At 37.6% G+C, this 72,089-nt stretch overlaps 1 long non-coding RNA gene across 1 annotated transcript; it reads right to left on the bottom strand.

Annotated features, from left to right (window-relative positions):
• Nucleotides 1-29,790: 29,790 nt before the first annotated feature.
• On the bottom strand, nt 29,791-61,022 carry LOC127479653 (uncharacterized). The gene is made up of 3 exons (XR_007907635.1): nt 60,801-61,022; nt 31,669-31,798; nt 29,791-30,026 (listed from the first exon to the last, which is right to left on the bottom strand). It is a non-coding gene; the product is annotated as an uncharacterized LOC127479653 (long non-coding RNA).
• Between the last annotated feature and the right edge of the window lie 11,067 nt (nt 61,023-72,089).

The raw sequence follows: 72,089 nt of genomic DNA, 5'->3' as shown, positions 1-72,089 counted from the left end.
TGGCTGCAGGGTGGTCCTTAATGCTACAGCCTCTTGCAGAGGAGAGGAGCAACCAACAAACTGTCCCTCCTGGGGCACCAGCACAGGCTCAGGAGACAGTAGTGCCATCTTGCAACCCCAATAGCCTGCTTTACCAGTGTACTGCCCACGCTTGCTTATGTGTCACTTCTTCCTTTCTTTCTTTCTTTTCCTCTCTCCCCTCCCCAAATCTTTCCCATCTCTGTCTTGTGGTAGTTTTATGTTCTCTGGCATCCTGGCTATTGCTTTTGGGCAAAGGCTAGTCACTGTCTTCAGTTCTCACACGCTGGGCTCTCAAAGGTCAGATAAATACTAGAATGCATTGTGGACTTTTAATCCCATAAAATCAAGAGATTGAAAGAAGTAGTGGCTGCATTAAAAATCACTAAATATAAAGAGATAATAAAACATGCTTGTAGAAGATATTGTAGAAGATAGGAACATTTAAGGCCCAACATCCCAATACTGGAGACTTAGACACTGAGTTTGTGGAATGCTGATCAGATCCTTTCATTTATTTTTTTATCCAATTTATTCTCCAATTCTAGCTAGGATCTAACTGCAGTAATACAAATTTAATACTGACCCTTTAAAATTATTCACTGACCATTTTTCACACTTGTTTTATGAAGCAGTCAAAATATTTTTCACTCCTGCTCTTAAAATTTTTTGGATCTGTAAATAGCAACATTTATTTTTATCTTCTATCAACTCTTAGAAGCTTTCAAGCTGGGACACATATTGTGCACTGACTACAAGAATTACTGAAGCACAGAAATGTCAAATAAACCTACTGTTTCAAGAGACAGAGCGTACCATTTATATGTCCTTGTGCAAGAATCTTTCTCATGGGCACTAGGAATGTGTCTGAATAGCAAAAGAGAAAGGGTGAAATCTCATTATTTTCAGTGGGGCCAACGTTTCAACCAATTTGCTTCTTCATACAAATGCAACCTTACCAGGACTTTTAATGTGTTGCTTTAAACACATTCAAAGCTGATGCAACTTTGTCTTCCAGTATTTTTTCCACATGTTTGTGTATCTAACAATATCCTTAAAAAAATGCTACGTTAATAACTATGACAGTTTTGATTTTTTGAAAGTAGAATCTAATTTTAGAAAACCATTAGATAACTTAGAGTGAAAGATTCACAAAGTAAATGGTACTTTATAAATCTTCCTGTCTAGGTGGATGATTTAAACACGAGTTTCTGGTTTTATTTTTACTTTTCCAAGGGTTGAGACTACCATGAAAACCAAATGGATATTTTTAAGACCAATGAGATAAACCCCATCTAATGGCAATATTTTGATTCTTTTCTCCCTGTAGGAAGATGTAAAATACTGTTTATTTGTGTAGTGCTGCTTACTGAAGGTACATAGCATGTGAGCAAATACTGTAGCTTTTATCTAGATGACCTAAATCTCAAATTCCAAACATTGAGGACTGGAAAGCAAGGCAAGAGCTAAAGATATTTTTTTTTTTAATCTGCATTTATTTGAGCTATGGATGAATAAAATATAGGGCACATAAAAGTGACAGTACCTTCTAGGTTAGCAGATTGCACAATCTGGACTTTCACAGCTTCAATATTTTCTCATGCATGTGCTACACTAAGAATACTATAAATACCTGGATTTAAAAGGTGGAGCTGACAGAACATCTAAGTAATGATTAAGTACTCAGATACAGATGAATTACATCTTCCAAAGAAGTGTCTTGAAACTAAGTGCAAAGGCCTTCATTCTCTACTCACATTGATGTAAATCAGTGGAAATTTGGGGGTTGAAAGCTATATAGATGCTCACAATACAATTGAAGAGAAGGTGGTGGCAAGTTTGATTTGCCAGAGCCTTTAAACTCCTGAGTGCAGTCATAAAATTATGTCTATTCACTTTGTCTTTCAGAAACTATTAATAAAGACACAAATATCCAGGCTGCAGAGGTCTCTTGAATCCTTCCCTTGTGACGTCTTATCTAGTAGACGCTGCGAAGACAAAAGGTAAAATTTGTGTTCCTTCATTAAAACAATCAAAGCCATGTCCAGATAAAGTCAACTGGAGTACACCTACACTGCTGAATTAAAAATGGAAGGGAACCAGTTCAGGCATTTTGATCCTCTATTGGGTTGATTTTTCCATTATTCCTTGTTTTCAGAAACATTTTCAGCCAACTTTGCGCCCTCAGACAACCCTATCATGCCAAACGCTACAATGTGCCATGTGTGTGATCACTTCCATGGTGTAACACCCACCAGTCTCATTGTCTCCAGCATTACCCTCTCTGATGTCAGACTCTTTGAACTTAAACAAAGAGAAGATTTAGGGTCATGAAGACCTTATATGGAGGAGAGCCAAGGTCAAGAGCTATTACCTCACAGGTCCACCTGCTCTAGACAGGATTAGTCTGAAGCAACGTGAAAGCCAGTCAATTGGAGCCACACAGGCTACCACTTGCAGCTTCTAGGGAAGGATAAATTTTTGTCTGTTTTCAGATTCTAAACTGAAATGGACAATACCTTGATGGGCTGGAAAGTTAATGCAAATCATGGGAGAAGAATATGTTCTGACTCTTTCAGTTTTATTGTAATGCAGTTCCACTTCCTGTAAAATACAAGTTGACTAACTTGCCATGATGTTAGGATCTCAACTAGAACAAAGACAAATGGCATTTAGATGGTAATAAAGATGACCAGGGTTGTCATTCCTCTAAGACAGTAGTAAAACAGTTAGCATTGAGGAAAAAGGAGCATTCAGAAGCTGGTCAACTGGTCATCAGAAGCTGAGTGTGACATCATCTTGGAACCATGTCCCTTACTTAACTTGCCCTTTGTACTTTTTACCGAGGCCCTGACACCCATGATATAACAGTGTAGTTATATGCACAATCAAGTTAACTTATGCTAGCTAATAAGCATGATGAAATTTGTGTATTTGTATTGCAGAATGCTTCCAACAATCATCACTAATAACATCCACTTCAGAACAGGAGAGTAAAGCTCCTCCTGTGTTTCTTATGACTAGGATTAGGTTTCATCTCACATAACTTTAGATGTCAAGTTTAAGCCACTCACCATAGACTTCCTTTGTAGTCACTGGAGAGAGAGAGACATCTCCAAAGAGCGATTCCTTCCACCTCTCTTCAATACCTGTCTATGGATGGGACAAATGACCCTCTGGAGGGGCCTACCTCTCTTCATTGTCTAGAGATGGAGTCAAGCTGACTCCATATAGACATCTAACAGAGGATTCTAACTTATAGATAGTGAAAGTGAAATGAATCCCACCTTCAGCATACCATACTTTAAGCAGTTCTCTGTTTGGTGTAAGGAGGATTGAAGGAAGATTTCTCTAAGTGGAAGCATGATTTTGTTGCTGCTGGTAGGAATGCTTTGCTTTCTTCTCTTGCCTCCCTGAGATGCTGACAGCTCTAATGTTAATAATGGAGTACCAGTCGGGCTTCAGTGATTTGCAGAAAAAAGGTAAGTTATGTAATTTTTTTGAGGTACTAGCTGCAGTCGGGAAGAATTGGCCTGAAACTGTCTGAAGCTGAGAGAATCTTTCATGTTAAATAGTTTAACTTCAGGATAATATATTCATGTCTTGAATTAAAAAAAAAAAAAAAATCTAACCTATTTCATTAGCTGCATTATCTGCACTTGTTCTTAATATTCTTAATTATGTCAATTTGAATATTTCAGCACAATATTTTCCAGTGTGAATTTACGAGAAAGTTTTGCAATCTATTACATTCATAATTCAGTTTTAAAAAGTACCCCACATACCCTTGTGTGGTGATAAAATAACATTTTATGAATCAGAGAAAGAATTTTTAATGTTAACAAATAGAATGGCTTCATGATCTGTCACTTGATGCTTTCCCAGCACTTATCCATGGCCTGGGTTCATCCTTGTTTTTCTTCCTAAACAGCACAAGACTGTGTATACATAAAAAAAAAAAAAAAAAAAAAAAAAGGCAGTTTCATTTGAGAAATTACTTCAGATATATGAAAACTGGTCTTGAAATGAAAGATAATTCATGATGTTTTCAAGACTTGTCATTTAATCATGCATTTTGTAACAATTAGTATTTTTAGTGTCTTAGCTTCAAAAATCCTGTTATTACATGATAATCCTGTTTTTATTAAGGAAAAAAATAAGACATTCCTAATGGTGTGGACTACAGAGGAAAGTTCAAAATATGAGCTGTAAAAGCTTAAATCAAAAAGGTGGCAAGTGAAAAGAAGCAATTAATGTAACACTTTATAATTTTTGGAGGCTTGACTCGATTTCTTTTTCTCCTCAACTGGAGTACAGATTTCTCATAGGATTTTCTTTTCAGGATCACAGTTGTTGACAAGGTTGAAGTGAGACACAAGACTGTGATCAAATTCATGCTTGCCTAATGTGTCAAACTAAACTTTATGCATCCCTCTAGGTCCAGATATTTTCCAAACCAGGGATTTGCTAGATGGATAAACCTGAAAGTGTCCCTGCCCATAGCAGGGATGATGAAAATAGATGATCTTTAAGGTCCCTTCCAAATCTATGATACTGTGATTTATATGAGGTTTGGTGCATTTTGGAAAAACGTCTTTGAACCAGCGTTTGAAGAGAGCTAGGAGTGTAATCTGTCCTGAACTGGGGTGCTGCAGTGAGGTGAATCGCATCCTAAAGGAAGACAAACAAACCAAAAATCTTCCTGAAAGAAAGAAAACTATAAGCCACTTCAGAGTGCCTAAATTTAGATGCTCTGGCGAAGGGCCTGAGGTAGGAGGTTAGTTTTATAAGTCTTCCTGTCTAATCAATTGAAAGAGCAAGACATTCCTGTAAAGCACCTTTGTGAATTTTCTGCTTTGAACTGGATACTGAGAGAGCCTGCTCTCCTAAAGGTGTCTCTTAGTGTCAAACAGGTCCTGATTCCTGGGGCATAATGAAGATCTGATGCTGAGCCCTGTTCTTGGTTACATTAATTTCGTAAGTGCCAGTGATGTGGGACTTGTGGTGGCAAAGGAGCTGGAAAACAACCAATGTCCTGTGCTGGCAAAGGAGCAGGAAAACAACCAATGTCCAAGACCCATGCGGATATGGCTGTGCTCTGCAATACTACTTCTTCTTGTTCCAGAAGCCACTGGGTATGAGCTTGCTTTAATTAAGTATTTGGAATTACAGAGTGTTAGGGGAAAGAGAATGTTAGGAAAGCACTGCTGTTCTCACTTCATACTTCACAGAGCATGTATGGAGGAAAAGAGTAGTGCTTGCTCTTTTCCTGCTAACCCTATGTTACGAGTAGTACTAACACAATAACTGACTGGTATGTTCATCTAGGGTTTTTGGGTGGCTGGCCTGGGCTATGCTGAATCTGAGCAATCATCCAGGGATGTAAGATGGAAATCTGGATTGCTCCAGCAAGACAGATGCCCCTCACTTAGAGCCTGTGATGGTCTGACCTCACTTCCCCCTTCAACTGAACAGGGGAGAAAAAGTATAACTAAAGGTTCATGAGTTGAGATAAGGACAGGGAGATGACTACTGCCAGGGACAAAACAGACTTGACTTGGGGAAATTAATTGCATTTATTACCAATCAAAATCAAAGTAGGATAATGAGAAGTAAAACAAATCTTAAAAACACCTTCCACCCACCCCTCCCTCCTTCCTGGGCTTAACTCTATTCCAAATTCTCTACCTCCTCTTGCCTTCCAGTGATGCAGGGAGATGGGGAATGGAGGTTATGGTCAATTCATCACATATTGTTTCTGCCATTGCTTCCTTCTCAGGAAGACAAGTCCTTCCCCTGCTCCAGTGTGGGGTCTCTCCCACAGGAGACAGTCCTCCATGAACTTCTCCAATGTGAGTACTTCCCACAGGCTACAGTTCCTCTAGAACTGCTGCAGTATAGGCCCCTTTCCAAGGGGTGCAGTCCTTTGGGATCAGACTGCTCCAGTGGGTTCTCCCACAGGGCCAAAAGTCCTATCAGTAAACCTACTCCAGAGTGGACTCCTCTCTCCATGGATCCCCTACTCAGAGTGGATTCCTCTTTCCATGGATCCCCAAGTCCTTACCTGGAGCTGGCTCCGGTGTAGACTTCCCACAGGATCATAACCTGCTCTGGTGTGGACCTCTTTCATGGGCTGCATGTGGACCGCTGCACTCCCATGAACCTCCATGGGCTGCAGGGGGATGGCTGCTTCACCATGGTCTGCACCATGGGCTGCAGCAGAATTTCTCCCCAGAGTCTGGTGCACCTCCTCCCCCTTTTTCTTCACTGACCTTGGTGTCAGCATAGTTGCTTCTCTCAAATATTCTCTCTCCCCTCTTCTCTGGCTGCAATTCCTTCTGCATAATAACTTTTTCCTTCTTAAATATGTTATCACACTATCTTAAATATGGGCTGATGTCATATGTCACTGATGGGCTTGGCCTTGGCCGGTGGCAGGTCCATCTTGGAGCCAGCTGGCATTGGCTCTGTCAGACATGGTGGAAGCTTCTAGCAGCTTCTCAGAGGAGCCACCCCTATAACCCCCTCAGTACCTGAACCTTGGCACACAAACTCAATACAGAGCCACAAAAAGCTGGATGATCAGGAAGTTCATGAAACTCAAGTATTCATTGCAATTTTGAGAATGAACACGAATCGTGATAGTCTCTCTTCCTGAAATACTGGTGATGTTTTTCAGGAAAAAACTGATCAAGTTGCATTTATACTGCACTGTAATGTAAATATATGTTCCTCTTGATTGCTGAACTTTGGCACTGGTGCTACTGTATAAAATTAGTGAAGTCCATTTCATATCAGATTGCCTCTACTGCATTGAAGATCAGGCCCTGCATTCCGAAAAACATCACTTTGTTTTACCGAACAGATCGTTGTTTAGAAACACCTGGGTAACTTTAATGACTACTGTTTTTAGGTTCAGGAGTCCAAAATCTGTGTTTGATTTGGAAAAGAAAGTTCGAGATTAGCATGCTGTTTCTGCAAATCCATAATCAGAGCAGCTTTGTACCAAATAGCAGATTAGGAAGCAAGCCACAGCATGTACAGCATGACCCAAACCAGATGCACCTGCAAGGTAAAGGACTGGAAAGATTCTACTTAGTGAAATAGGATCTCACTGTGTAATGTGTCTAACTTGCCTGTTTTTCAACTTCACCTAAAATGTCCTTAAATCTTTCCTTTCTTTCTTTCCTTTCTTTTCTTCTTTTTCTTCCTTTTCTTTTTTTTCTTCCTTCCTTCCTTCCTTCCCTCCTTCCTTTCTTCCTTCCTTCCCTCCTCCTCTCTCCTCTTTTCCCCTTCCCTCCCCTCCCCTCCCCTCCCCCGAGTAAAAATTTACATGACCATTTATTTTGGAATGAGATTACTATAAAGGAGAATAGGAAAGGATTCAGGTCACCAAACACAGATGTTTTTTGAGATGCTCTAGGCTGCTCAAGATGTCTGGGCTGGCTGATCTAACACAGGGAATCCATTCCCACTGGACACAGGCAAGGATGTCCTGTTCTGTCCAAACTGGCACAAGAACACTCAAATCTCCTTCAGAGTGTTTCTACCTGGAATTGTTCCAGGACAGCTACTCTGCATTAAGACAACCCACAAGACTATACCTTATTCTGGAATAATTTTTATGTAATCTATCATCCTAAATTGCCTGCCACAGAGAGCTTGGTTAACAACCTAATCAAAGTTTGCCTGAAGATGTTATTTAGAGCCATTAACAATAGAAAGGAGAGGTTAATGGGCACCTATGCAGGGTCCTGCATGGAAACTTTGGCAACACTTTTTGGGAACAAAACTTAGAAGTTTCTATGTGAAAATTTCATTCATTTAACTAAGAACGGGATTTAAAATCAGTATGAAATAGGTAGTGCCAACTCTTTTAAATCAATATGAGCCTGACAGAGCTGGGTTTAACTTATGCTGAGTTAGAAGTAAACCAATATAAGCTGCCTGTATCCCAACATTAATGGTCTACTTAGAGTTCGTACTGAATTAATGAAACTGGTTTTAAATTTATTTAAGTCAAAAGAATGCTAGCACTGTGCACAAAGAGAATTTTTACTGAAAGATGATTTATTAGATATGTATAATGCAACCAATGATGGTGGATATGACAGAGAAGGAAATCAGGATCTCGACACAGTGAAAAAACCTGAATGGTTATGCTCAGTATTGCGCAATATTCAGATACATAAACAATGGCACGAATATTTAGATTGTAGCCAGTTCCCTACATAATATAAGGTCCCAACACATAAATATGCATTTCTGTATACATAGGCAGATGGTATAAATATGGTAAAAGGATGGAAGTTTAAAGTGGATGCACAGGGAAATGGTCTAAACCAGAATAAATGGCTCATGTCCCTAATTGCAAAGAAGGAAGAATACCACTTGGAATACTACTGTGGAAACAAATACAAGCAAATAGAGCAGAATTGATCGTGCCACCCTATAATTTTTTACTCTTAACTTCTTAAAGGTCTTCACCTGTTTAACATTCTGGAGGGGAAAAATAATGCAAAGAGCTTTTTCTGATATTGTTTGAATTGTCTTTTTTTTAGACAAGAACTGTTTTACTATCCAGAGTTCCTCAAAAAAAAAAAGATGCTCACAGCACAAATTAAAAACTGGTCATGAAAAATATAAATGCTCTTTCAACTTGAGAAGGAAATTACTTCATAATTTACACTATCTCTACTTGAAAAGAAAACAACTTTACTCATAAGTTATTGGTTTTCCTCTCTTCTTGTCTGTGTTTCTCTCTATTTAGTGCATGTTCTTCACAGTCCCTTGTCAATGCCCTTAGATACAAGGGATATATTTGAGAGTCAGTGCAAGAAGAAGTTTCATTTTAATACACAGCAAATTAGAGGCACTGCACACACACGTATATGTGGCATACCAGAATATTAGCCTCTAATGTGGACTCATCCTCCTTGAATAGTCTTTCGTCCACATCCCAACACCATTTTCTAACATTTGCAAACCAATTAATTTATCTCTTTGAGGGACTGCTTTGCTGAATTTACCTGTGACAATATATGTAAAAGAGGATAGGTAAAAATGAAATCTCAAGTGCTGTTATTGTTGACAGACAGCTGGGAGATATGAACTGCATACAGTACATGCAGAAATGTGGTTGCCCTATAAATTTTTCTGTGTCTCTAAACAAAGACAAAAATAGGTATAACTAGCCTGGTATTGTTTAGTTACATAACAGATTGAGGGTTTGGGTTTTAGTCACTGAAAATGTGATAAACAACATTGTGCATTAATGCAGAAAACAGATTGAGCTTTTTAATGGTACATCAAATAAGACTTTATTAGCATCTATTAGGTTCAACCCAAAGCCTGGGAAATAGCATTAATGAGCATCATATATCAGTCTGTCTGTTATTAGATAACATTATCCCTTAAAACTAGCAAGTCATATAGTACTTCATACTTTTTACCTTTATCTTTAGAATAAGCTGCTGACATCCTCTCCTGTTACACTGGCCTTACTATTAGTAATAGTGAACCAATTTATAAACCCATTAGTGACACTTTTTCCCGAAGATAAAAACAGTCAAAATTATCTGGCAGCAATTAATCTTAATGGCTGTATGCAGTAAACAGCAATGGGCTAATTCCAGCTCTGTCAGCCCCATCAAACAATCCCACATTAGGCAGCTTTTCACTGATCCATTAAGCATATTCAGAACAACAACAAATTCAATGCTGAAGGCATATGCACTAAACATTACAACAGTGATCTTCTGAAGCCATCATTATCTCTTAAATAGTACTTCCCCCATGTATTATCATTATGCTGTACATTAGAAATACTTTGATTAAACTCCCTTAATTCATAACAGCCAGCTGCAGACCATTTATGCAGTTAATCTCAACACAACAGCTATTGAGGAAATATAACAAATGAAGGCTGTAAACTGGAAGTCATTACTATGAAAGATACTGGTTTCCTAGCCCTCACAGTGCAAAGTGCATGGCAAGATTGTACTTTAGAATGACAGTGATGCAGACTGAAACAACTAATGGCTTTCCACATGTCCTGCAACATATGCAGCAGGAATTGCAGCTGTAAAGGTGTGTGCAGGAGCGACCTGACAAACTGTCAGCATGAGTGACAAAAACATCCAGAAGTCCCTTGTTCACAGGACTAAAATATCACAAGAGAGCTAGAATGCAAACTGCAGCCTCTTCATTGCTTTGCTGGCTTCATCTGGAGCACTCTGTAATTTGTCTCTACGAAAGAACAGTTCTGATTTCTTCCTCTATGAAGCTCGAGTTAGTGGCAATGACACTTTGAAAGACTGCAGACCTTTAGTTTCCTTTCCTACAAGTAATAGCTGTTTTGAGAATTTTTATTAGACTGTTTTCTCTTTAAGATATAATGGATATGGTGTGGCAAGAAAATTTGCATAAAGCTTTCCATAGTGATGTAAACAAAACAATATTATCAGGAGGGGAAGGAAAACAGTAGCTAATTTATATTTCCACTCTGACCTGAAATTCACATGAGGTATTCTCATTTAATAATATGAAAATGTTAAATAGATAAAAGTTGATGGTATTTTCTTAAGTTTTCATCAAATGTATTCCATTAAAAATATGTATTAAAAACTCACTCAGAAAGGTTCATGCTGCAGATTAAGGAAAAACAGGAGCAAAGTTGGTGTTGACTATCTAGATTGCACCTTTTCTTAATTCAACCAAGAAATACCCCAAGAATTCTGTGGGACTTGGGTACAAAAAAACACTTTCAAAAATTCTTTACTTGTCAAGTGTAAAGAAACCATAAAAATATTAGTGAATAGCGTCTATGTGTTTCACAGTTCTTTGCTATATATAAATAGTTTATTTGATTTTAAAGAAATAAACCACAGACACAGTGTCTACCTTGCAATAAAATGATTAAATAAATAAAACTTCAATTTGGCACAAGTCTAGCTGCCAGTTCTGGTCTTAGTTCCAGTTCATAAGTCCAACTCAGCTGAAGGTGGATGCAAAACCTTCACAGTACCTTCAGGACCAGCACTGAGGAGCAGGCAATGGAATGCAACAGGCAATAACACCCTTTAGAGGGCCAGAAGAATCAGCTTCCTGATATTTGGATAAAACTGAGGTGAAAAGTCTCACTGCAAGTCCAGTTTTATACTTCTATTACTTTCTAAAGGTCATGCACTTCTGGAACATGTAGGGCTGTAGCTCTCCACCCATTTATGAGGGGAGGCAGACCTGCATACCATGGTAGCTGTGTACTGCCCAAGCACCAAGCATACTTAAAGAGTGAATTTTGCAAATTCCATCCCAAACAGAAACCTTTTACATACTATCATAGTAATCTCCCTTTCAAAGGGATAAGAATGAACTTGTGCTTCAGGTACAGATTTCAAACACTGGTACTCTTCTTACCTCTACAGTACCTTGCCATGCAATCTTAGGTACGCTTGATTTCTCTTCTTTATAATGTTGATAAGGTGACTTTTACGTGTGGCAGAGCTGTTACCAAGACTAACTGGTGATGGGTACAGTTATTCCAAGGTCTTTGATCAGAAAACTGAACAGAAAAAAAATTGCTACATCATTTGCAATAATGCATTCTGATTTTTGGCTTTCAAGGCTGGCTCCCATGATCAAATTTATGTAGGACTTTTAAGCATCAAGAAGCCTGTCTATAACATAGATCTACTCTGGGTCCTTGCAAAACCAGCACTGGCTCCCAGCACTGGTCTGACCAGTTTCAGAGATTATGGAAATTAGCAGAAGTGGCCCTCAAGAAGGCAAGTGCTGAGCATGCAGAAGCTGCATCCCTACCTGCATCCTACACTGCCACTACCACAGTAAGCAATCTGTTTTTTAGTAAGTAAAAGTAAATAGATCAGTTTCAGGAAATATTTTTCTCCATGTCAGCCCCATTCATGCTGTTCTACAGCAAACTGAATGCCAGTCTTCGGAAATAGATGAGATTTATCTTGAACCTATTTCATGTGATCTGGAGGTAACCTACAACAAGAAAAGTACCTGAAAGCCAAAGATGGCTTCTTAACCCAGCAGAAAGAGAAAACTGAGTAAGTAATTTTATTTTTTTTTCTTCTACACAGAAACATTTCTAGGTATAAGAGCTTCAGACAACAAGGAATATTAGACAGTCTGCTGAAAATCAAGACATCAGCAGAGTCTGGGCACCATCCTCTGACAGGGGATTCCTAAGACTGAACATTTTCACTTAGGTGTCTAAACACAGTTGAAGTTTCCTACTGAACAGTATTCTCAATGTCTGAGATGTAACTTATATATTTCTCATGCATGACCTATTAATATGGGAAGAAGTAACTTTTCACAAAACATAGAGGGATTGACTCACCATCCTCTTTGGCAGGCAGAAAGATCTGTGATATGATGTGACAATTATAAGTTATAAAGTGTACCTGAATCATTATACGCAACCATCTTTGTCCAGTTTCACTTTTTGCTTCTTTTCCCAGCAGTACTTTTTTTCCCTAAAAAAAATGAAAAATGCCATAAGTAACATATTTTAAATAATTTATTCATTTTTCAAGACCTAATATGCTTGGATTTGAGCTAATCCAAGTAGGTAGGTGCTAACCTTCAGAACAAAGCAGAAGATTGTTCCACCCTTCTCTCTGAAAAAGAAGAGCAACAGAATTTGTCACCTCACAGTGGAATCAGTTCTAGGGAGTACTGAGGAAAGGATACTTTGCAGGTGATAATGCGTGCTGATAAGAATGACAGATTATTCCCAGCTGCTATTTTTTCATTCCAGCACAAAATTTTCACTTAGTTGCAGTTTTACGAGGCAACACTTTTTTTTTCTTTTCTTTTTTTTTTTTTTTTTTGGCTCAGGCTTCATATGACTGATTTCAGAAGAATATATGGCTATGTATATACCCTTCTAATACAGTAACAGGGGAACTACTCTGCTTACTTTCCAAGGGCCATTTACTAATCTTGAATTGAGCTAACCAAACAGTGCAGTAGGGAGTTTATAAAGATTCTTATAATTCTGCCCAGCACACGATCCAAGCACAGAGCTCTTACTGTATCAGTAAGAATTCAGGACTAAAGAGAAAATATATACTTGCCAAGCTGCTAGTAGGATATGGATTATGTTAATTGCAGATGAATTTTATAGATGGATTTTATTTCAAATTATGGACATTGTCTCATCTTATTTTGACAATATGTGAACAGTCAGATATGAAACAACCTATACAATGTGTCTGAGTTTTTCACAAAGGGTGAGACAAGGTTTTTCACAACTGATTAGAACTGCGAAATAGTTCGGTCATGCTATGACATATTTTTCCTATTATTGCCATATTTCAAAAGGGTCAAACCTGATTTTCAAAACCAGAATATTGTTCTCTTTCATCTAAGATAACTTCAGGTCACCCAACAGTGGTAAGGAACTTTGAAAATATTGTATTGATTTTACTGATAAAATTCCCAGCTAAAATTCCCTAATTTGGGACTGTGGTGAAATGAGCATAAAAGTAGACTGAACTTTTCATAGAATTATTGTTATTGATGGTATTAACTGGCAACAGAAGAACATGAGTTATGAGTTAAAGGGGTGCATCTCTACTAAGAGACAACACAGGAGAAGAATATTTTGCAGGTTTTATTTTGTTTACTTATTCAAGTTTGGACTTTCATGAAAAATTCTATTGTAAAAGTTAAGTGAGGCTCTGATAGAGAATCCAGAATTGTCCAATTTTTAGATTTTTTTTCCCAGTTCTTCAGTCCCTTTATACATTTGGAAGAATTTCCACATAAAAGATGTTTCCTTTTTCTTCAGTGGGACTATTAACGTGTGCAAACTTTAACTTGGTCCAAGTATTCTGTGGCTGACAGAATGTTAGGAAATCAAGTTTAATGAGTGGTTAGACTGTGTACAAAAAACCTCTAGAAATCATATAAACCATACTGATTTATAGAAGGCTGTGCTAAGAAGGATAGGGTTTCTGTCTCTAAGGGATCAGAATATAAGCAGTGAAATGGAGAGGTGATTTTCAACCTTTTTGAATTTGCAGACAATCTAAAAATATTTTTAGTGGAAAGGGATATCCATGTAATATATTTAAGCTTGCAGATAATAAAACTGCTTTTTCAGGGACCACTGACAGGAACCTTAAAGATTCCCAAGGGTTCACAGGCTATAAGTGAGAAATCATTGAAATTAATGATACCAAATTATCTACCCCATTCTAGCTTTGTTTTGTATGTTTGCTATAGTGCCTTGCATCTGCCTTATTAATTATCTGGACTTATATTACCATACTCCTTACATATCTAGAAATGCCAAAAAACCATGAAAAAGTAATTTTTTAAAATTTCATTACATCTTGTCTAAAAAGAATCATAATTTGTGAAGGAAAAAAAGGAATAAAAAATTATTCCATTCATATACATTTTGTCATTAATTTATAACTAATTTATCAATGACCATGCAGCTGCACTCACTGTATTTTTGAAAAAAAAAGCTCATATAATACTCATATAGTCTCTGAAAGCGTAGCATCTTAATAAAGGAAGAGGAAGCCACCAGAGTAATTAGAAAGGTATATTGTACTGCATATAATGGCAGAAGGATGTTTGTATTATAGTCCAACACATCATTAAGGATACAATTGTTATTTAATGTGGCACAATCATCTTTCTACTCTTCATGAAATCCACTTAAGTAATTACTTTTCTTAGCTCATTGGTTCTATGAACTGACAGTTTAGCAAAGTACTATGTCTAAAGAAATACTAAATGTACATTTTTATGATACCCTACCTTTTGAGCTTGACTGTTACTGCTTACCTGGACTGTTACTGTTTATCTGGACTGGCTGTTTTGTCATTTAAAAAACTGGTGAGGAGAGTGGGGAGGAGAGGGGAAAACTGGAATGGGAAGGAGAGAGGGGAAAGAAACACCAAAAGCTTACAGAGCTGTATTAAAAAATGTAAACAGTAAATGAAAAGCCCCATTCCCTTTTTCTCTACAGTGTTTTCCTTTCCCTCTGTCTAGGTTTCGAAACATATATACATAGACATATGCCAAATTAATTATTTGTGCAATGTTTAATCTTTTTTTTTTCTGTTAGCAACAGAACACTAGTTCAGTAGTGCAGCACCTTGAGTTGCTCCTAGTCTGTTTTTAAGAGGAATAGTTTTACAAAGCACAGTTTTCAAGATTTGGGAGAGCATTCTCTTATGAAAGTTGATGATGAACATTAGCTAGCATATTATTTTACCTTATAATCTTTTTGCACTTATGACTGCAATAATATATGGGAGCAACATCACCTATATACTTAAAGCTCGTTCGTTTTTTTTTTCCTGTCATGCATATTTTAATATAAAGTTCAAGACCATTCTGCAGAGCAAGCCCAGCATTCAGCAGACACAGCACTGAAGTGCAACATTCAAATTGCCCAACAGAATACTTTCTTTTTTTTTTTTTTTTGTATTTTAAACTTAAAGCCCTCTTTCAAAGGATGTTGTAGTCTTCATGTTTGCTAGCATTACAACAAGGTAAGTCTGAAATACCTTTATCTTATTTGGTAGATCTATGTTTGATGCTCTTTGTTTGAATAGAAGTGTCAGCTGTATTTTACCTTATTATATAAAAAACTTTCAGAATTTAATTAAGGGTCAAGTACCCGCTGTAGATAAATGCAACAGCTAGAGCATATTTCTGATCTCTCTGAAGACTGCAATCATGAAAATTATTATCATTGAGTAAAACTGGTCTCAATGATGGTGACTGTGAGATGGAATCTGTGTTAGTCAGCCATAATTTACATAATAATGGGTTCCGAGTTTTCATCAGCACCTTTTGTTTGTACAGTGCTTACTGCTACAGTAAATTGTCAAAATGTCATTCCTATCCAATCAACCAGAAAATATCAACAGTAAACAAGGCACAAGAAAAAATTCTCAGATTTAAAGAATGGTGGAGGAAACAGTAAAACAGGACACTGGAATACTTGTAGCAGTCCTATTCTGATATTTTCAACAACACTGCTGAACAACTCATGAAACATTATTTTTTTAATGAAGCAATGTCATTACCTGTTTGTTTCCTCTTCCATATGGCAACCTATTACACTGCTACAGGCAAAACAGATTCAACAACAAAATTACTACAGTCTAGGTAACCACAGACCTACAACTACCCAAAAGCAACTTAATCTAGGAAAACACTGAGTTCTAAATGAAAATGCTACCCCAAATAAATCTATCTTCTCTAACAAACACTCAAAGCCTGATAATATTTAAGTTGAAAGGAATTCTGTGAAACTTTCTACTACTCTCTAAAATTCACAGAAGTGCAAGGAGAGGAGTAACATGAGCTAGTCACAGTGTAGGCTTTATACATAAGCCATCATACTTATATACTATATTAAAATTAAAATTTTCATATTGTGTTTGAAATAAAAATGAATAAAGTGGCACCCTGCCAAAGAGGACCAGAAGCCACCCTTGTGTGGAGCCAAAATACTTGGTTCAAATAGTACTTAATTCATTTTGGTGAAATGACAGGTAGTATAAATGTGTCTTTAAAACAGAGAGGCAAAAACTCTAAAAAATGTTTCTTTGTATTGTGGTTCATGAAGTTGACACAGTCATTGCCTGTATATAAACAGAAAACAACCTGATAAACATTCCTCAAGGAGGACTTCCAGCACTGTGTTCTTAAAAATCTTCAAAAAGATGTGATCATGTAGTTAAGTCACCACAGAAAAGACTCAGAACCTTCTTTTGGAAATGAATAAGAGTTTTAAAATCTATTGAAATGAAGGGTTGACATAAGCAAATATTTTGTAGAGCTTTCAGGTTTCGTTACCATTCACTTTCTTTTACTTGGCTACTTTTAATTTTTTTTTCCACTTCTTCTCTTTGAAAACCCTGCATTGTCCAAGCCCTTTCGATTAAGCAGCTTGCCTGAATGAAAGCACTGTGATGAGGTGGCGGTGCATCAATAAACAGGGTGCCTCTCAAAGCAGGACAGAATGCTGAGAAATAGGGCTGATCAGCAGTAATTACTCTGGCACTTCATGCAGTACAGGGAATTAACTCCTAGGACTTTGGGCCAAATGGAGAAGTAGTAGTTGATGTTCCACATTGTGAATGCCTCTGTGCCTGAACCCATTATGAGTTTAAATGGACATGGGAATTGACTATATACAGGGCTTCTTTCTTTCTTTCTTTCATTCTTTTTCTTTCTTTCCTCCTTTCTTCCTTCCTTCCTTTCTTTCTTTCTTTCTTTCTTCCTTTCTTTCTTCCTTTCTTTCTTTTTCTTTCTTTCTTTCTTTCTTTCTTTCTTCCTTTCTTCCTTTCTTCCTTTCTTTCTTTCTTTTTCTTTCTTTCTTTCTTTCTTTCTTTCTTTCTTTCTTTCTTTCTTTCTTTCTTTCTTTCTTTCTTTCTTCCTTTCTTTCTTTCTTCCTTTCTTTCTTTCTTTCTTTCTTCCTTTCTTTCTTTCTTTCTTTCTTTCTTTCTTTCTTTCTTTCTTCCTTTCTTTCTTTTTCTTTCTTTCTTTTTCTTTCTTTCTTCCTCTTCCTTCCTTCTTTCTTTCTTTCTTTCTTTCTTTCTTTCTTTCTTTCTTTCTTTCTTTCTTTCTTTCTTTCTTTCTTTCTTTCTTTCTTTCTTTCTTTCTTTCTTTCTTTCTTTCTTTCTTTCTTTCTTTCTTTCTTTCTTTCTTTCTTTCTTTCTTCCTTTCTTTCTTTCTTTCTTTCTTTCTTTCTTTCTTTCTTTCTTTCTTTCTTTCTTTCTTTCTTTCTTTCTTTCTTTCTTCCTTTCTTTCTTTTTCTTTCTTTCTTTCTTTCTTTCTTTCTTCCTTTCTTCCTTTCTTCCTTTCTTTCTTTCTTTTTCTTTCTTTCTTTCTTTCTTTCTTTCTTTCTTTCTTTCTTTCTTTCTTTCTTTCTTTCTTTCTTTCTTTCTTTCTTTCTTTCTTTCTTTCTTTCTTTCTTTCTTTCTTTCTTTCTCTTTCTTTCTTTCTTTCCTTCTTCTTTCCTTCTTTCTTTCTTTCTTTCCCCCTGGCCCCCCAGTTAGGAATGTGAAGCAGACAGCAGAAAATACAAATAATTCTGGGTGCTGAGCAGGCTGCATTTCTGTGTTTTATTTTTTTTTTCCCGCTAAGGTCTTTGCATTCATTTTTCATTAAATGACAAATAATTCAAGACAGGGATGCCCATAACAACCATATTTATGGGAATGCACCCATCACGTTGGGGAAGACACCTATACACCAAGTTAAGGAAGTGGAATTGCTCTAAGGCAGACTTGCAGAAACTAAGGTACACAAAAACACATAGCAGGAGGGGAAATACAGCTAAAAAGGCAACTAGTTAGCAGCTGCCACTATGACCTTTAACTGCATCCATGGTAACTAGGCTAAAGATGGAGCTCCATTTTATTATTCTCACACCCACAATGTTAAGCCTATGAATCCCATTGCAATTTAATGGCTGAAATCAGAAGGCAGATCTGTGTTCATTGGACCAGTGCCGACATCCTCTTAGCTAATGAGTGCAATAAACATTTTCATGCCAGGAAACCAATGCAAGTGGAAATATTATGCCATGTGGAAATCTATCCCCCAAACACAAAGAAATGGTCAGTAAAGCCAGTCCTTTATGTTCATTTGCATATACTGTAATTTTTCAGGCTTTAGACCACTCATCTTTGAAGCAGGAAGATATTTAACTCATATATTCTTTAATACTGTGGTATGCAACTGCATTCAATTTATATTTAAGAATAGTGGGAAGAATTACATATTCCAGAGTTAATGACTATAGCTGCCTCTAATTATTTTCCTAAAGGAATCTTATGTTTTTAAACAGTATTTTTGCTTTCATGCACCTAAAATGTATTTCATCCATTTGCAGGCTATGTTCAGTACCACCAGCTGAGCAAAAGACAGTAAACCAGCAAACTCTTTCAACAAGAAAGAGGGCTTTGTTCTAACTTTTGTTGCTATTGTAAAATGACTCATGCAGTTTTTCTTAAACATCAGTGACAACAATGTCATATCTTTGTCATGTGAGCTGAAAGCAAGACATATGTCCTCCTTATTTGGACTGAAGAACTAGAGCAACAACAACAGCGGTTAAAAGGATCTGTGCTGGATGAGTCTTTGAGATCTCAAGCACTTCCACCTCTCAAGTTCTATGGTAACTTGTAAAATCAACAATGAGAGGTATGGAGTGGAGCTAAGAATTTATTCATAAGCCTTTACCTGGAGAAAACCAGTAGGGATGAGGAGTAGCCATAATTATTTAAAAAATCATAAATATAGCAATTTAGCCACATTGAACCATTCAGTTATTTATCTCTCTTACCTCCCAGCCTCCCCTAAAGAAGGAACATCATTCTAATAATACCATAGACCAGGGTGAAGAAGAAAACTCTGAATGCATAAATGTGCAACTGGGAAATGAAGGTCACCAAAATCTCCTTGAACTCTTGGGTAAACCCAATGTATTTGCTTCAAAGTGATGCAGTCGAAGACATAAAACTACATTAGTACACTCATAAAGAGCGTTATGTGAAATATCCCTGCCTCTCACAGTCAACTTCCTCCTTTGCCTTAAAATACCCAGAATTTTATTTTTGTTAAAATGTTAGCCTGGCATAAGGAGAGAGGGTTTAATGACTTCCCCTGACAAGAACTACATGTATTTTTTTTCTTATGGAATACTGCCAAATATCCTTTGTAATAAAAAGCTTGAACCATTTTGCTAACTGAAGCTGCTTGTTCTGGTAACTGTAAAGGTCAGACGGAAAATAATTTTGGTGTTTCTTATCTTTTAAAATAATGTCACTTTTTATCATTACGGTAACATTTCTGGACAACAAAGAAAAGAGAAAACAGTAGATGTGATGTCCCAGAACACCAGGTACACTATTTCTTAAAAGACATTAGGTTAAAAAAGCTGTTAGCCAATTATACCAAAGACTGGAAATGTCACAAAAGCCAATGAAATCTCCCTGGTAACATTCAGAAATAATATGCTTTGGATCATACTGTATATTAAATGACAACTGTCAATTTAAAAAAGAAGTCCTCTAAAATCTTTGATGTATGACAATTCAGAAGTTGAAACACAATGTTCTTACCATTTAATATCTTTGAGATAAAAAGCTTTTGACATGTTAACTAATGTGAAGGAATAAGTGCTCCTCTCATTTACCTAACACAGTACTGGACTGCACTGAGTAGCTTTTTGTGATAAATGTCATAAGAAGAAAGGTGGTATATAACAATTTTATTTAGTTAAGTATATGCATTTATGGCTATTACATTACATAAGAATAGAGACAAGTGAGATTTTCTATCCTAAATATTGTTCTTTGGTACATGTAGCATTTATTTCGGTTGAAATGGGCATTTAAATAGGCACTGATTGTCAATATTATATAATCCACTTTTCTATCTGGGGCTGTAGTACAGCATAATTCAGAGGAAGATGTCAGTGTCTGAATATGCAGCCATTCCAGGATAAAAGGTCTTTGAACTGTATGTTAGTTGTCTTTTTATTGTTTTGTTTGTTTGTTAGTTTCCCCCACAAAACAGAAACCATTCACAATCTCTACCTTCAGGTACCTGGGCTGGATGGCTCAGGTAGCTGAGGAAATCTCCGCTGGGCAGTGCTGGGTGGTGGTGCAGGGCTCATCACTTTAGCTGGGCTCCCAGAGTCACTGACTACAGAGGATGCTTCCTCCTACTCCAGGAGAGCATCTCAGCAGTTAATGCAGTGGCTCAAATCTGTGCACCTTCGACTGGGGTCCAGCTGGAAGCCTCCCATTTTAAGGGTAATCTGAAGCTGAATCCCATCAGGTTTCTCTGTATTAAGACTTCTCCTGCCACTGAAGCAATGGAACTCAGTAATGACATTGAGACAAAAGCCTTACTGTAGGTAAAAGGGAGTGTTAAAGAATCCAAGTCATAGGTCATCAAATAATATGAAGATGGTTCAGCAGAGGCATTTAAGGTATGAATTTTGAGTTGCCTAAATTAACACCCTATAAAAAAGGAGGTTAGATAGCTAAATAAATAGTAAGCTTTTAGTTATGTTGACTGGCTTTAATGACTTGTGTGTGTGTGCTAATAGTTAGGTCCAGTGTGGATGGGGTTTTGTGGCCCTGAAAATGTCATACTGAAGGTCTACACTGCTCAGTTGTTGGCAGAATATGTATGAAGGTGATTCAAAGAAAACTCTGTCCCCCCCCGAAAAGCAAAAGTCATAAACAGCGTAGACCTCACCAACTGGTACCATTAGACTCTGGAGAAAAGAATAGTTCCTGAACCTCTTCTAATTAATGGTATAGACACAGGCTAGAAACAATGCTGTATATTGCCTCAGATCAGCTGCAGACATTTTGCAGTTATTTTGCTGAAGAGCAAACCACAAGTTAACCATACCAAAACTGGGGAGCTTTATGAACTCAATCAGTAAATCTTTATACTTATGCTGTATTCACCAGTATAAAATTAAGTAGTAGGTGAAATGATCGTAAAACAGTTATGAAGGAGGTAACAAATATGACCTTCTGGGAAATCTTTCTGATCCCAAAAGTAAGAGTAAGAGATAGAAAACACTCTTCTTGAAACCTTGGTTGCACAACATATTCGAAGATGAAAGTTTTACTGTTATGGAACAACACTGAGGGTGCACTGGAACCTTATTCTATTAGACCAATGAGCTGCAGAAACAGATAGGGCTCTGTCTCATGGGCAGGATAGGTACTATCTTTGGTTGAAGAGTAGAGGTTGAAAATGTAAACTTCTTAATAAATATTTCTGGTTTGAATCTGAAAAAATTAAATTATGTATTTAGGTGCGTGTTGTACGAATTGAGTTTTTTTTGTTCTTTATTAAATGATATATTTAATTTCAGGTAAATATGAACAAATTTCTTTTTCTTTATATTTTCAGCACATAGAAAAATAATATTTTAAAGAGCACTTGTGTCATGGTTTGAGAGCTCCAAAAATCCAATTCCCTAGTCCAAACCCCCTCCCACATCTCAACCCAATGTGAGATGGGTTTCTAGACACCACAAAAGACTCAAAATGGGGGAAAGGGAATATATATTACAATGACTGTACAAATAAATACTACAATACATTATATACAATCTTAATTATCTCTACCATGACGTAAGTATTTACAATGGATCAAATCTCTTCTCCCCTCCAAATAAAAGTCCAGGAGGGAAGAAGGAAAGATCCCTTTCCACTTTCAGAGCAGCAATGTCTCTAAGGCAGCAGGTTCTCCTCCTCTCATGCAGCATCTATATCTGGATCTCTGCCAGTACACACGAGGGGTATCCAAGCCCCTCGGCCTGTCGTCTTCAAGTGAGGGTCTTCTCTTCCGTGGACTGCATAGCAGGGACAAAACTCGCTTCACCATGGTCATATCATGGGGTGTAAGACCCCCATGAAGGTCCCTTCCTCAGGGGATTCACCCCTGAGTCACAACACCTTGGGTAGCTTTCAGTTGAAAGCCTTTGCCTCAAGAGTTCTACCAGAGCTCCTGTGCTCTGTCTCAGGTTGCCAGCTCGGCAGCAGCAGCGAGAGGAGCCCAAGGTCACCCCCTCTGCATTCCTTTAATCATCCCGGTCCAGCTTTCCAGGACGCCTGAGCTTTTCAGCTCTTTCTCTCCAGTGCTGCATGTTGCATTTTAGCGACTTCCATCCAGTAGGAGTCCACCACCTCAAATTAAGAGGGGTCTCAAAAGGGTTTTGGGGGGTCTGGTTCAGTTCTTATCCCCAAAACTCTGTGTAGAGTTTAGTCCTGCTCTCTCTCTCTCTTCATTAGACATCTCTGTGTCTTCTTGCCTGGTTGCAAGCCGCCTCTGCTGCTTTCTTATCTTTTGGCTCTCAGCCACAGTCTCTGGATACTGCTTCTTCTGCTGCTCTGTCTCTGCTCACTCATGGTGGAAAAAACTTCTTTAGCTTTCAGTCACAGGTACTTAGCCCAGCATTATGCTGTTCCAAGTCCCTGCAGCCCCCTCAGCCGGGGGCTGGGGGGCCAGAGCCCCCCAGGGGCTGCTGCTGCTTCTCCTCGTGGCTTTACAACATGGCCACTTCTTCTACACCTACTACAACTAACCTTCTCTTCCGTTCTGCTTGTGATATGTTTATATTTTGCAGAAGCGCTCATTGGGTAAAACCTCAAAACTTCCAGGGTCACCACCCCCTGGGGTTTTACCATTTTATAACTGTAGGGGGAAAACTGTTTCCCCCCCCCCACAACTCTGATTTCATCTTAATAGCCAACTATGTATCTAGGTTCTTAGAAAATGTGATGGAACTTCTGAAGTTATTCTGTTCAGGATTCATTTATCTCAGTGCTTACACCACTTTCTGTGAGACAAGAGAACAGGACCCTTATTCCAAGAGAAGAGGGATATTTGAACTTTCCCACTTCATGGGTGACTGATATATATGAAAGTAAAGTGCAAGAAAGCATACTCTTTTCTGGTTTTGGCATGATATTTAATTCCTGCCATACAACTGTTGACCCAGTTCATCCTGAATTCTGCAATACTTTTAGATGCATCAAAACTAATGTCTTCAGATGACTTAGCTGTTCCAAGGTGAACAAAGTTCAGCCCTACTGGTATCGCATAAGGATAGTGAAGAGGATTCCCCATTAGTAATCAAAGAGGGTGCTGAACAACAAAAACTAGTGATTAACATTCTGAAATCAGCAGTACTGGATAACTGGCATGTAAGAATTCTTAAGAGCAGCTGGAGAAATGGACAGTACATTGATGATAATTCTGAACAAGTCCTGACATATAAGGAATGCCATAGAAGATAATCAGACAGTGTTACTTGTCAAATCCCTTCCCCTGCTGCTACTCTTATGCAAAACAATGAAAAGCTGAAATGGGACGTTTCTCCTCTGATTTCACAAAAACTGGTAGTAGAGGAATAATTGCAAGTGTTTTGTTAACAGTCCAGGAGTCAGAATAACATTACTCCTTGAAGAATTTGTGGATAATTCAGTGGTAAAACAACAAAGACAACACTGTGGAGGTGGAAAAGATTGCTTAATAAACTAGACTATTAGAAACAGGATGCTTTAATAACAACCCAATCCTTACTTACCTTTCTAGAAATGAGAATGAAAACCACAGAACTGAATAACCGAAAAGGGTGCCTTAAAATACAGAGAATTCATAATAGATAAGCAACCAAGCAATAGCTCAGAATGGGATGATATAGAAAAACCCTGACATGGTTGCTGAAAGGTCACTGAGGGAGCAGAAGAGCTGATCTGTTGGACAGTGGAGGACAATGCTGGAACATTGCATCAACTCTGCAGTCCTCATTTTCAGAAAGACGCAGTGAAGCTACTGGAAAGAGTAGAGAACAAATACAGAAATGTTTTAAAAATGGGAAAAAATGCCTTCTGGTGAGAGATTTGGATCTTTCTGTTTATGAGGCAGAAGATTGAGAGGTGACTTGCTTATGGCATATATACCTTCTCAGGCAGAAAATAATGGATATGAAAGGACTCTGTAATCTAGTGGAGGAAGGTATAATAAGAACCAAAGGCTGGAGCCTGAAGCCAGATGAATTCAAATTGGAAATAAGGCACACACTTTTAATGCTGATAGCTATTAGCTATCAGAACACATTATAGAGGGAAGTGGTGGATTTTCTATCTCCTGAGATCTTCAAATCAAGATTAGATGACTCTCAGGAAGATATACTTTAGCTGCAGAGAAAATATTTGGCTCAAGGTAGGGATAACTGTGTGAAAGATAAGTGCCTGTGATCAAGAAGAAAGTAGATTAGATGATCTAAGAGTTCCTCTTTGCTTCTTACACTATGAAAATTTCAAAACCTGCAGTATGTACCTGGGAGTTAATCTGAGTCTTCCACCCCAGATTTAGCTCAATCAGATTACTGGTGCATTGAAGTGAAATTCATACTCCATCCCTAACTCTTTATATCCCTTTGTAGGATTTATCTGCAGGGAAGTCAGATTTATTGCTGTTTGCTTTCTTTGAGGATGCTGTTAAGGCAATGCTCCATGTTGGAGAAATAAATGGAGAAGATCTGCAACCACTGTTTAGACTTTCTTTCACACCTCATTTCTAGAAGAGTTTGAAAGAGATGTCACTGTCTCTGGCATGTACTTTTAGCACTGTGGCATGGCAAAATGCAGAAAGATTTTGTTGACTGTACCTCCTACTAGCTTCATTATTTATATGAGTTTGTATTTGCAGTCTTCACTCCCAAGCCACTGCAATTACTTAAAAATCCTTGGTTCATATGTGAGCAAAGGTGCCAAAGAGAACAGTTTTGTAGTTCATGGTATCCACAGATAGGTACAGAGAAACTGGAAATTTTTTATTATTTTAAATGACATCCTTTATTAAAGGGTGCTGTGTAGTCCACATAGGGGAAAAAACCACGAGAATATATTTTGTCTGATCCTGGCCTCCCATATCAGACAACGTCTATAATTTGGTTACGGGGCTTGTATTTTAAAAGACCACAGATTAGTGGTGAGACTAACAAGAAATATAGGTACTACTGCAGAATCTCAGTTTTGGTGATATGGCATGCATTTATTTATCTCAGATACTGGCTTAAAATTGCTGTTTTAAAGCCTGATTTTATGATGATGAGAGGAATAGAAAAAGGATATGCAAGGTAATGTAGGTTGGAAAAAATAAAAGTTAAAAAGATTGGTTTAACAGGAAGGAAAAGAAAAACGCATTGCATGTTTGGAAACAAATAAAATGAACAGGTGAAATTATGGAGCAAAAGGACAAATCTATGCACAACAATTCTATGGACTCTTAAGACGTAAGTAATTTTATTTAACTTGAGCTGTCAGTGTCTGAAGTTGTCACCATAGATTCTCTCTAATGCCAATGGAGAATAAGAGGTGCTTTTAAAACATGATTCAGCTGACCTGTTTTAGCCATCTACTTCAGGATAAGATGAATCACACCCTAAAGTGCCTATTTCTCTCCACTGATTATGAAAAGAGTCCAGAGTGACAACCTCAGATGTAGATGTCTTGGTTATAGATTTTTGTATTTTGTGGATGAATCCCACTATTAGAGCCTATAGATTCTGACACATCTTCACTTTTTTCCATAATTTCTCATTGAAAAAAACAGCTAGTATGGAGAAATAGAGGAGATACACATACATTTGTATCTGGTCCAATTTACTGTAGAATGGCTGGAAAATTGACATTATACGTGTCAAATGTTGACATTTTGATGAAAAGAAATCAACCCTCAAAATACTTCAGTTGAGAAAGAAAATAATTCCCTGTGGAAATACTGACATAAGGCTTCATGGCAATGACAGGTCAGTACTTCGGGTTTGCAACCTTCACTGCAGGATAGTCTCTGCCTGGACTACATACTCCAGGATTCATTCTTGTCCCTGCCATTGGTGATCCTGGTGGTGCTGCTTGGGATCCTCGTGGTAACGACAAATCACAAGAGATGAACCCAGCTAAGCAGCCAGAACTAGTCAGGAGAGATTTGGAGCATGAAGTAGTAAAATTACATGTTCTGCAAGGTGTCAAAGTGGCACAATTTTAACAGAAGTATATACGGTTTACATGCAATGATAGCAAGTTAATGTTTCAAACAAGCACATGACATTTTTAAAAAGAAAGTTAGTTTGGAATGAATAACCTGACATCTCAACATCCAGACTGATTACACGGTCTTCAAGGAAAGCTGAATTATGGTTGTATGCTTATTCCTTATTTTGCTGCTGTATTTCACAGCTCTTTGTAACCTAAGTCCCCACACACTTTCATAGGCTTATGATCATACTTTCATCCCTTCCATTCCCAAACCTTCCCTTCGCAAACCTTCCCTTCCCTTCCCAAACCTTCCCTTCCCAAACCTTCCCTTCCCTTCCCAAACCTTCCCTTCCCTTCCCAAACCTTCCCAAACCTTCCCAAACCTTCGCTTCCCAAATCTTCCCAAACCTTCCCTTCCCAAACCTTCCCTTCCCAAACCTTCCCTTCTCAAACCTTCCTAAATTTTCCCTTCCCAAACCTTCCCAAACCTTCACTTCTCAAACCTTCCCAAATCTTCCCTTCCCAAACTTTCCCTTCCCTTTCTTTTCTCAGCCTCTCAGCCTTTTGTTTTCTCTCTTGTCACAGAACTGTGGATGGTGCTAATAAACTTAATACTCGTTTTACCAATGTCAAATTGGTAAAAAGTACTTCCCAGTATGGAGAAGAGAACAGAAAAACACAAACAAATTGGATATGTTTGACAAGTTATCAAATCAAATTTAAGTGCAAAGATATGCATAAGTTAAGTTCAGAAACATCTTTGAAGATAAATCTTATGCATAACATTTCTAGACATAACATCACATTCAACTTACAGAGGCTGCATTACTCATGTGCATAAAATAGTAACCTTTGTGAATGGTCTAAACAAATTTTGCTCTTCAAGAAGCATATGACTCCTGATTCCAGAAGGAGGGAATTGAAAGGTAAGAAACTTAATTTCAGTATTTCCTTCAAAAGAAAATCTCAGTTTTAAAAAGAAGGCCAAAGGCTGAACAGCCTTTGAGATTTTGAGTTTCCGTCAGAGAGCTCTGCTGATGTTGCATTATTTTTCAATAAAACTAAGGTGAAGAAATAGGCTACTCTTAGTATTATTTGGAATTTAAAATCATCCACTTAGTATATGATAAGATGCAAATAAAAAATAGGCTTTAATGATACACATTAGGCACAACCAAAAGCTGTAATGACATAGCCAAGAACTCAGAAAAAATTGCCTATTAAATATGAATAATGTTTTGTATTTGATTATGTATTCACATATTATTTGTTTTTACAGATGTCACCTGGCATTTTCCCATACCTTTATCCCCTCTCTCTCTAACTTCCAAACTGCCATAGCCTTCTCAGCTCAATGTCTTCCTCACAAGTGGTCCTTTAACTTGACTCCATTTTCACTCAGTTACGAAATCCTCTGTCAATTCACTGTTCACAGTAACAATCTCAGAATTTTTATTTGGGCTTAGACACCCTTAAACTGCCCTGATCTCTCTTCTACCCATTAAGATCTCCATCTGATTTATTTGTGTGCCTTTTCTGTACTGGTTTTACTGGCTATGCCCTTTGCCTGGCTCCCTACCTCAGAGGGTAAAGGCTTTATATCAACATTATGAGACCTTTTAAAATTTCAAGCCTTTGCTCTCAGGCACAGAGGACTTGGAGCGCTTCAAAGGAAAGACTGCCAGAATTTTTTCAGTGTATACAAAACAAGATTATCTCCCTGGAATCATTGTTGGATACTACTGACTAGATTTGTCTGAAGTGTTTGAAGAAAGTAAAATGAAGTCTGAGGCAAAATGAACGTAATAAAACAGTCTGATTCTCAGACTCTTGGTGGTCTACCACTAGTGCTACCAAAGTTGCTGCTAATCCTTCACAACCACAGTGAAAGCTCAGTTCCCCATACCACCAGCTAGACATCACATGTTGATAACCAGGCAATTTGCCAGACATTAGTCCTTTTTGAATGGGAAGTCTTGGTTTGGTAAATAAAGAGGTAAACCAGAATATAGCCTATTTTATCATCTCTTCTTATTGGTTTTAAGTGGGTTTGCATGGGATTAATAATTCAATGTACTGGCCAGTTGTAAAAATTATGCCTGGCATCAGCTGTAATCTTATAACTGTATTTCTCCTCTCTCTCCATGTCCCTCACACATCTAAAAAATTTATTGCTGACCAGCTGTAAGATTTTCCTCTGAGATTCCTATAGTATTTTCAAATATGTATGATTATCTAAGAGATGAGTGCTAACATCTAGTAAAGTTAATAAAAAATGAAAACAAGGCTACATCTATAAGTAAAGATAGAGGATAGCCACCAACAGAAAGAGAAAATAGAGTGCATTTTGTCATTTTTTATGACGCATAAGGTGAAAGATAGAGCAATGTTGATTAGGCTTGGAAGCTGGGAGTTTCTTATAGAAAAATGCCTAATTAAAAAAATGAATTGCAGAATAAATTAAACTGTAACCTGATGGGAAGTATCTAGAAAATGAAATAAACAAAGAAAAGAAAAGCTGAAATATAACACCTTCAAAAAGTATTTTCCTGAATGAAATCAGCATAGAAGAGAAAGGGAAAACAGAAAGATACTTGCCTGCATGTGTTTGAATGGTTATCAGAGACAAGAGTGTTGATTAAACTCATAAATGGTGTTATATTTGGAAGGTCCTTTGGGAGTTAAGAAACTGTGTGTATCTTAAGCCTTACAGCTGATGTCAATAGTTTCAGTCCGTATTTTCTGAAGAAGCCAAGGAAAAGCCAATCAGTTTGTAAAATGTTCAGAATGGGCAGAATTACAGCAGAAGAACCCAGCTAGAGCTACAGATTTATGTGCAGCAATTTTCAGGTCTGGAATAGGAAATGGACTTCCTTGTATTAGAAGGGGCAAGTGAAAAACACCTTTAAAGTCCTGAAAACAGGAGAGAAAATTCGTAAAACTACTTTCAGAAAATCTGCCAGATTTTTCCTAACTTCAGGATGCCACACTGCTTCTGCTGTAAGTATTCACCTGAAAAGCACAAAGACTCCGTCAGAGTCTATGTTCCTTGTGACTTTAGTTCATTTATATAAGTGAGGTGCGTGATGGCCTCACTGAATATTGGTTTGAAATTTAACTCAGTATGGTTGTCCTTATCCATACCAATGCCTTGCACATTTCTGACTCACCTCACTTGAGTTTGAAGGGCTGTTTCAGGGTAGTAGCTTCCACAGTCCTTCCTCACTAGGCATTTCCAGGTGGATATTGACATTAGTTCTTGTAGTCCAGGAGTTTAGGGGCAGACATAAGTGATGGCATGCTTTGCCCTGGGTGAATACTGTGCATGTAACTGTCCACAGCACTGCAGTCACTAGCCAGACCACCGTTTCCTGAAGCCTAGATAAAAATATTTCCTTCACCACAATGACCCTAGGGGAACGAAAAAAAAAATTCAAAACCAAAACAAAACTGAACTTTCCATACAGACCTTTTATTTTAAACAGTCAATGTTATATTTCTGCCAAACTTAGAAGGTGTTTTTGATTATGTAGCTTTCAACTACCATGGAATTAATATAGAAAAACTTGTGTTCTTCAGGGAGCCCTGTCATACATCTGCAAAATAAGGTTCTTTTTATGTACCTACACATTAACATTGACATCTGCTCCCTCATTTAATTAACAACATTTGAATGTTGTTTCCTTTCATGTAGTAATTGTATTTTTTTCCTAAAATGATCTCTCATTTTGTAGAGAGATACAATTGGAAAATGTCAAGATTTGTCCAGAAAAAAAACAATAAGGGGTTCCTTTTTGCCTCATGGTTTTTGAATCTGGCCTTTTCTAGAGTGTTTTGAGAAAAAATCTGATGTGGGAAATGAACCTCTAGATTTTGACATGAGGGGAGAACTTTCTAAATTTTTTTGTTTCTTTCTTTCGGTGAGTGCAAAGCTAACATGCTGGGTCTGGAAACTTTCATGTCTTTAGGACCCTGGTAGCAACTATAAATTGTTGTGGTTGTTAATGTAGGTACACATGCTGGAGAACCTAGAACACGTATTACATGTTTACCAAGAAGTTAAATTCCAAAGAAGGAGCAGCTAAAACTGCATTAGTAATGCTTCACTTTAACAAGCAGATAAAGGATATATCGTGGAGGAATGCAATCCAGTGTTCACTACCTACTTGAATTTCTTTAATAAAGCCAGTGACCTCATGAATATTAAAATGAGTCCTGGGTTATGTGTCCTTATGTAAGGTATTCCTCTTGTATCTGATAAATAGTGTCTCTGCAGTTATTAAAAAGAAGAAAAGAAAGGAAAGTAAGGTTAGATCACAGGGGAAAGGTCAACCTGTTGGGAGGGTTCTTAGTACTCTTTGTTCAGTACTTTGTCTAAAGAACGAGGAGAAAATGTGTAAATAGTTTGTGTTTTTTAAATTAGAATTTAAGTGTGTGAAACTGAATCCTTCCATTTATGAAACATATATGTGTGTACAGTAAGAGAACATTGTAGTGATTTTTGTGTTTTTTTACTTAATTGAAAAATTTCTTCAAATTAAATAATACTTTTACAGATAGGTGATAATTATTCTCTTATGATAAGCCTAGTCTTTTCTAGTAATTTGTCTGGTGATTAAAATATGTATATAATTATCATAGTAAGAGAGTAGATGAACTTTGCAGCTGGAACAAAAATAAACTTTTTGGGTAGCTCTGGGATAAGATATCTGGACATTTCTCCAAAAATTCCTAATAAAAAATTAATTTATTCTGAACATTTTTTAATTGAATTAGTGAAATTATTTAATTAATAACCTTATTTTTGTGTGAGGTTAAGTAGAAGTGGAAATTTCTAAAGTTCAATCATAATCAATTTTGAAGAATATCCTTTCCAAGAAATTTGGAAAACTAATAGGAAGAAAAGACTTGTAACAGACATTTTTAACTAGCTGTATGCATCCAAATGAAGAAATAAAAGTTCTGAACGGTTGTATGAGCAATATCAAAAAGCATGTTATGCTGAAGGTTTATTTCCAGCTCAAATTCTGGCACTTTTTTTAGCATATATTACCTTTCTTTGTCTCTCTCACCAGTCCCCACAGTCATTTGCCTTGAAAAGAAGACATTTTGCACTGTTTCCAGAAGAAAAGCATTTTTGATCAATTAGGTCAGAAACAGCTTCTGTATTTTTGAAACAAGACCTGTGAAAAAAAATTAAAAGCATCTTACAGGTAGTAGTTTATCCCCTTTAATACCTCCATTAATATTAAATAAATCCTGCAAATATAGTGTCTTGGTTTTGGAAAATATATTAATTGGGTGTGTGTCAGGAATAAAATCCAGGAACTCACTTTTAATATTTCCTAAATCAAAAGCTTCTTGTTCTTAACAGCTAACCCATTTAGATTTTCCTTCCAATTGCCCCTTCCAAAAATCAGCTCCTTCAGCTGACTGCTGCACTCCAGTGCTGTCTGTATACGTTACAAGCAGTGAAATACATTACAACCATCCTCATTTATACTTGTCCTGGTGTTAGTGTTACTTCCATAGATGGCCGAAAAAATACACAATTTTTCTTAATGCTCAGAGCCAAATTTACTACCAAGCAGCTCTGTAAACTGCAATGAAGTGCTGAGGTTTTTTTGGGAGTCTGACCCAAAGTACCTTTCAAAAGCAAAAGAAGACTCTGAACATGTGAGTCTTTTTCTGATTTCATATATTTCAGTGTAAATCACACACATATATTTGAAAATAATTATATAAATGCATGCAAAGTTGGTTAATTTTATTAAGAATTTTTATTATCGATAACTCTTAGGTCCTTTGGTTAGTAGTCTATGTTTTGGACATTGCTAGGCAATATTTACTGATAAAGTAGGAATCATGTAACACTAGAAGACAAATCTCTTAAAAGCCCACAACTTCAAATAACTTTTCTTAAATGTACTCCTATGGATAGACCCATTAAAATCAATGAAATTACTCATGTGCATAAATTTAAGCATATGCAAAAGTACTTGAAGACAGGAGATTTAGCTCTTAATTATTTTAGGTCACTGAAGGAAATGGAGGCCACCGTGTCTCCCAGAACAGGTGACAAATCTGCTTAGAAAGGTAATATGGAAGTGGCATAAGGAAACGATGTATAAAGCAGTCTCATCCAGGAATACATAAGCACACTGATGCTGCCATAGAGGATCCAGCTGGGGAATGGTTGATCTAGGTAATTATATCACAAAATCGCTAGAGGAGACATCCCATACAAATTTTAGAAAATACAGATTAGGGACTCAGGTAGCTACTGGATGTATAATTCACTCCAAATAATTTGTTAGACAAATCTCATCTCCTTTTTCTATTTGTGAATTGTACAAGAGCAGTTTATGATTTTCTTAGATTTATTATTCAGAATTATTCCCTGAATGAAGGTGTATCATTTATGAACACTTCACTGTGAGTGTTTGATATTCAAAATTTGGCATTCAATATTGTTATGTCAGTTAGTCAGCGCAGAACACATCACATGTTGTGTTTCTCTGAGTGGAAGTAACTCAAAGTCAGGTTTTCTATTGTAAACCATCATATTTCAGAATTCAAAAATCATTTTCTATTCCCATTTTTCAGTAATCACAAGGCATCTCACAAACATTCTGGTTAAAGGCACATTTGTTCAAAATTAAAACATTATTTTCATGGAATTATTTTGTCCTATAATGTCTCTACTACTCAACTATAACAAGAAGGTTTATCAAAAGATATATCATCATTTAAAACCCCAAAATAACAGGGATAATTTTGTCCAGCTGTATAATCCCCCAGCTGGGATATTGTGGAATGTTGCATGCCTTATTCATCAGTCCTAATGTGTTAAGAACAAAACTTGCAAAAGTGACATCAATAATGACTTAAACTTTTAGCTGTCTAAAATCAGTCAGAGGAAGTGTTTGAGAATGAAAAGGCTCGTATATGTCTTTAGAGTATTTTCTCGTGTGCTCATAAAATGAGAGAGATTTCTATCTTTGTCCTGTTTCTGGAGAGCTATTTCCCATAACATGGAACAAAACTTTTTTGTAGTTCTGCTGCTGGAAAATTCTATGATAAATAGAAGATTGTAAAAACATGGGTAAAAAAAAAGGGGGGGGGAAGAAGAAACATCTTGAAATAGTTCCTGGTTCCTATATTTTTTTGGGGGGAGGAATAAAATGGCTAAAGAATCAGAAGCGATATATATAGAGAAATCATAGTGCTCTTAACACTAGCAATATTTAGTAATTTCTTAGCCCTGGTTTGCAGTCAGTCATCCTAATCATCTGCTCAGAACCGAACTTCTTCTTCAGTGTAGTTGAACTATATCAACAGAAACAATTTTTTCAGGGAGAGTAAATGTACCGCTATGAACAGTTTGATGAAAGACTGAATCTTTGTGTTCCTGGAAAGTAAGTCTTCCTGTAACAAGCAGCTAATGTTTGAACATGTCAAAGCAAGCCTTTTAGAACAGGAGATAAGAGCGCTTGAATGATTATTGCAAAGTAGTAACTGGCCCAAAATAAAATGTTGTGTACAGTAATTTATTCTGGGAGTTACATTTTCCTCAGACTTGAAAAGATCTTTACGGTGAGTCAGTACATTGGGTTTCACTCCCACTCTCATTTGGGAGAATCAGGTCTAAAATACCCACTGTACAAGGAAATATTTTATTCCTACAGGCAATGTTATTGGCATAGACAGTGGTAAGATAATGGTCAGATCCTTATTAGGAATGGTTCATAACATAATGTCAATCTGAGGTGGGGTGTTTATTCATGGTTTTAATTTTAACTATGCTGTTAAATGCTACGCTGCAGAAGCTTTAATGTTTAAGCAACTATATTAATCTAAAAGTACTGTTATTGATAAAAATTCTTTTTCTTTTTGAATTGAGGAATAACACACCATCAGAAATCTTTTATTGCTGGCATAAGTTACAGCTGTGCTAGAGGGGATAGCTACACTAACCTAGTGTCACTGTCTCAGCATGTGGCCTGTTCAAAGTCATTGTTTACGTGGACTTTCTACCATATGGAGTTATCAACATTTTCTTGCAGAAACCTCAGTACTGCTTTGTACTTCCAGAATGACAATACAGCAAGAGAGACTTTGTTTTCTCTTTTTCTCCTTTGAAAAAGTAAAAAAAGAGAAGGAAATATGGGAAAAGAAAGAAAAAGAAAGAAGAAGGTAAAGGAGAAGAAAAATAAAAATGAAAGAGTTCTCTCTTCTCTTAGTAATCCTGTCCTGTTAGAAATGTATATCATAAATTAACATGTATAAGTATATACACATATTAATATATTGTAAAATCTCATATTTTGGATATCTCACTCCTTGCTCTAAAATGCCTGAATCTGACCATGGTGGCAATTTCACCTCTGTGAAAAGGAGTAACTCTTTCTCTGAGAGGTGCCCCATGATTGTCCTGTGGGCTGGACCAGCCTCTGCACCCAGCAATGTCTGGGCAGAAAACATGCTTCTTTAGCACATGCGACATCCTGTGAGCCCCAACACACGGGGCTTTCTTAGGTGGTATTAATATGTAAGTAGGTGGTTAGGACCCTGCCAGGCATTTTTGGGCATGCTGCCCAAGGCCCTGGTGTGGGTTGTGTGCAGGCACAGTGTGCTCTTGTCTGGTCCTGGGAATGCATTTTGAGCAAGTGAGGTAGACAAACCTCTGGAAGCCTGAGTAAGACAAACTGTTCCAATTCATGTTAAAAGGGGAAAGCAAATGAATAAACATTATAAATATTTGTTAGTCCAGCAAAAGCAGAGAGCATTATTTCATGCACAATAAAGAGTAAGAGAAATAAAGGTTAAGTAAGAGTAAAGGGAAATTTTGAGCCCTCCTCTACATCAAGAATACCGTAAAAACACCTATAAAGATTCAGATGTGTGTAGATAAATGAATGTACTTCAAGAGTCTTTGTGAGCGTGTGCACAGAGCTCCTAACAAAATGATGCATGGTGACAAAAATATCACTTTGATAAATCTGAATGTTTTCCCAAAATTTGACAAATGTTGCTCTATTAAAAATCTGATTTGAAGAATATTTCCTTGGTCCACTCTAGGGCTGTGAAGTCTTGCATATTTACTGCTGAAGAAAGAGCAGCCTCGAAAACTTGAGCTGCAGCTCCTCAAATCTGGGCTTCAGAAGAGTAACAATGTAGCAGTTCCAACACAAAATGGTCTCTCAAGGCTTTTATGCCAGCTAGTCCTACAAAGTCACTGGGTGGGAATTCAATAGTGGCTGCATTCCCTTCTGTCTGCCTTCCATGTGTGTTGCAGATGCATGCATATTCTGGTTCTGGAACATCACCTGTCCAGGTTTCTGAAATGGGGTTTTGAAACTCCAGTTGGTGAAAGATTGCTGAATATTTGATTTTATAATTAAGATGAAAGGAGATACCACATCAAAATACTGTAAGAAAAATTGTGTTTTGCATAATTATACTCTAGCCTCCTTGGTGTTTTCACAGATCATTGATTAACTACGTACAAGGAAACCTTCCTTTTCCAAGGAAATAACATGTATATATATAATTTTTTAATCCCCGCAAACACAGTAGCAATAGTTGAGATGGTGTGGAGATAAGCTTCTGATAGGGCTTTGGTATTGCTGGTGGGAGTATTCAGTTACTGGAACAAGTCCATCCTACGGATAATATAGCAAAATTACTCCAATGGCTAACATTGGTGGCACTAGGACAACGATTCAGATAACGTAAAGCCACATACAAATAAGTATGAAGATGGGAAGCATATGTGGCTGTATGGAAACTCAAAGCAGATGGTGGAACAACTTAAGAGCAGAAAGATCAAAGTTACAGATATAACCAGTTAGATCAGAAAACTCAAGCAAAAGGACTAGTAGTAATAATGGACAATATACTGATCAGGGAAAAAAGACCGTGCTGTCACAGAAAAGACAAATGCTATGCTAGGTTGTGTTAATTGGAGTATCACGTATAATACAAGAAAGACAGTTTTTCCACTCTGTTTGATTCGGCTGAGCTTCATCCAGAGAGCCGCTTATAGTTTGGGCTAACACATTTTTCAAAGGATACAGACAAATAAAACGGACTTAAGAGAAGGACATAAAAAATGATAAGAGATGTTGAAAATAAGGCTGAGGAGGAAAGCTTAAGAGACTGTGATATGTTCAGGCTAGAGAAGAAAAACCAAAAGGGAGGCACAATAACTCTTGATAATTGCATAAAGGGGTGTTACCTGGAGGAAAGGGACCAATTGTTCTCATTAGTCATTGGGGACAAAACAAGAAGGAATGGGCTTTAGATGCAACATAGATAACAGGGTTAAGTATTAAGAAAAACTTTACACTGCAGGAACAGTTAGGACATGAAGCAAACCATCTAGAAGTTTTCCAGAATCACCTCCACTGCAGGATTTGAAGGCCAGACTTAATGTCGATCTATCAGCAAGGGTTTAAGTTTAATGAAATCAATCCTGACAAAATGAGGGAAGGAGAAAAAAAGACCGGGCTGAATGACCTGCATAGGGTATGTTTGCTGGTAATTAGCACTCTGATTCTCTGACCCTGTGCAGTACAATGAGAGGTTTATTTGCTATTGTGAAATTTTTTTCCCCTATCTGTAATGCCTGTCTTCATCTGAAAGAGAAAATGCAGACATGTGTTTTCTAGGCTTAAATTAATACTGATATGCATCTGCCTAATGCATTTAGAGGGGTGACCATGTTTCGCATCCTCAGAGCAGCCAGTGACTGGTGCGCATTTAGGTGTCAGCTGGGAACAGAAGTTTTCATATCTTCCAGACACAGGGTGACTCTTGGGTCTACATAGTGTCTGATTGTGCCTGACACCTTTCTGCAGCACGCTTCAGGCAAGGGCAGGATTTGTCTTTAAAGCCCTGTATTGCGTTTGCATGGCCAGGTTTTGGTAGAAGGGCTGGGATGCCGCTACAAGGGTGGCTTCTGTGAGAAGCTGCCAGAAGCTTCCTCCGTGTCCTGCAGAGCCAATGCCAGCCGGCTCTAGGGTGGATCCACTGTTGGCCAAGGCTGAGCCAATCAGGAGTAAAGAGTAACACATCTGTGATAACATATTTAGAAAGGAGAAAAAAAAAGTTATTAGGCAGATGAAATTGCAACCAGAGAAGAGCAGAGTGAGAACATGTGAACAACTCTGCAGACACCGAGGTCAGTGGACAAGGAGAAGGAGGAGGTGCTCCAGGCGCCAGAGCTAAGGTTCCCCTGCAGCCTGTGGTGCAGACCATGGTGAGGCAGCTGTGCCCCTGCAGCCCATGGAGGACCACGGGGATGCAGAGACACACCTGCAGCCTGTGGAGGAGACCCACATCAGAGCAGGTGAATGCCTGAAGGAGGCTGTGACCCTATGGGGTGCCCAAGATGGAGCAGGGTCCTGATGGGGACCTGCTGATGTGTGAAAAGAGGAGCCCATGCCAGAGTCGGTTTTTCTGGTAGGACTTGTGGCCCTGTGGGAGATCCATGCTGGAGCAACCTGTGCCTAAAGGACTGCACCCCGTGGAAAAGTGACCCACATTACAGCAGTTCACAAAGAGCTGTTGCCTGTGGGGTGGACTTACACTGGAGTAGTTCATGAAGGACTGTCTCCCATGGGAGGGACCCCATGCTGGATAAAGGGAAGGACTTCTCTCTCTGAGCAGCAACAGAAACAACGTGTCATTGAACTGACCGTAACCCCATTCCCCAGCCCTCTGTGCCACTGGGGGCAGAGGAGGTAGAACCTGGGAAGGAGGGACGGGTTGGGGGAAGGTATTGTTTAAGATTTATTTTACTTCTCATTCTCCTGTTCTGATTCTGTTAGTAATAAATTTAATATTCCCACTTTGTGCCTGTTTGGCCCATGATGGAGATCAGTGAGTGATCTCCCCCGGTCCTTATCTCAGCTCATGAACCCTACGTTGTATTTTGTCTCCTCTGTCCAGTTGCAGAGGGGAGTGATAGAGTGACTTTGGTGGGTGCCTGGTGTCCAGCAAGGGTCAACCCACTAAAAACCCTTTTGAGCCTTCACCTCCATACTTTCCATAAACTAGTAAAAGCACAGTTTATACGCTAAACACACCCTTTCTCTGCTTGGAGCATGGTAAATGCTAAAGTAAATTTCTTTCAGTAACACAGATCCCCTAGCCCTATACTACCTGCTCAATCAGCACCATATATGTAACTTGGGTTGTTAAAACTCAAGATAAAAGCACTGTTCATCAGCATCTGTGAAATGAGCATTAGGACCAGTATCAAAATCCAGGACACTGGCTGTTTATATTAATGACAAACTTTTTCAATTACTCTAGAGCAATTCCCATGTATGAATGCAAATCAGATTAGTACTTAAGCCAAAATTCTGAGGTACCAATACACAATTAAACGGAAGGGGAAAGGGGGGGTGTTTTTCTTTTCGTTGCCTACTGCACTGAAATACTAAGTGTCCTCAAACCACTGCTTAATGACATAGACTGGAAATGAAGTAGCTGAACGAACCCCCTATATGGACATGTTCTGCCAACAACCATTCCAGTGCCAGCAATAAATTCCCAGACTAAACAGTTTAAATTTGGCATTCTCATTTGTGATGCTGTGTTTATGCTACACTCAAGAGATTGATTCTCTAAATTCGAAGTATTCTAGCAAATGAATTATTAGAAATATGAAATTCTGGATGACAAACATATGTCTACAGTGAATTAATCTGATATTTGAATACTGTTCTTATGAAGAGAAATTTGTGGTTGTTTGAACAATAATACCTACATTCAAGGTCAGTCAGGTTTCCATTCTAATTCCTACCTTCAGGAGACTAAATACAAAGCTGACTGAGCCTGACAACCAGCTCTCAGATGAGACAAGATGCTTTTTTTAGTAACCAATGGAAATAATTTTTTTTGGAACCAAATCTTTGTGATTTTTTTTTCTAAATTTCACCTGATTTAAGAAAAGAAAATATTTCCCTTGTATAACTAAAAGTATTTTCAATTTAAATTGGAATTTGTCAAAAGTCTAGCTCAGAGTAGTTTAGGTATTCCAACAAGGAAAAAGGAAGAACTATGCTTGAGAATGGACTGCAAAACAAAACAAACAGAAAAAGCTTCATAAGCACTTTTAAATGTGGACTTAATATCCATGTGTAGCAGCTGGATTGACACAATGGACCCTAACGGCTCCTTCAGGTTCCTTTCATACTGTATTATTCACTCTGCAGTCAGAGTACCAAAGACAACACTTTTAGGAAAAAGGCCTACATTTTTGCAAACAGCTGCATGTAGACAATGACACAGGCAATGTTATCATATGACTGTCACAGTAGAAAAGTGCTCTTGTTTAATGGAAATATTTAGTGTCCGGACATAAGGTCGTCCATGGGTAACATGGGATGCAAGTCAGAGCACTGTTTGGTCCAGGGCTGTGCAACCCTTAACTGATAGCTTCCATAACCAAAAATAACGTAGCCTTGTCCTTTATTTTCTCACTTGCCAGTTTCCAAAGACCATTCAAATTTAAAAAATGTTGCTTACATAACTAAGCTCATTTTGTGTTAGAAATTATGCAAGATGTTTCTGATTTATTGAGTAGTTTTATCTGATTTATGAAAATCACTTTCGTCCACTCTTCTATTACAGGTGAGTGTACTGTACTGGGAATACTGAGCTAATGCCCTTGAGGAAGACCATGTGACTGCAATTATGTATGAATTAACATGTCACAAATTTGAAGCTTTGAGAGAAACACATTTCCCAACTGCACATTTGTGACTTCTGAGTTTGTAAATGAAACACATGAAATAATGACTTGCTCTTCCTCTCTGTTCCTCTTATATACTGGTTAGTTTACTTTCTAGATATGTAAAGACAGGCACAAATACTTACATAGATATTTATCATTCACAAGGAGTGTAAATTAAACATACCATTACTTTATCAGCTATGATAATAAATGCTTGACACCAGACTGGATTTCTCTACAAGTGATGTTATCATTGTTTTTAATACATCGTTTGCCTTTAGAGATATAGAAATAATTTCTGAATGCTAATGCTGCTAAAAGACAACACAGTGCAGGAGTAAAGCCCTGCAAATAAAGACTGAACTGCATTATAAAGCACAGGAATATGTGCTTAGTCAATGCTTTAACTTAATTTGTGCTCTGGGAGCTAAACAATAATTTGACTGATATTATTAGATACATACTTTTTTGGTTTGTCCTGAAAACTTAAAAGTCAAGTTGAAATCAAACTCAGATGTCTTAGTCGATAGCACAAACATAAAGGCAAGAAATAAATGTAGAATACATATGGTTTTGCGGTCAAATATAAACAAGTGTAGCAGATACACATACATATATATTTGTTAGCTGACTATGTAAATTGAGATGAAAGCCCATTTTCAAGCATGACCTGTGATAAACAAATGCATATAAATAAACAATAAACCAAGATAACACTAGAATAACATCAATTAAAACAATTACAACAACTTCTAGTCATCACGAAGTATTGTTTCAGTTCCATCTTAAAACATGAAAAGCTCTCGATTGTTCTTAAATCAACTGGTAACTGATTCCACATTTGTGGAGCCTTGAAACAAAAAGCTTTTTATCCCTATTTTGTATTCATTCTAGGGCATGGTAGTTCCACAGCATGAATAGAGTGTAATGTATAAGCTGCTCTAAGGGAAAGCAGCAGGTTGAAATAGTGGTCACTGATTGACACAGTACTCTAATTGTTATTTTATATCCGTATTTTAAAAGTAAGACTTTGTAGGAGAAAAAAAAATCATATCTAAAGTTGACACAACTGGCAAGTAGAAGTGAAATTCAGATTGATGGAATTTTACATAGCATTTGATATTATGCCAGATATACATTTGTAAGTACAGAAAAAAAAACCACAAAACCCCATAACTGAATATAATGTAGGAAAAAAGGCTTGGAATTCTGATAATCAGTCTGTGCTATTACCTAGAATACTTAAACTGCCTCTTCATGCCCATTTGAAGACAGTGGGGTATAGAGGAGTTTAAAAGTGTTATACCTGTGTGTCTGTCTGTGTATAAATTGTGCTTATTAGCTGTCTTTTCTTTAAACATATAAATAAACCAGAAAAAATTCTTTTCTGTCCTCCAAATCCATTTGTTTTTCAGGTATTGATTTCCATGTTTTCCTTAGATAAGTCTCCAGGAGTCTGGAGAACTGCTAGGATTATGACAACAAAAGGGACAAAAGATTGGAAGCCGTTTAATGACAGGAGGATGGGACATTTAAATCATACTCTTTAATTTTATTTTTTTTCCCCCATACACACTTGCAGGACTTAAATTCTTGACAAACACATAGAAAAAGGCTCAGTCAGCCCTTTGAGAAAGAGCTCTGAATACTGCCAGTTGCAAAGTTCCCTAAAAAGTCTTCATGAAAAGGAGGGGGTATCAAGATTTGATACTGTTAAAAATAAAACAAAGATAAGAGTGAGAAAGTTCAGTGGCTGTTGTTTTTTATAAATTACGAAGACATTGTAAAGGATAGAGTAAAAAGAAGTATTTTTTACCCTTTTCCATACTTTTATAAAGGTCAGATTCAGGGGATTGCTGCGCTTCCACTGAACCCCCAAAAAAGAATACTCTGAGAATAGAAAAAAGAAGGGTGGCATGCCTAGAAAGACGAGATGTCTGTGTGAGAAAGGCGTTTTAGAAAAGAGCCTGTCGCCCACAAAGTACTGCAGCTTAAAGTACTGCAGCTTAAAGTACTCAAAGCTGCATCTGAGGCAAACCATGGCTCCTGCAAACAGACAGAAGGGGAGGCCTGTGTTGTGCCCTCCAGTGTCCATGCTGTTGGTACCCATCCCTGGGGAGGGCAGGATATCATCTGCTCACCCTTTCACAAACTTGTGAATGAATCATGCCTTGGCCACAGCACTGCCACAATTTGTTACCACTCAGCATCAGCCACTTCCCTTGTATGAACAGAGGAACAGTGCAGAAATGGTACTTTTACAGAGAGGGAACCGATGGGATGGAGGAAAAATGTCTATGTGTGTGGATTTATGACCCTGGTCCTGCAAATCTGCTGGACCACAGCCTTGCAAATGGAGTAAGAGGACAGTAGGTCACACTTAATACTTTTGCAGAGATAGCTCACTTTCCAATCACTCTGAGCCCTACCTCCCATGCTGCTGTCTGCCACAATGCCCTTTTATTCTAGTTTCTTACTAAGGATGAGGATTTTGAAATCTAACGCCATGTCTGTCCAAGAGGTGAACCATGCTATTTTTAAATTCCCAGCACCTGCAAAGGCATAGAATGAAGCTGCCATGGAAAGCAAGCAGTTTGGTCAGCCAAGCTGCCTGCAGTAGCTAACAGAGTCCTGTTTTATCCTCACTGTTACACACTTACACAAAAATCTTGTGTTTTCCTCTGTGAATTGAAAAAATTTTCCAGAGGAAAAAACAAAACACCGAGATCAAAAACTTGGACCCAGTGAAAGTAAAGGCACCAGTCTGCGTCCTGATTCTCACCCTAAATATCAGGGAAGGTTTTTATAGTGGATCTGCCTGTCATTCGTAGTCTGATATTCAAATCTTGCAGAAGATGAAGGACTTAAAAATAAAGAAAAAAAGAGATATATTTTGCTTTGTTCATTCTTCTGGAGCAAACAAATATGAAATACGTGTGCATCGAATTATGCAGTGAAGTAATAATTGTAGTAATAAAAACAATGATTGGGTTTAGGTTCAGACACATCATGATGAGAATATAGTGCTACAGTTAGATTCTGACTAGTGAGAACTGATCTAATGAGAACTCTGATCAGAACTGAGTCTTTCTCAGAATCACTGTAGGGAGTGTAGAAAAATAAAAATTATCTGAGTTTAGAAAGGAGAGACGGAAAAGTAAAAGATTAATATTACAGCCTCATGGAAATAGAAGGGTGTCTGTGAGTGAAATAATGATATTCAGTCTGCAAGTTCTGTAGATTCACAACACCAAAGCATTGCAAGGGAGAATTCTGTTTATTGGAACGTACACTTAATCTGATTATATTATCCCTTAGTATTTGGATAGTCCTGGAGTCCTTAAGTCCAACAAACCAAAATAAAAGTAAATGAAATTAGAAGCAAACAATCATTTGGAGAAAAGTTACACAGTAGGAGAAAATTGGCAAAAAATAGGTCAACTTTTGAGCTTGGCATACATAACCACAGTTATTTATCTTTCAGCTTTGCACCTTCATGAAGATCCACTTTTCTGAAATCAGGATTCAGAGAAGTGGTCTGACTCAGTACCAGTACCTCACCTAATGGGTTACCAATTACAAGAGACTCTTTTGCTGTAACATGATAACCGTATGTTAACTCCACTGGAAACTAGAATAGCGCTGCAGAAAGCTTGAGCTACTGCTGAGGTATTATAACTTTACAACATGGTTGGTCAGTAACTTATCTCCAATGGGTCTCAGAAATGGCAGCTGTAACTGTCTCTGGTTCTGTAACTTTAGTGTCTTTATTGTTCACACAGTTCCTTCCCTAGCATAATCCTATGATTGCTGATAGGAACCAAATACCCTTGTCTGAGTATATCTAGTAGTAGTAGTTTTGACTTTAATTAAACACAGTGTATCTTCACAATGGAAGAAGGTAAAAAGGTAAGAAGAATTCTCCAAACTTTAAATTGTTTCTTTCTACTCATACAATAGCAAACAAGAATATGTCTTTTTTTGCTGAAAAACTGCATTTTGTTTTTTGTTTGTTTTTTTTTTTTTTTAAAGAAGCTGCTTCTGATACAGCAATCACATTTTACATTAATTAACCCAGAAATCACTACAAGAGAAATCTTTTTTTCAGTAACTGCACTCCAACCTTGAAATTTCATCCAAATTCTTTAGTTAAGATATTCCAAAGACAAATAATAAGTCTTTTTTAAATCTCACAGTAGGAAAGGTTATGTTCAGAAGCAAATGAAATTTTAAGAAAGGGCACTTGGGCACTTGTAGACATGAAACTAAGCCAAGAAGAGTCCTTATGTGACTGCCATGGTCAGTCAAAAAAGGTTGAATTCCTGTCTCAGATGAAATCATGATTTTCTGTATGAAGTGCCTAGTTTCTGTGAAAGAAGAGAGTGAAGTTATCTACTTCCCAAAACAAGAAGGGACTAGTGACTGAATAGCAGCCAGGAAAATCTGGGACCAGAAACCCAGGCAAAGTAATAGCTAGAAGCAGTTGTGAGAGAACCTCTGAAACCCATAGATAATCTGAGAGGGTATAAAGGATGCCTATACTGAAGATGCAGGAGGGAGGAGAGGACTATAGAGTCTTGATATCTTCTAGCAACATGGCATTGAGGTAGAAAGAATCAGCTTAATGTAAGACAGCTGAGGTGGAAATAGGGTCAAAGCTGTTCACCTAGTGCAGTCAGGTGTTTGCTGGGTAATCTCAGTTAGGCTGAGTGATCTGAAGCATGGAATAGGGTCCCAAGCATTTTAAGGATTCCCCAAAGTCACAGAACATCCACTTCTCTGCCTAATTTTAAGTACTTGAAAGACAATTATACGTTAGGAGAACAATTATTCAAAACTCCCTATAGAAGAGAAACACATTTCCTAAGAGTAAATTCTATACTAGATAGGTTAACCTTATTTCAAGAGAAATTAATATCTCTGTTATTGGTTGCAGAGGAAGTTGAGGGAAACTAAGAGTCAGCACAGCTGTGATATGCATGGATATTATATTTTGGCGTTTGTAAAGAAGAGAAAGTTTAGTGACACTGCAAGTTTCTAAGAAGAAAAAGTTCATGATTCTAAATTTTGGAAGAAGAAGGTGTTTCTGCAACTACTTTATGGAATGAAAGTGGTGATACTTTCGTGAACCTAGATGGAAAGAGAACGAGTTAGCAAGGAAAGTGGAGCAAAAGAGTCTTTGGTCAATGATTCTATCAGGGTAGAAACCAGTGAGTGAAGCATATAAGGAGGACTAGGATTCAGGCACTCCAGGTAGCACCTTATCTTGCTATAATGCTGATAATCAAATCATGAGGGCAGAGGGGCAGAAGAATTTGACATAACAACAACAACAAAAATCTGGTAAAGGAACTAACTCCTCTTGTTCATCCATTTTCAGGTTAAGGCTTTTTTATTATTATTATTTTTTGTTCTTTGTGTTTGTTGTTTTGTTTTGGGTTTTTTTGTTTGTTTCTTTTTTCTTTCTTTAATGTTTGCTACCATTCATAGTGCATACAGACAGATCAGGTTTAAACAGATTATTTGACTGATATTTTTCAATTTAACTGCCAAATAACTTGCTATGGAAGATAATGGCCTGCTTGAAAAACTGCTTTTTCAGGTCTCCAACAGGAGCTCCAGTGAAATTGAGAGAGGTCAAAAGAAGTCAGCTGCCATTTTCACTCCCATTTTTTATGGAAATGGGCAACAGATTGGCAAAGACATTGCAAAGGCTCTAAAGCAATCACTCTTTCAATTTGTCCAATATTAGTTTCAATAAGAACCGAGAACAGAAACAATTGCCAAGAGCCCCTACTCGATTTGTTAAGACTCACTCTTGTCCACTTCAAATCACCTTTGACATTTACGAGCTCAATTTCGCAAACATCATTTGAGTATTATTATTTTATCTGATGCCTCTATTATGCCAGTGTCTAGGATACCATCATGCTAAAGGCTATAGATAGGTATCAAGAACACCATTGTTTCTTATGTCTCCACTTTGTGAAAAATGAGGAAGTTTTTATTATTGTATACAGACCCAATACCTTTGGTGTTACCCATGCAAGACATAGTAGTTTGTAAAAATTTATGTGTATATATTCAATTTGGAAAAAAGGAGATCTAATTGGCAGACATTTATACTAACACTAGCATACTCATAGCAAATTAGCTTTTCCCTGCACCTACATTCTCCTATGCGGAAAACATCTTTGTAGAACTCATAAGGTATAACAAACAAATAAAGGCTAATAGAGATAATAATATTTAAATAAATGTAAGTTTTTACTCTTTGCAGCAGTCAACAGGTTGCATGCACTCACCTCTGCAGTCACAGGAACAGGAAGAAAAATAAACCCATGCCAAAGAAGATAATGATGGTATTGACAAATATTCCTAAGGCACAAATGCTCAGTGTGATTTACTCAGTATGAATCTGGTGCATGGAATTTAGGCATTGGAATAAAATATCTGTCTGGGTCAGACTTTGAGATAGTGTCCAAGAAAGAGAGAGAGAAAATAATATCAGTGTGGGATGGGTGGTGTTTTGTAACTTTTGCAGATTCTTTCAGAAAAGATGCCACTTTGTCTGAAGCCAAAATTCTACATTCCATTCTGCCTACGATATCCTGTAAGGCTGAAATTCTGAGACTGTCAAAGAAAAGTGAAATTCTTTGGAACACAAATGATGGAAGAGTGGAATGGGCAATGCTGAGGACTACATTTATAGAGACCTGAATGGTTATGTGGGTTTAGTAACATACACTGTGTCTGCAATGAATTCTTTGTAGGAATACAGAGAGAGCCAGGATGGTTTTTACCATGTGGGACCCTATGTAGATTATGGCACTTCTTGTCCTAAATAAAATTTAAGAAGAAGAAATAAATGCAAGGAAGGAAAGTTAGTATTTGCCTGAGAATTTGCACATAACTATTGGAGAATAATAATGTTTTTGGGAATGCTCCCAAAGTTTTTCCTGAGAGAAAAACTTGATGATAAGGGAGTTAAGGTGGGCTGAGAAAAATTTCTATAGTATTTATAAGGAAATTCTGTTTGTAGCTCCTTTTTTTAAATCTTACCTGCCCTATAAGTATCTAGTAACAATAAGCTTCAGGTATTCTGGAAATGCACACTTGGAATTATTTTAACATAAGTTCTTTCTTGTGTGTTTGAAAAAATATTTAATATATTATTAAAATACTGCCATGTAAAGAGTAAACACATATGAAATCTGCAGAATTAATAGTAAAAAAAAGAGGTGAAGAGCTTTCCCCCCTTTTTGACTCAGGTAAAGAATAACACATACTCTAAAGAATAAACCATCGAATATTCTTTATATGTAAGCCTTCTCTCATAGGTTGCAAGTAAGCTACAAAAATTTCTATTGACTGCACTGTGGATGGATCAGTGCCACTGAAACCTTGATATTTGCTCCCACTTTCCATTTACTTTTCACTTGTGACTTTAAAATATAAGTGACAATGAAGCATTGTCTCTCTGGTATATAAATGGGAGCTTATTTCCTGCATTTACTCTGTTTTTCTTAGGGGAAAGGGGATTTACAGTTAATAACAAACGCCGTTCCACATTTGGATTATTCCTGTGTACAGTAAAAACTCCTTGAATTTCAAATAATGCCAATTTCCATCTCAGCTGGAGAGGCAGTGGGGACTCTGGTGTGTGCTTTTTATCTCAGAACTGTAAGTGCTGCGGTAAAGGACTTGACCACAAATAATCCCACGTGTCACCAAGGCCAGTGATAAGCAGATGCTTGTGGAAAGGCCCTTGCCCCCTAATCTTCACAGACCTGCCACTCTGCACTGAGACAGGCTCTGTGGCAGGTGAGTAGCAGGGATCTGTTCAAGGCACAGTGGGTGCAGCTGCCCTGGTCTTCCCTCCCTTGGCAGTTCTGTGCAAAAGTAGCATGGAAATGTCCACCACCCTCGCTCGATTGCTACCACTAATGGGTGGGCATATGGAGAATGATTTAACTGATTACCACGTCTGCCTCTAACAGTATTTTGTCAGTTGGCAGCAACTTGCAAAAGAAGGAGCCCAACAGACAATATTAAACCTACATCCCAACATTACATAACTAAAATCTTCATAAGAAGGGAGAGACAAATAAATAGAAACAAGTAATTTTGTATTTTTTTTTAAAGAATACATTTCTTATAAAAGCTTTTTTTTAATAAAGGAAAATGAACAAGAAGTTTATATTGAAATTCCAGTAAAAAAATCTGTTTAAAACTATGACAAACTCAGACAGCAGTAGAGGTATTGTTTAGTTTATCTGCTATTATATTCCCTCTATTTAATGGCTTTGCCAGTTTTTTTCCTGGACATCCGCTATTAGAGTATACTAATATACATTTAATCCTAGTACAATTAATTATATATTCCTTTAAACCAGTATCTTATTCTCTGCCAACAGAGTTAAACCTAATGAAATATATCAATATTGAAGACTCAAATGATGGAAGTAACTTTTCCTACAAAATAATTACAACCAGTAAAGATCACACGGCCAATATTACAGTGGCAATATGTTAGAGTGGGAACAGCACGGTAGTGATGTTCAAACAGGAGCCCAGCACCCCTCAACACTGGAAGCACTAATAATTTCAGCTGGAACAATTGACAATGGGGAAATGAATCATTCCCTTTGACAAGAACAAAACCATATTAAAATGTAATAGTTTATTAAACAACTGACTTCAGAAGTTAAATTACTAAATTGTATCTCCATGGGTTTTAAGAAGTACTGTCTGATCACAATAATGGATTGCCTACAAACTTTTATCTTAGCCATCGCCTCCAGAGTTACTGTATTTAATTATTTAAACATTGTATTAATGAAACATGTTATACTGGTAAGAAAACTACTTTTATCACAGCACATGAAAGAAAAAAAATATAATGTGTGGTTTACACTGTACAACTGCATTTGCATCCCCATTGCAAATAGCAAAAAACATCCTTTCCCTGATCCTCTCTTTCCAGCTGCTCTGCAGAACTAATTTAATGGCTGCCATTGTTCTTGATTCTGACTTGATTAAAAAAAGAAAGAAAAAAAAAAAGAATAGAAACCATTTAAAACCATTTTGGTGCACCTGTTGTGCTGCGTTATGACCCACTGTGATTTCAATTTATGTCACATGAGAACATGCCACTGGAGCACCAGCTTGCATCATGTGCAAAAACCCTAGCAGTGCTGGAAATTGATGTCATATCACATTTTACAATGCATATCTATGCATATAATGCATAGAAACAAGAGGACTAAATAAGGATAAAGAAAAAGAAAAAAAGAAAATAGGCATGGCACAAATGAGTTTAGACAGAACCATTCTGATTTGTACTTGTGTCCTTTAGAGGTTGGAAACCTCTGCTGCAGAATGAAGATCTCTTGAACTATTAAGAACCTAGCAGCAATAGCAGATTGTCAACTTTTTTTGGTGGATCAGCTACAAGAGGGAAGCAAGACACATACTTAATTGGGTTTCAAGTGTTTGCTGACATTAGAGAGATACTGTAAATCAAGAAAATCTGGAAAAGTTCCATGTTCTAGAAAGGGGTAGAATCTAGAGATGGATGCTTCTGCTTATCTCTGCTCGGAGTTGAAGCCTCTCCCTCAGGTTCTTTTCTGGTTCTATCTTCTCCAGCTATTATCCTGTCTTCCTCCTTGACCAACTGTCCCAAGAGGGATAAAAGAATTTGGCAAAGTGCTCTGGAGCACACGAAAGACCAAAACTTAGGTACTTAAATGGAAAATGCAGAAATGAACAAAATATTAATCATATGAGCTTACAGTTAAGCGCCTTTGAGAGCCCTTAAGAAGAGAGATTTGGCTTGGAAATCTGCACTATGAACACACTCATTGAATAATCATGTTTTGTGGAAGGAGAATTCTAACGCACTGCAAAATCCTGTACAATCCAGTAATGCTTTTTCTTCTCACAAGGCACAAGAAAAAACATGCCTTTGCAAAGCACATTTTGCAGACCTGCAGCCTCTTCACTGGCAAAATGATGGCAATAATATTTCTGTTCCTTACAGTCGTGTTGCAAATGCTAATGATTACAAAGTTCTGCAAGAACTGCTTGGAGAGCATTTAAAATGCTAAAAATGCTAAAAAGCCATTCCTTAATGGCCTAAACAGTGTGTAAAAAATCTAACTTCTATTAGGTGGCAACCATTTACAGCCAGAAGAGCAGATGCGCTGTGGATTAAACCAAAGAAAAGACCCCTTTATTAGGGAAGAAAGAACAAAACAACGATCTCAGTTCTGCTTGTAACCAGTGACACTACCAGTGAGGTACTATGTCTACTTTTGACCACTGTCCTTAAAAACAGATGTGGATTATTTGGAGAGTAGAGGTCCAAAGAGAACGATCAGAAAACAAGATCTGTGAATGAAAGGTGAGGGTATCATAGTTATTCTGTCTGAAAGTCTGAGAGAGAGTCTGAGAGAAGTCTGAGAGAGAAATGATAGCAGCTGAGAGATATGTAAGAGAAAGAGAATAATCTGTATGACAAGCCCAATGTGGATAGGACAAGAAATAATAGCTTTGAGTCACAGCAAGAGGGATTTGGGTTAGACATTAAGAAAAAAATTGTAACGTTAAGGAAAGTTAAGCACTGAAGAAGAACACTCAGCTCACCTGAGGAGACTGTGGGATCTCCACTGCTGGGCGATTTCAAGAACAAATCATGCAGATATCTTTCAGACACATTCAAGGTTCTGCCATTTATATGGACTACTGATGGAGAGAGTTCTGTTTCCTGTGTTTCTAAGTTGTACTGTGTAATATGTACAGATAGTGAGAAATGGTTTGTTTGTGTGAAAGCTACAGAGACAAGCTGCTTAATGTGTAGAAGCCATTAATGAAAAGCAAGTTTAATGGATCTTCAAAAATATTCACCTTCCTTTCAGTGTGGGAAGGTGACAACCTATTGCTAAAGGAATCCTACTCTACTGACAGGAAGAGGTCTACAACATTAATTCTCCCTGGAAATTTCCTTCTATGAAGTAGCCAAGCCTACAGGACGACTTTTCCAGGATTGTTCTCCTACTTATAAGTGTCTACTGGGAAGTAGCTTACTGCACATTGAATAGATGGTAGATGGGTTGTAATGCTGGTGCTCCAGGAGTACAGGAAGGAACTCGAATCCTCAGAGGAAGGGTTCTGTTGTGCTATGACAGACGAGTTATTGAGAGTCTGCACTGAGGTCTACTTTCTGGCTTGAAAGACAAATAGCACTTTGAATTCTTCTTCAGAGTGAAGCAGAGACTACAGGGCTGGAAAATGGCCAGGAGAAAGGAACTTTGCAGGGAAAGCATGCCTTATGGAAGACTCGTACGCAGCCAGGATTTCTACTTAGCTTTAGTGCCCTGCGCCTGCCACATGGCATGGCTCACATATTTTAGTTTCTCTCTTTCAGTGAATAAACCTAGGCTAGAGGAACAGTTTCAATCAAGAGTCACCTGCTCCTCATAGGAAAATTGTGGTTTGTCTGGGAGATCAGAGAAGTCAGGCTACCATGACTTTTGGGGGTATGTGGTCCGTGTATGGTGTAATCAGTGGGTCTAGGATCACTGGGTCTACAGTTCATGTGCTATACAGATACCCTCTCCATGGGTAGTGGCTGTTTATCTAGGATTTCTGGACAGTAGCTCATTGCTCTAACTGAATCGTGAATGCCTGGAAATACTGAGCAAATGATTAGTGTCCATGAGATTTGCTTAGAACAGGAAAATAAGACACAGCAGGTTTTTTTGCAGGTCTATGGTAGTACTGAATTTGATTTTTTTAAATGGATAATGGCTGTTCACAGAACTACCAAAGGTAGCCTTGCACACTGTGGAAAGAAAACCTAAGGAAAAATGTAGTGTAGCATCAGTGAAAACTAACATGTATAAATAAATCTAGAGTTGAGAGACCGGTGAGGGCCTGTAGAGGTTTAGGAGAGAGCAAGTAATTTGATGATAGTATCATAAGGGATGTTCCTATTGTCTCACCTGAAGGTGGAATACAACTAGAGAGTCAGAGGAACTACGAAGATATGGGAAATATGCATCCCTACTGAAGGAAGCAAGTCCTGCACTAGGGCTGCACATAAAACTGACAACCTTTCCAGAATCTTGATTAGGAACCCCTCCGTGTTAAGAGCATCTTGCTTTCTGATGTGCTTTTGGAATCTCAGAGAACAAATTGACATGAGATCCAATCTACCAAAATGAAGTAACGAGTGTTGTTTCCATGGGCCCAATGCTGTAACCACACCCATGCTCTTAGCAGAACCACACAAGGACTCGTCTCTTTCATCTTGCTTCTTTATTGCACACTTCTTAGAGTACGTCAAACGAAGATGAGAAAGACCCACAGAAAATGCATGAGTGATATACAGAAGAGGTGTAATTCAGACAGGTGTTTACGAAGCTCTGGTTGAAGTGGATCCTCAAATACTCCTGTTTGGTAGAACTGCAGCCCTCAGGCAGTGGTTGGAAAGAAGGCAGTATAACCTTTGGTGCAAAGCTGGTGCAAAGACTCCACAAAATTTTGTCCTCTTGATCATATGAGAAATTGGAGCAAAAAGTTTCCCTTCACTAGCTTTCTTTCTTTTTAACCTGCACAATCAATTCTGTATCCCAAGGACTTTTGTCTCTGCTTTGTCTTGGGAGCTTTCTTATGACTGTTTCTCTCATTTCCTCCTATTCTCCCGGTCTGTTTCCTCTTGCACTGAAGCAAAAATCAGTTCTAAACAACCTATAACCCCTGATTTTCCCACTAGAAAACCCCACACTGCATTTATCATGGGCTGTGGTTGCATATTTGGGGACAGGGTTTACTTGAATGCTTTTTGACATAACGTATTGGAAGGGCAGGGTTTTGGAAGACTAGAGTCCTGTTTGTCAGTGCACCACAGCACTGCTGCTTGAGCAATGACTACAAGAGAACTAGGAGTCACCCAGCAATGAGATTTTGAGGCTGGATTATTGACAGTTGCCTATAAAGCATTTTGTTCTTTATGTTCCAGGGAGTACATAGCACTTTGGGTATCTGCTGACGGCCAGTCCTTCATTTGGGAGAGCGGAGGTGTGATATTACACTTCTGCTTTATCCAACTTGTCCTCCAAGTGGTAAACATGTGTGTGGGGGTATGCACATATGCAAAGAAACCTTAAAATAATTTATGAAGGAATAAAAAAATCCAGGATGCTATAATCTTATTTACTGAAGAAAAAAAAGAAAGAAACCAAAAAGCCCCTCCCACATATGAACACTAAACAGTACTGCACTTCAAAATACACCTGGGAAGAAGGAAACCTTACTGGATTTAAATGCACTAACAAACTTACACTGCCACGAAACAGTGTATTTGAGGACTTCAGTCAGACCAGCTATTCAGTGTTCTCCTGTTTTGCCAACATATTATGATATGAGAAAGCATTTGTAAATCCTGATATAAGAATGTACCACCAGTTATACTCCACCCAATATATTAAACCTATAACGTACAACATGTCTGAGTGTTAGGAAATTAGGTGCAATTGTCCCTCTGTTATTGAAGGTGAGGAACTATTCATCCTCCTCTTTTCCTACCTTTGTCCTGACCCCTTCAGATCTCCCATGTCTCAGAGGTCCCCACAGCTCTCTCCACTTTCAGTTATCTTTATTCAACCAATTCAAGCAATGCTAACCCAAAACCAAAACACATCAGCCAAATTAGAATGGTGTTAAAACTGAGTGGAATTAGATGGATTTTAAGGTTTAAAACACAGATTTCTCTTTGTGCTAGCAAGTAATATTTATGGCCAAGAAAGCTTTAAAATCCCTTTCTCAAGATTGTTGATCTACATTTACTGCCTGGACATACGGTTTTGGATTGGAGTAGGGTGAGAGTTGATGTGGGTAAGTTGTAAAGTAAAATATTTTTCCTTATTGAAATTATTTGAGAGAGGTAGCTAAAGAGTATTATACTCATACCACAAAAAAGAGGAGTTGACGATATATAGTACTTAACAGCATTATAGTATGGTACGGATATCGCACTGGGAGAAGAATATTTCTTAATGAAGACTTACTGTTGCCTTTGAAACTGGAAGGTAAATTGATGAATTTATCTCATAGCATTCAAATATCGGATACAAAATAATCTTAAAATATCACCATAATGTCATTCTTCCTATATTTTCTAAGAAGGCCTGTTCCCTGAATTGTCTACAAACTACCCTCTTAACCCTTTAACATAAATATTCCCCCCAAATTCTCAAAGGTAATATGTAGAGAAAAGTACTTATTAAAATAACATTGCAAGCCTGGCTAGAACTGATAAAACCAAGAAATTCGCAGCTAAGACTGAAACTCCATCTTTGAGACACTCCATTGTGCTTTGTTGCATTTTAATAAGTGTTCATCTGACCCTCTGCCAGTTAATTATGGGGATCTTCAGAATTTTGTTCTGGCCCCCTTGCTCTTCAGTACTGATGTGCTCCTTTCACTCCTATTTTTAGGGACCTTAAGGTGAGTTATCATTGTTAACCTGCTAACATCCAGATCTATTTTGACCTTTTAGCTATCCTACTAAGATAGCTTTTAGTCTTTTTGTCTTACCACCCTAAAGTGCAAATTTGGACCTTAATGGAATCTCTTAAGGGGAAAAAAAAAAAGAGAGAGAGAGTGAGAGAGGAGAATCACAAAAAATCAGATCCCTTCTCTCCCTACCAATCTGCTAAAAAGTAGCTCCAAATTTTCAGCTCCATTAGATGAAAATCTGTTTATCATTTACAGTATGGCCAACAGAACTGAGAAAGTGTTGGATCTTATTTGGCCATATCCTTTGGGTCTTGGTTTTTGTTGGCTTGTTTGTTATTTAGGTTTTTTATCCCCTTTTGAAATTGCTTATTTTGCTTTACTTTGGATTTCCTATTTGAAATAAGAAGAGGTTGTGAGGATGCTGTAAATCTTCCTATGGCACTACTTGTCTTGTTCCAATTTTAAGGTGCAAGAATCCCCTTTTATCACTTCCACAGTGGTAAGAGCAATACATGTATCTAGGAAAATTTTAATTCAGGGGAGAGAGAAAGAAAAAAATCCAAACCAACCAACCAAAAAAGCCTGTGGAAGAAAATGTTTCCCAGTACCTCCTGACTTCCTGTAGCTGCTCTCTGCATCAAGATTTTGTGGGTTACTCCTGAAAGAAACATGGATTGGAGAATTAATTAATTTCCTCCAAAATGTAGCCTGTCACCAATGAGGAAACATTACTCTGCTTGGTAAAGCAAAGGAACCTCTTAAGGGGACAGAAGTAAACCTAGACATCATTAAAGAATAACAAAAAATTCTGATTATTTGGAGGTTCCTGGATACAATGATGATAGAGACAGAATTTTGAAATGCTGTAGACAAACACTGATATTGTCATTCTTGTTTGAAACACTCCTCTGAATCTTCCGAGATTCATCCATCACTGGAAAAATTTAATGCACACTATTTTACTAGTGGAATTTTCCTATTGAATGTAAATTATTCCAAAATTTATTTTCAGAATGTTTCATTCTTGCCTTTGTCAGACAGCTGGTAGAGGAAAAGGGTTTCAAAAATAAAGAAAATTGTATGCAATGAATAACCAGTTGCAGTAGACACTAGGACATTAAATGTATTTTTATTGTGAGGACATAATGCTGCTATAACCTAACCTTCTCCACCCCCATAGGGTAAAGAACACTTAATGAGAGAGAGGATGCTTTTATTAATCTGTAGTCAATTTCTGTGTTATATAAGATTCATTAGACATTCACTAGTAATTTCTTCTCTCTATCCCTTATTTCAGAGACAAAAATACTTTTTCAACCTTTGATAAGAAAAGACTGATAAACAGTTAACTAATACACATTGTCTGTTTTTTTTTCATATAATCAATAAGATCTTGACACAGGGAAGCCAACATGTTTTGTTTTTTTTTTTTTAGAAAATCTTTAAAGATGTGCATTACCAGTACTTCAAACTTCTTCTGTTTTTTGAGGATCTGTCAAACTGTATTTCTCAGAAGCAGTTTTCCTGGGTGTAGCTTTTTTCTGATAAAGTCAACCCTATAGCAGAAATCCCACTGGATGATTAGAGAGACCCTGAGATTAGCTCAGTTGATTAGAGCCTGATGCTAATGATGCCATCCTTGTGGGTTCAACCCCTGTTATGGGCCATTCATTTAAGGGTTGGACTTTGTGATCCTTGTGGCTCACTTCTAACTCAGAATATTCTGTGATACAAAGAATATGATTTTCTGTTCATTTTTTCCCTGCAGTTTCCAAAGTGCCTTCTTTCCCTACTCAGGAAATATTAGATTTCCTAGTAGCTGCTGGGCTGAGCTCTTTGGTTTTGCCTCTACTCCTAAACAAAGTTAATGCTAGCTTGTTGTCTCTGCTTTTTTAGCTTTGGTCCAAAGCTCATTTTCTGTTTACATTCAGACATTTGATCAGCTACTTAGATGGTTTTATTAAATTTTTATTTAAAACAATAATTATAGGAAGAATACCTTCTTATAGCAGAGAATATCTCCTTAAAGCTAAGAAAGTCCCTGCTTTGGTATTTTTTGTGAACAAGAAAGGCAACTTTCTGAAATCCTAAAACATTATCAAATGAAGGGTTAAGTGATGGTATTGATTTTTATAGCATATTGTTGCTTCAGTGAACTTGAACAGTAAGCCTATGATTAACTTTTCTCTTAAATAAAAATCTAACTTTGATTTTTTACATTTTTATTTCTAAGGAGATTGGGTAAAAATATCCCAAACCAAAGTAATTCTACTCCTCACCCCTTTAAGGTTGTGAACACAATGGTTTCCTATGCTCATACTTGCTGACAGGATGTTACTGCTTTCCTTTGATATATAACTTTATAGTATCTGCTGCTAGTCAATTGCCCTTTGATACTTAATTTTATAGTATCTTCTACCAGTTTTTTAGACCTTTTTTATTGGTGTTGGTCAAATCAGGTGTATAAAGCAAGAACATCAGCATGAGAAGTTTGAGTTGAATGAGAATGAGTCGTCCATTAATTCTGATGGTAGGTTCCAAGTCCAGTGTTATGACAGATTTCTGACACCTTTTTCCATAGGTTTGTTAGCTAGTTTGTCCTGGCTTGCCCAAAGGGATACTGCCAAATCTTTAGGCCCTGATCCTGCAGCCAAATCTTCATGTTTGGGATCCTTTTGAACTCAGCAAGTTTTTAAGCAGATTTTAACTTCAGATGAACATGAATTTGTTCCAGGAGACAATCAGCTGTGTAGCTGCTGAGAAATTCAGATAGTTACAGATCAGGAGATGCACTGATCATGCAGGTTTTTGTCTTCTATATGGTCACAGTAGCAGCATCAGCTCTTGTGATGTTGGAGGGCCACAGGGACCCTGGTGTCTGTGTCCTCCGTCTCTCTCTCTCTCTGAATCTGTACATACACACTTATACATGCATACATATATATAGTAGTATCCTGTGACTAATTTACATGCAGGTATACATATATACTTGTCTCCTGAGTGTGTTTATCTAGTTTCCAATTTGCTATATATTCTCCATTTGAGATGATCTGTTTTCTCCATAGCATTCTGGGCATGGATATGACTTATCTCAATCACACCACCTCGTTCAGGTAAAGTAAAAAAAGTGAGAGAAAAAGTGAAAGAATAGAGAATTATTAAATCCTTTGCATTAAAACATAAACACATAAGTAAATATACTAGGTGCCAAAGTATCTTAGGGGGGTTTTTTTGTATGTTTTTGTTTGGTTGGTTTTTTTGTTTTGGTTTTGGTTTGCTACTTTTTTTTTTGGTTTTCAGTTACAGTGTGCTGGAGGTATCTGAGTTAGGATTTTGGATCTGATTAATTTCTTAAATACACAAATATAAATAAGGAGGAACACTGAGAAGTCCCCTGAGGAAAGCCTTATAAGTCTATCAAAGAATGAAGTCTTTGTTTCTGGACTTTGGTCTAATATTTTTATAGTTTTCTTTCTGTGGAAGTGACAAATGCAAAACTGACTTCCAAAACTCACTCACTTCTTTTACTTATCCAGAATATGACTCTAAGATACAGCTCTAATAAACCTATCTAAAAAAGGAACTCTGATCTCCTAGGAGCACCAGAATAAAGTTTGCAGTAATTCCTGCTTACATACAACAGTTATGTAATTAATAAAAAAGTATCCAGAACAGTTAGCACATTCTGGAGCCAAGATTATTTTACTTTACCATAACGAACATCATTCTGTTAAAAGATAGTTCATCCCTGCAAATAAAGGCACAAAACTTCTGTTTATTTCCTTGAGTATTTCATATTAAAAATATGGTGTATTTCCAAGTGTTATGTGTGTCACCATTTATTTAATCTATTTTTTCAAAGCAATTATCAACTTAATATAAAATACTCTTTATGAAACAAAAAACTTGCCAAGATTGAGTTCAGACGTAAACAAAATATACTGTCACAAAATACTCAGTTTTGTTTCTCTTAAAACAGGTGTTTAATTGTTAAAGTGAAATGATGGTAAATGTAAAATTGGAACTCAATTTTATAAACTCTGTTTAAAATGCAGAGTCGGTAACTTGGACAACATCTCAATGATACGTGAGGGGTGAAGCAGGAGGATTAGAGATACTGAGCAAAACCCCATAGAACTGATAATTTTCCCCACTGTATCCTTTTAAAAAGCTGCAGTTCTCGTTTCTTATAAATTTAGCCTCTTTATAATTTTCTTACTGCCTCAAATTTCTTAAAGAAAATGTGACATCACTACAGATAGCTTCTTTAAAGTGTTCTTAAACTACATTTTACTTTGTAAATATCTTTGAGTAACAGAAATGCAAGACTAGATCCTGCCATGAGCAGGAAATCCTACTGGAGTTTACCAAGGTGAAACTAAAATTTGGCCTACCTTCCTTTATAGGGAGGGCAATGAGTCTCCTCTCTTTTTCTCCAAACTTTGGTGGGATGAGCCTTCGCTCCCCAAACAACTTTTTTTTTTTAAATTAAGGAAGATGAAGAGAAAGTGAATTTTCAGGTCACAAAACTCTGCTATGCAAAGATCTATATGGTTATGCCAAGGACCTTCACCCCTGGCCATCTCAGAGAGTCAGAAACTGATGAAAGTTGTGGAGTTGAAGTAATATATAAAAGCTGGGAACCAAACTTGCTAAATTGAGCAGAGTGTTATAATTGAGCACCTACATTCCATCAGACTTTGCTGAATAACCTGCTGTTACTAATATCACCTACCACAAAGGCATGCTGCACACAATGATAATAATTTTGTGTTTATAAATCACCATGAAAATATACATTTCCATATGACATCAGTGCTCTAAAAAAATGTACTATTGTGTGTTTTGTTTTGTTTTAAGAATTGAATTTTTCTTTGGAGTTATAATTGTAGTTCACCTTCCTGGGAAAACAGGACATTTTCCATATTAAAACATATGGCAAACAAAATTAAAATTTGCTCTTTGTCTGAGATTAATTTTATGCTAACTTTATTTCATATAAAAGCTCTTTTTCCCTAAAAGAATATTCACAGACAAGGGATATCACAGCTTTATCAGATAAATACACTTTTAAGGAGTAAGTTTGCATCGTAAGGAGTCTTTCAGAGGTCCTGCTGCCCTGTACAAAAGATATTCCAGAGGCTAAAAGTGAGGTCATTCCCCACTGTCAACACCTCCTCCAAAACATGGGACAGTAGCAGCAAGGAGAATGCTGTACACCCTCTCCTGCAATGCAAACTGGCTTTAAGATCGATACTAATATTTAGAGAAAGAAATATTTACTGATATTCCCCATGCCAAACACTGCAGCTGTAACTACAAAGCATGTGAAGATGTCAAAGCAGCTAGACCCCTTCCTAAAAGTGTGTTTATTTATTTTTTTTCTCTTCTAACTGTAACATGTGACTGCTTTTCTGCTTAAACAGCTCTAAAGGGCTATGAAAACTGAAGTCCTTCAAAGCTGTTTAATGTTTCCTCAGATTCACAAGAAAATTCTGCATTACAGATCTCCTAGCAAAATCTCTGAAGCACTGCAAGCAATACTCACATAATTTTCCATTAAGTCAGTATATGTGTATTCAACACCTAGAAATTAAGGAAAGTGAATGTGGACAGGGGAGGGAAAAAACAAAGGCGAAGGGGGGAGGGCCAGGGGGAGAAGGGGAAAAAAAATAGAGAAACCCTGCCCTGAAACAGCCATGCAGCTATTAAACATATGCCAAAGTAAACAATAGTGTGAGGGTCTGCCATAGCTTTGCCCTGCAGGTAGACGGCAGGCGGCACAGAAGGAAAGCAAATGGCAAGGAAAAGAGAAAGATGGTACAGGATGTGGATGAGATGCCGAGCCCTGAGAGCATGAACGGCCTGATTGTGATCCTCAAGTCACACTATCAGCCATGCAAAACAGGACATACCTTTCTGGCTTGCTGGTTCTGTCGGCTGAAACAAAGCAGTCCCATTCTCAGCAGGAGGCCAAATCAAAATGAAATTTTATTTAGTCTGCACTATCCCCAGATTGGGTTTCAGAATGACTGCTTTAAGAGATAGCATGGATGTGGCTGATGCATGCTTTGCATATGAAACTGCAATAGAGGGGAAAAAAAAAAATCTACATAATCAAAAAAATCTGTGCCGTGTGGATGGCAAAAACCCCTGGACGTTAGTGAAGCAGCTACAATGGATGTTTTAAAAAATGACCTTCCTGAAAAAAATGCACGTTTGTGCTCTGCAATGCTATTTTCCATAAATATATATTAGATCATTTTGCATGTAATTATTCAGAAGCTGCCCTGAGAGACTGAAATATCAAATAATTTTTCTTATTTTTTTTTTAAGCACGGAGCAGAATTACTGTTTGGAAACAAATGCAGAGAAAATGTATATCTAAAGAGAATTTCTGTGTCTTGCGCTGGCTGGGTGTGATTGCACCTCAAAATTCTCTTCAATTTAGTGTTTTGTTTAAGTCCTGTTTCCTAGAGTACCCAATGAAAGGCCTATTGCAGTAAAAAATATGTTTTTTGTGCCACTGATCTAATGCATTCCACCTTGCACTTTTAAGAAAGGATACATTCTTTGATTAGACACGGTTAATTTTACAGACTATTAATAAATAAAAAAGATCATCAACTGATCACACAGTATTTTCATTAGAAGTTAGAAATAACTTACAAAGGCAAGGAATAGTCTGTTGAATATGCAGGGCATACACCATGTAATGCCTTTGTTGTCAGTTATGCTGCAAATGAGATTTTCAAATAGGATTTGCAGAGGCAGGGCAGTGATCAACACAGTGCAACATCCAGGAAAGGGAAGTTGAGCACAGTATTCTGTGAAACAAGGGGGCAGAAGGGAGCCTGTTTGTAGATACGTATTATTATCCATAGAAAACACTTATCACGGCTTGATTTTGCTACACCAGCTACTTGGAACTAGGCGATACCAATAATTTTGTAAGTGCGCATCTGTGTGGGCACATGTGTTTATATTTATCTGTGTGCAGGGCATGTAAGCCTGTAGTTTGTGCACATGTACACACTTGGTTCTTAGACTGTAAAAGACAAGCAAAAAGCAGCACAAACAATACACATTTTCAATTGACAGATATTTCTGTGCTGAAACAAGCAGTGCTAATACCGTGCTCTATATGTCTATAGCATATGGACAGCCAAAGAACGGGAAAGAAAAAACCCCCAGAAAGCCAACACCACAAAATCTTTCCGAATGCAAAAATGCGAGATCCCAAATAAACAATATAGATAAAAACTTGCAGCAATAAGGAGATACAGTGCAAATCATTCACACAATGTGCTTTCACACAGCAATGACGGAAGTCACTGATAACAATGCAGCCATGTGCAGATACTCCTCGGAGAAACAGTCGAGCAAATTTTGTAATTCTATCTCCTGTGCTTTGCAGGCTGAGTTTGAGACTTGCTTTAACAAAATACATGAGAATATTGCTGTTTTAAAATTAAGTGTTGGACATTATGGAAGGTAACTTCATAATGAGTTCTTCTATTGCTATTTAAAGCTAGAAATCCATAAAGACCACAGTGAAAAATATAACATTTGTTTCCCTTATGTCTTGGAACAACTGTTTTTATATTTGTAGTCATCCTAACTGTTGTTCCAAACAATATATTCAGATAGTCCCTAGCCTCATGCTGTATCATGTTTATACTGATGCATATCTTATAGTGAAGCTTCAACTGTATTGAATTAATTTGATTTTTTTGGGGTGTTATTATTTTTATAAATGCTGTTTTTTCTTTCTTTTTTTTTTTTCTTGCAGAACTTCCCACTTTAGGAAAAAAGAAAGATGGGATTGCTTTAAAAACAGAAGACCAAATACAAAGCTAGTATTCCCAAAATTCAATGCACCTGGCATTCACTTTATACCTAATAAGCATCCGTGAATATGCAAATGTTCAATGTCTCTAGTAACCTCATTAATTTATTCCTCAGGCAATCAAAGAATGTGAACCAGTCCTCTGCTACTAATACTGGAAGTAGTAAGCTGCTCAGCATTGCTAGAATCATCTGAACGCACATTCTACATATTGAAAAACTATTTCATCTTTCTTCCTTCCTTTGCCACTGTAATTCAAACAAAGACTTCCTACCTCAGTTTACATAGCTGACAGCAAAAGTTGAAAAATGCCAAAAAATAATTAAGACATATATAATATATATCTATATCTCCATGTGCACACATGCAGGCTGGGAAGATAAATAGTTTAAAGAGATCTCAACAGAATTTCAGTTTGAAAACCATCTGAGTTTATTTATTTATTTGGAGAGGGGGGAGCTTGGGCAGGATGGGGGAGGTTGGGAGAAATGACCTGCCTCCTACTCGGCAAAGCAGCTGAATAATCTTTTCCTTTGCCCACATTAAAAGCCCTGAATAATGTTTATAAAATGTTAGGGAATCCCGGTAGGTTTCCTATTTAACAAGCCATGTATGACAAATCACAGTGTAATGTACTACGTTCTTAATCTTTAATTAGAATGTGAATATCTGCGCGAGAACGCAGTTAACTTTGACACATTAAATCTTCTGGTTAAAGTGCCTTACAGGAAGTGCAAAGATGAAACACTGCAACAATCTACTGCCTCTCTCCATTCACCCAGACAGTTGGGGAAGGATGATAACATCTTGTAATACCTGCTCTGTAGTAATTAATCGCTGTGGTATTTAGGACCATTCAAGTAGACAAATATGACAGAGACAGGGACAATTAGGAACCTTGTTCAAGCTACATTAACTTTTCCAGCTATTACAACACAGCAGCTCAAGTTTGCTTGTAAAAGCTGCAGAGGGATTGTTATGCATTAGCCGTGCGATTATTAATGAAAGAAAGGGAGAATTGTGTTTATTGTAGTTTGAAAATTGCAAATAAATTTCAATTATCTGCTATGTCATTTTGTTAAACATGCATTCTGGAAATGCCTTTGTACTCTAAATCATGAGCTACTTAGAGCAAACTAATACTAGAAAGCCTTTGGGAGATACAAAGTCAATATTTTTGTTCAAATGGCCTTCTTTCCATTTCAAACCAGAGACAGACTGAGCTACCTGAAGATATTTCAGATAGCCAGTGAACCCCATAGACACTGGCATTCACCCTAACTCCATGTACCAACAGGCAGTCAGATCAGACTGACATATCACTGGTGGAAGATGCACTCTGCTCCACAAGAATAAGAAAGCTCAACTTCCTTACTCATGGCATGCATAAAGTGCACACAGAAAAATAAATAAACAACCAGGGGGAAAGCCCCTCAAAATCTCTTTGCTTCTTTCCCATTGTTGCCACAGTCATCACCAGAACGGACCAAATGAAATGTGGGGAGAACATTTGGGATTATATACCGTAAAGGTTACAGACAGTACTTTACCATCAATAAAGAACAGAAGATGAGCTGCAGATTATAAAGTTTATACTTTAACTATACATTTGAGGCAGCATAATTCGCCATGGCTTTTGGTACCACATGAACATGTATTGGTTCTCAGCGTTAAAGGAGGATAGCCAGAAAACAACAGAACTGGACAAACATTGCAAAGACTTTGGCATGAATATTCACTTGGTGTCTGTTTTCTTTAAAGAAAAGAAGAAATCACCTAAACCTGTGGCCCCTTTATGTTCACTTTCTATGAATATTTGAACTAGAGTTTCTTAGCAGCATGAATGCTTGAAGAAAGCTAATTTGAAAGTCATACGTGTGAGTGTTTGTGGAAAACGAATTCTAAATTTGCATGTGCAAATATTTGCAGTGGGTATGCTGTCGTTTTCCCCCAGTCAGGGAGCAGCAGTGCTGCCACGTGTCTCACCCCACCAATCCTGCCCGAGGAACCCAGCTTGAGTTTCAAATATTGTGTCAAATTTGCCTAGTGAACTTGTTTACAATTGAGCCCTAAAGTAGAAAAAAAGAGAAGTGTTAAAAGTGTATGAAATGTACTTTAACAACAAATGTTTGCAGAGATGGGAGATGCATAGCCGGGCATTTTGAAAGCAGAAACAGAGGCATGCTGGCACAAAATAGAGTATGTTAGTAAGTGTTTGCTCAGCTCTGGTAAGACTGTTTTTACCTCCTCTCCCGTTCCAGAGGGTGTAAAAGAAAACTAAAGGGTAAAAATACCACTCAGGACAGGAAAACACTTTCTTTCCATCTGCCCACTTCATGGTCAATCTATTGAAATACTACCCTTCAAATTCAAAATATTTGTGAGGCTTGACATGCTTTCTGAATGTGTAGGACAGAACTCCACCATTTATTTGCAGGTGAGGTCTTTCATGTTTTTATTGTGGTATTTTTTCTTTTCAGTATTGGTAGTTGGAAAGTACATTGCTTCATGCATGCCATTTGCTTCAACCTACTTCATTGTAGTCTAGAAATAAAAAGAAAAGCCAGCTTAGCCCAGCAGAAATCTGCATCCCCACCCCAGAATCTGTTGTCACAAAATGAAGGAGGGAGGGGGCTGGGCTGGGAAGGGTGGAAAGGGAGGAAAGGAGCTCAGTGCACAGCAACAATTCCCCCTCTCAGCTGAGCTGCAATGATGTCAGCTTTCTGATTACAAACTGCTTATTTATGCTTCAACAGCTGCCAAGAGCAGCAAATAAGTGGCTAAAAGAGTGTCTAGACCAGGCATTCAGGCCCCTATTGTTTGCTGGTTGTTACCTGGTTGACAGCGATGGGTACAGCTGCCTGGTGTGAAAGAGAGCAAGGGATGGGGAGGCAGTGATTGACAGAAGGGCCCTCGGGGTCAGGCACAGCCAGCCCCGATGGCCCCATGGCTTTATGTTCCCAGCTCTAAAGGGAAAGCGATGGCTCTGCCTAGAGGTTGGAGGTGAAAGGAAATGTTTGAGGGTAATGAAAAAAATCCTTTAGCCAAATTTGTGATCATGAACAGTTACTCTGGGGAATTTAAGCCCAAGTGTTAGGAGTTTTCTCCATATGCAGAGATGGTTATTGGTAGCCACCACAGGAATAATAATGTGTTACATGTACATGGGCAAAAATGTATCTTTGTGCAGTCCTTCATGCAGGCACTTAAAACTACTGGTGGTTTTATTTTTATTCAAGCTAAAAACTGATTACACTGCTAAAACCTGGTACTGTGCACTATGTAGAAATTCATTCTGCTTCGGGGCTGGCTTTAAAAACATTCCTAAGCTTTTCTGAAAAATATTCAGGTATTTGGGAGGGAAAAATAGATATTCAGATTAGAAAATCATCTATTAAAACCTCCCAAATACTCACTCAGTGAACTTTGTTCTCTTCATTTAGATTTTGGAGGGACAGTGTCTCTGAAAATAACTCAGTGGACATGACTTGCCAGTGAACAGACTGACCAAAAGCCATAAACCACATTTTTTAGTCGCTATAGAGATGTCCTAAGTCTGGTTTTGATCTCATAGATGCTAGTGTGGTCCTGCATAATTGTACTGAAGTCAAAGGAGTGACATTGATTCAAGCCAACTGCAATCACGGGCAGTTTGACTGAATTTCTCACCTCCTACCCTAGCTTACCCCCATGGTGGAATACTGTTCAGAAAAGAGACAAATGTCTCAGAAGTTTTAAAAGGATGAAGCCAATGAAATGTTTTTAATAGAACAACAAAACCAGATTCAAAAGTCTTTGAACAACAGGCAAAACTATGAAGATACAATGTACCCTGGGAAAAATGAAAGCTTTATGCTCCCTAGCAGGTCCACTGCTATCTTCAGCCAAACACATGAAGATTAAGTTGCTGGGGCATCCACGAGTAGAATTAATCTTACTTTCCTGTTTGGCTTTTTTTGACACCATGTGAAGTTCTATGCCAAGAAAAAAGTTGATTTTTCAGAACTTGTTACATATGACAGAATTATTAAATGTTTTATGACCATATGGTGTAATTTTTTCACTGTAGTATTTGAAATAGATTGTAATTAACAAATGAGTAACCTTTCCTCAATAAAAGATAAGAAAACACTAAAAAATAATCTGGGCATCAGTAGCAGCTAGAGAGGTAAAAGTACAGTAGAGCACCTGAGTAGCACAAGCTTAATTTGGGTATACAGTGGGCTTTCTACATATCTGATGCAAAAGCTGTAGCTGAAATGAAATCATGTTAAATTATCTGTAAAAAATAAGTTGATTTAATTAAGCACAGAAAGACTTATTAGATATAATAAAATGTTAAAAAGTCAAATGATGTGCAGTTACATTTCAGCTAACACTGCTCAACAAATCCACTAAATTTATTCCTTTCAATAATGATCTGTTTTGAGCATTTAATTAGATAAATAATATTTAATCACTTCAGCAAATTTGAACTAGAAAAATTCCTTGTCATCGGTGGTGACTCATTCTTGCTAATACCTACCGTCTAGTAAAACTAGATGATCTTCTGGAGCAGAAAAGAGTATGAGACTAGTACAAATGTGTCTCTGGGCCTCATTAAAAACAAGGTTTGCTAAACAAACTATTATTTACAGTGAGAAGTGTGCATATTTTACTGGGAAGGAGCATTCACATGTTTGCCTCTTTTCAACATCAGGTACTATAAGTAGATGACAAGAAAAGATATTCAATAGATGTCCTATAATTCATCATAATACTGTTTCATTTAATAACTACTTTGCTGAAGTGATTGGCATGATTACAGGAAAATTACTTCAAATTATCCATCTCTTATCTAGCATCTAAGATGTCCTAAACTTGCATGAGAGTTAGTATAATGGGACCTATTAATTACTTATGCTGCAAGTCCTTCACTGCTTAAATATCCTTTCTACCAGGTGTGCTGTAATGCAAAAAAAGAAACAGAAGCCAAAATGATCACTTTCCAAGAGAGTGTCACCTAAAGTTTAATAAATGAAATACCAAGTGCAAAAGTCTGTCTCACCCATCAGTTCAAAATATCTAGATGTTAATATATTTTTTTTATATTTCTCTGTATTTCTGTCTTTCTCATACGTATGTACATTTACAGGGGTGTGTACTTGCGTAAAAATAAGTATATGGACAGTATATGGTATACATATACGTATTTATTTTCTACTCAGAGGTATTGATGTGCAGGGTTGCTATAAAAGACAGGCTAAGTACCTAGCCTATGCCCTAAAAAGCACTTTTTAATCTCAAAACCCTATCCATCAAATGCTATCTGCTCAAAAAAATTTATTCCTATGAGTAAACACTTCGAAGCAAAGAAGTATTATTATCTGTTAAGGGTAGGGAAGCTAGAGCAAAGATGGCCAGAAGCCATATTTGTTCCCTCTGCAGTCTGGATTTAAAAGCCGATGTAAATTAGAGCAGCCTTACACTTACACCCTTGGCTTTCTGAGAGCCCTGATGTAAAAAATCATGGCAGAAACCAGGGATAAGTCCGTCCTATCTTTCTTTCCAGCCCACCTGTGACATGCCCATAATTCAAAGGGTGGCTATGCTGCTTTTTAAAGCCACCTAAGATGCTGAATGTTCCCTGAGGGCCGGATTCTTCAGTGTCTTACACCTCAGAAACACAGTCTGTGCAAAGGAGACACATGCAGTTACAAGCTCGCGTTGGCGCTGCTCTAAACTCCCATTGCAGGGGCCATGAAAAATCTTGCTTTATTTTATTTACAGAATACAACCTCAAGTTCATGATCAACCATCTCCCTCTCTCTTCTTTGCTAGTTTTTTTTATTATGATAGTACCTTAAGTTCTATTAATTATATTTTCAGTGTTGAAGTAAAGATATAGGAAATGTGGGACAGAAAAAAAATAAAACTAAAGAAAAAACTCCAAACCAAATGGTAAAAAGCATGTTGAGACCCCAGAAAAAAATCATTGTTACTGACATATGGCAAGTGACCAAGCCTAAAGGTTGTGGGCTTTCTGACAAAATCTAGCTTGAAGTGCAGCTTCTGAAAGGAAGGTGACTTGCCCAAGTGAATTTGAGGTAGGAAATTACACACTGGACTTCTAATACCCTCTTTACTAGAAAATGTAGAACAAAACAATCGCATCTACCATATACAGAAAATCTAAAAAGGAAAGACATTCTTGAACCACACCTGAATAACAGTTGGAGGCTTTTTGTTATATTCTGTACAAGAAATGCGTGTAATTGTTTCTAAATGTGCAAGTGGTCTCAATGAACAAGGAAACCCATCATGTAGAAGCATTTCTGGGAGAATATTAGCCTGATATTTATTAAGGGTAGGGACTGATAGTGAATTGTATGCTTTTGTTCTGAGTGACCACAACCAACTGGTGGAATGCTACAACTATAACGTCTGAATATATGACAAAGCAGCTTAATACTCAATCTCCTTGCTTTTTACAAGTGAAAACTTTCAAAACTCTCTACTCTTGACTTTTTTACTTCAAGGTGGCAAATTCTTTTCAAGATTCACAATAAGTTTTATTAGGTTGTCACTACTGAAATGGTACAAAGCCTTCTGTGACTGGTAAGCTTCCACTGTGGTTTTCCTGTTACAACATAAAATACTACCAAGGGATGCTATAGTGGGCAAGGCACTTCATCAAAACTCTACTATTTTATGCATTCATGGTTATTTACTGTATGGACTAAATTCATTTATAATTCTGCAACTACTAATAAGGACTCTGGTATTAGAAAACAATATGTTCCTCCTTTCCAAAAGTTAGAATTCTGTAGTAAACAAAGCACTTGTAAGAAATTCCCCTGCATGGCCAGGTGCAATTTTGTCTGGCTTTTCATACATGACATTCCAGAAACCTATTAGCTGACCAGTAGATCTGTTTTTCAGTGCTGGCTGTCAACCATATTGTAAAATAGAGACTCAAGCAGTTGTTGAATCACTCAAGCAGTTGTTGAATCACAGCACCATGGTCATTGCAGACTTGGCTGAGCTCCCATGAGCAGAAACCCTTTCCTCCCCCAGCATGTTCCAGATGGGCAAAGGTGCCTTCCAAACTAGTTTGGGCATCACGTGAAGCAATCTTTTAGGTTACTTGTTGAAAATATATCTTGTCCGCCACCTCAACTCACTGGAACCAGAGATCTATCATATCTGTACATTTTTCCAAATAATCACCTCAGCTTTTGCCTAACATAATAAGGTACAGTATTTTCCAGTCAGATAGCTTGAACAATATTATGGCATCCTTGGCTTTCTAGGAACTTAAAATTTTGCCAACACAATAGTGATTTAGGCTATCCCAAAAATAGGGATATTTCTTGTTGTTGTTTTTCCTCTCTTCAGTGCATCGCCACCATTTAGTAGACCCTGTGTGTAACAAAACCACAGAAATTATTTGCTTCATGTAATTCCTTTACTACCTTACCTTAAAAAGACTTGCAAAAACTAATGCATATGGGATGCAGCAGGATGGAAACAGAATTTAAAACGTAATAATTAAAGCTAGCATCATTTCACATTGTTAAATAATAATAAGGCTTATGCCTGAGAATGCAAACTGATTCAGAAAAAATTACTCAGATCTCTAATTTTTGGATCTGTCTGCTTCTTTTCCTCTGGCAGCCTGTAATTCCCATATTCTGAGGGCTTTAAATTTAATCTACAATATATACAATCTCTGTGCTGAAAGTGGTCTACAATTTGACCTGTGTACCACAACCCAGAATGAAGTGTTCACTGGAATGGAATAATGCCAGGAAATACCTTCAGCTAACTGTGTCTAAATGGAAAACAGTTTCAAAAAGTCTTCTTTGGTTTACAGTCTTCTCTAATGGATTAGAGAGTCTTGTCCAATGGATCAATCAGAGGACTGGGACAACAGCAGGAGGAAATGTCAGGAAGCCATCAAGACCACTGACTGGCTAAAACAAATTGTTATGCTTAGTGCTAGTCCTTATAGAAACATAACTAAGGGGCCAAATTTACTGGGCATCTGTATCAGCTTCTGCTAATATTTGAAGTAAATCCTACCAGGAAAAGAATGTCTTGGTGGTTCTCAATGCTTACCATATCAGCTGGGGTACAGCCTCTCAAGGAATAAAAACATTAATTTCTTTACAGCTTGAGCTAAACAGCCTGGATTTTTAGATGAAATATCTGGGAGGTAAGTCCTTTGTAAGTCAGTTTGGGGGAGGATACTCAACACATACAAAGAGTAGTTGGCAGCAAGTAGAGTCAGTAACTCCTACGGTCTTGAGGAACTCAGGCTTTCAGCCAGTTCTGCCTGCTGCAGGAACTTAAGGACTTTGTGATGCCCTTGAAATCTCTTTCTTTCTATTCAGTTTGCAATTGCGACTTTTGGTCTCTTTACTTACAGTGTAAAGCTCGGTACAGGATACTGGGAGGTCTGTGATAAATGAGGGGGTTGCTTTGCTAGACACATTGAATGTATGGTGTCCTGTGCTTGAAGAGATTGGACTTGATGATCCTCAAAGCCCACTGGCCTATAAGAGGGCATCAGCAAGAAGCATGGTGGAATCAGGATACCACCAGATGCCTCTCTAAGAAAAAGCAACAGTGTTCTCTGCTGCAGGCACTGGAGGTGTACCCATCCCTCCTAACAGTTCAAGCTCATATTGCATGCCTGGAGGAGAGAGACTCCCAAAACCAATGTGTCTGTTATGGGACCCGGACACACATCCTCATGCAAAGATCTGCACTTGTGGCTAGAAGTCTCCTAGCATAAATCAATGTAAGATTTATTGGGTGAGCAGAACTCTTCCTTGTCCTGTGATTTCCATGTAAGGCATGTGAACTCCCACTTGGGGTGCACCATGGAGTGCTCCCTTCTGTAGGAAAGAGATGGCCAAAAAGCACCTACCCTGGCCACAAAAGATGAATGACCCTGAGGTAATTACAGTGTGTCTGGAAACAACAGCTTCTTGCACCCCCTTGTAAGACCAACCTAAGTGGAAAACAACTGTCTTAGTGGAGACATACTGACCTAGAAACTTTTTTTGCCTCTGATTCAAAACATTATAAGTCTTGCTATTTCACTGAGAAATGCTGCTTCCAGGTGATTCTAGGTGGCACACTGAGTAGGATGCACTGCTGTCAGAGCCCTGTGGACCTGAAAGTGAAGCCCTGTAAATAGTGCTTCATCATGCAAACAGGGATGTCACCTCTGTGCAGGCAGATGGTGGTATGAGTGGGCTCTAAGCTTCACTACCAAGATGAAGTGAGACAGCACTTGTGACAACTTAATACTGACTGAGTAACATCAACACAAGTCTTCTTTTCTGTTGTAGCTGTCTTAGGATGT

Source organism: Manacus candei, unplaced genomic scaffold, assembly GCF_025592945.1.
Source record: "Manacus candei isolate 608988 ecotype Guabito, Panama unplaced genomic scaffold, ASM2559294v1 h1tg000069l, whole genome shotgun sequence".
In the NCBI taxonomy this organism is placed as follows: Eukaryota; Metazoa; Chordata; class Aves; order Passeriformes; family Pipridae; genus Manacus; species Manacus candei.
The sequence above is the reverse complement of the archived record's forward strand: the minus strand, read 5'-3'. Positions and strand labels throughout refer to the sequence as shown.